General features: G+C 35.9%; 1 protein-coding gene and 3 pseudogenes across 1 annotated transcript; 2 read left to right on the forward strand and 2 right to left on the reverse strand.

Annotated features, from left to right (window-relative positions):
• The first annotated feature begins 12,709 nt into the window (after positions 1-12,709).
• LOC149143142 (large ribosomal subunit protein eL33y pseudogene) lies at positions 12,710-13,048 on the forward strand (annotated as a pseudogene).
• Positions 13,049-13,653: 605 nt separating this feature from the next.
• Positions 13,654-14,727, reverse strand: LOC149143143 (putative calcium-binding protein CML13 pseudogene; annotated as a pseudogene).
• Positions 14,728-25,857: 11,130 nt separating this feature from the next.
• On the reverse strand, positions 25,858-26,573 carry LOC149143144 (galactolipase DONGLE, chloroplastic pseudogene; annotated as a pseudogene).
• Positions 26,574-28,385: 1,812 nt separating this feature from the next.
• On the forward strand, positions 28,386-28,964 carry LOC149143145 (uncharacterized). The gene has a single exon (XM_089451701.1). The coding sequence runs from the start codon at positions 28,386-28,388 to the stop codon at positions 28,962-28,964; it is 579 nt and encodes a 192-aa protein (XP_089307827.1).
• The last annotated feature ends 43,125 nt before the right edge of the window (positions 28,965-72,089 follow it).

Genomic DNA, 72,089 nt, shown 5'->3' on the forward strand with positions numbered 1-72,089 from the left:
TATAACCATAAATACAAAGATGTAGTAGAAATACCACTTCATTTCATTAATATCAAATACTGAAATATTCTTGCAAACAGAATGAAAATAAGACTAGCTCGGGCGATCGTAGCTTATCTCTGAGAAGAGATGTGGAGGCTACATGCCTCTGAATTGCATTACAATGAGGCCCAATTGCCTTTTTATTATTTAAAAATAAGAGAAAACTCTAAACAGCCAAAACCATAACCCGAGAAGATGTAACACCAAGAGTTTATGGGCCTTGTTGGGGTGACTTGAACAACCAACTTCCCGGGGTTGCTACTTGGTCATGTTATCTCCATTTGATGCACATGATAACTCATTGGAAAGATATCTCCGAGGACAATGACAAAATGAACAAATTTAGTGAAAAAATAGCTTGCGGTAGATTTCCAAAAAAGGTTCATTTAGGGCCTCAAAATGGCTCCACAAGTTTAGGACCCAAAAAACTGCTAAAAATAGTAAATTGTGCTACAAATAAGGAAAATTAAAAAATAAAAGAAGTAATGGTGGGGTTCCAAGTGGAATTGGCTGGTGGCCACCAATATCCACTTGGATCAACAACACCTGGTATGCACTTACAGCCCCCCGCATGTGTCGATGGGGTAACAATGCTATGTAAATTGAGAATAATTTGGAATTTAAGGAGATAACTAATGAATACTCTAGAAAAATGTTGGCTTTGTGTTACTAGTCTTTTAGTTGAGAGAAGGAATGAAAAATCCCAAGTATTCAAGGATAATTTCCTGTTAACCTAGTATGGGTTCGACTTGATAGCTTTCCTGGAAGGGTGGGAGGGAAAAATCGAACCCCGTAAGGCGCCTGATTGGTCCTGGGGTAGAACAAGGTTATCGAGCCAACTAGATGTTCAAAGTAGCGATATTTTAAGTGTCTCCCTTTGCAGTTACCTGAGGATAATGTCATGGTATAAAGGGATGGTTATCTTGCTTGGATGGGAGGGGAAAAAAGGGCACTACGAGAGGCCTGGGGGAGAACAAAACTTGGGGAAAACTCTACACTGCTTGCTTATAGGAACTACCACAGAATTGAGAAGAAAAAAGGCCTGGAGACCTCCGTGAGATGTCGGGGCAACTATTGCCCCTTGGGTTGGGGAGGGGAGAATGATAGGTACCGGAAATTGAAAAACAACCAAGGGAGGATAGCATGAAGATGGGTGGGAAACTTGTAGCACAAGGATAGAAATCTAGAATAGAGGGATAGGAAAGGGAAAACTCTAGATCAAAAGGGCAGTGAAAGTAAGGAGAAAGAGAAACCTAGGAATTTAGTGGGTAGGGTTGGTAGCCTATGGAAATTGTAGCATAGAAAAGTGAAGAGGGGGTTCGTCCCGATGGCAAAATGGTTGACAAAGATCAACTCTCCTAAAGATGGAGAGAAAACCTCTATCCCAATAGACCATGACCATGGAGGGGGTTACCCAGGATGCTCCTAGGGAATGAGAAGCAGAGGGGGCATAGATCTGAGGGCCGAGAATGTAATGGAGCAGCTTCAAACTAGAAGTGATTGGAATAGTGCAGAAAAAATTGGAAGAGAGAAGGCCAAAATGCAAACCATAAAGAAAAGTAAGAAAACTAAGGATAAAATTAGTCTTGATTTTAATGTTTTACTACTGCTTCACATTACAAGTAGTATAAAATCCAGTGTCCACTAGGGCCCGACACACTGGAACTTGAATCAGGCAAGGGTACAGGAGTGCAGGGACTATAAGAACAGAAAGCATGAAAAGATGGTAAAAGAAGACAGACAACAGGGATGAAAAGGGAGCAGAAGAACAGGAAAAAAGACTGAACAGAAAATGAAAGGGCCCGAGACATCAGTAAGCAAGCCACCTAGGAAAAAGGGATATAAAAACGGGACAAGAAAGTATGCATAACTTAATCAATGCCTACTACGTAGAAACCTCGACAGAGATAAAAGCAGTAATAACCGAATGGGAAGGGGAGTTAAATGCCAATAAAGAAAATGAAGAAATTCCTATAGTAGAATGGGAGCCTATAATTCAAGATCCAAGCCATACTCGACGTCGTCAAACATTGTTTAGGCAAACCATCCAGCAATATTGGGTGATGAAAAACCTTTTGGCTAAAGTAATGACAACTCACAAGGATAACAAAGAGCCAGAAGTGGACAAAAAAGGAGAACGAAGCCTAAAATATCTCTAGAAGGAAATCCAGTTGATTTAAATGTAGAAATATCATAACAATCTCTGCTTGAAGAGAATAGAAAAGCAGATCCAGACACTGCTGCAAAGTGAAGCACTTGGGTCATGTGCGAAAGAACCGACACCAATAAAATCATCATATGATTCAAGCAGAATTCCAACTAGTAAAATTTTGTTATTATGTCGATCAACATTTACATTTTACGTATGAAGAATATAGTAAATAAAGTAGTAAATGTAGTCTGGATGATAAGAATTAAACTGTTTAAATTTTGGACAGCTTTTGATGTGGATAGGTGGCCAACAAACCTTGTTTCTTGCTGGCATGTTGAAGCCACCAGAAGTATTTTGAAAGACATGTTTTACTATCTATTTATGTAAAGTTAATAGAAAAGGGAAGTACCACCAAGCTTACACAAGAAAATATATGTCAAAAACCTAGATTTTAATATAAGAAATTAAAATCATAATAAATATGCCATCAACATGTATCAAACAAAAAAAGATAACTAAGCTAAATAAAATCATAATGTATATAAAAATTCTTTTAAATGATACATTTAATCATCTTTAATTCTTAGGTTGGAAGAAGTGAAACCTTCTTGTTGCATCCATCTAACTTAGAACACATGTATTCCAAATTTACAAGTACAAAATAAGTATTAGTTTTACATAACAAAAACATAATTTTCTTAACGCAATAAAAGAAAAATCAACAAATGTGATGTGTTTATAAAATCCTAAGAAAATATGTAATTTTATAACTCGTACATATAAGAAAGTCTTCCTTTTTTTTTACATTGTGCTAAAAATCATAAACTCATTGGTAATTCCCCTCTTATATCTAAGGAACTATTAGCCATAAATAGAAATTAATGCATCGACTATGTTAATTGTTCATTTTGTTCCATGTACATTCTTTCATCAAATTTTGTTTCGAAAACATGTAATCACATGAAACAATAATTTTTATGTGATTATATATTTTAACTTTTGTTTGAAAAGGGCCTTGCTCACATAGAAATGATACTTTATTGCTTATTCTAATTTTAACATAGTTTCGTACAATATGCATTTTTCATGTAGATTTTTTTTCATTTAGATTAAGCATATTAATTAACTCATCTATCTCTTCTTTAGAAGGTGTTACATCTATGTATGTGTTAGATTTCAAGCTACTGTGGAAGTTTTTTGTAGCATGATCCGGATTATCCACAGTTTCTAGTTCATTCTGCCGACGTTTCAAACCCCAAAGGGGGTCCATCATCAGGACAAATCAGATAGAAAATGAATGAAAGATTATTGAGAGAAGGAAGCCTTGTGACCTGGATATAAATAAACCAAGAACCCTAATTTTGAAAGGGCCGACACATGATTTCTTATTTATTAATTAATTTCCTTAAATTTTATTTAAAAGTTTTATAAAAACATTTTAGTTAATTAATTAATTATTCATTATTAGTTCAAGATTAATTATTTTCATCATGAATTCTTAATTGATTCAATCTTATAAAATTATATAATTTAATCAATAATTTAATTTAATACAATTAATTATATAATTAAATCATTAATTTAATTTAATTAATTAATTAACTTAATATAATTAAATTAAATTAATTCATCAATTAATTTGTTTAGGTCAATTAATTAAGATTTAATTAATTTAATATAATTAATTATATAAATAAATCATTAATTTAATTTAAATTAAATTAAATTAATTAATTAATTTGTTTCTAATTTAATATAGTTAATTATATGATTAATCATTAATTTAATTTAATATAATTAATTAAATTAAATTAAATTAATTAATTAACTTAATATAATTAATTAAATTAAATTAATTAATTAACTTAATATAATTAATTAAATTAAATTAAATTAAATTAAATTAAATTAATTACTTTGTTTTAATTAATTAATTAAACTTTCGAAATGAAAGACCCCTTTTTTCTTTATGCTTCCAAGGGTCCGGAGGGGTTTATTTGTCTGATCAGAGGAAGCCAATTTCCACTGATTTCACTCCCATTGTCCCTGTTGAGGTTCTGAGGGAATTTTATAATTTCAATGGCCTCTCTAATTTTTCTTTTATGATAGTTGTCCTCTCTAGAAATTACCTTGGCGTCTTCCAAAAACACATGATGTTTGTTCTTGGACGAGTGCTCAGCAAGGGCTGATGTACGGGATCTTTCATTCTTTATGTCAGCAGCGTGCTCTTTAAGTCTTATTTTCAGAGACCGACCTGTTTCCCCAATATAACTCTTGCCACATGAGCAATCAATCTTGTACACGCCCTTGAGTTGTTGACGATCAATGTTATCCTTAACCGACCTCATCATTTGCCTTATCGTTCCACATGTTGTAAACTGCGTGTCTATGTTATTCTTCCTTAAAATTTTTGCAATTTTATCAGTAACCCCTTGGATGAATGGAAGGTAAACTTTCCCATGATTTTCTTTCTTGTCTTTAGGGGGATGCTTAGAGAGGGCCCTATCCTGAGCCCTTCTTATAGCTCTCTTGATACTCCACTCCTTGTATCCAATGTTTTTGAAGACATTGGTTAAGTGATCAATCTCATCCTTCAAGTGATCAGGGTCAGAAATCCTGAAAGCCCTCACAGCTAGGGTGTTTAAGACGCCAAATTTTTGGGATGGATGATGATACGAGTCAGCATGAAGATAGCTATCAGTATGAGTTTTCTTCCTGTAGACCTGGTGCCCCAAAGTGCCATCCTCTTTTCTACTGATCAGAACATCAAGAAAGGGGATCTTACCATTCTCTTCAAGCTCCATAGTAAATTTGATTTCGGAAGATATAGAGTTAAGATGATTGAAGAACTTCTCAAGCTCTGCCTTACCATGAGTCCAATTCAGGTTGGTGTCATCGACAAATCTTTTCCACCATGCTGGCTTCAAGTGGAATGAGTCAAGGGCTTTTCTTTCAAAGTGCTCCATGTATAGGTTGGCGACAATAGGTGAGAGCGGGGAACCCATGGCGACTCCAGAAATTTGTTCATAATAGTGATCTTGAAAACTGAAAAAAGTGGACCGCAAACAGATTTCTGCAAGCTTCACTGTTTTGGGGTCGGTGGCCATCTTTATAACATGAACAACTTCATCAAGAGGAATCTTTGTAAACAAGGATACGACATCAAAGCTTACTAGAATATCATCTTTATCTATCCTTTTATTCTTAATAAGCTTTACAAAATCACTTGAGTCTTTTATAAAAGAGTCTGTGTTACCAACCAGAGGCTTTAGGATCTTAGCTACATACTTAGCTAATTCATAGGTAGGGGAACCAATGGTATTAACAATTGGTCTAAGAGGGACCCCTTCCTTATGGATTTTCGATAATCCATAGATTCTAGGAATAACCTCACAGGAGGGAATCAACTTCTTTTTTATTTTATCCTCCAGGTTGGTTTCCATGATGGCTCTCTTGACCTACTTTATCACCTTGGGAATAGGGTTGGAGTTGACTCTTCTGTAACTTCCACAACTCAAATGCTCATTCTGTCTCTAATTTGTTTAAGATTCTGTCTCTAATTTGTACGGTTTAACTTGTTGCAAGTATATTTTATGCATTTTTAGAATCCCATAGCTTGATTTCGTATTCAAGGATCAATTTGTTCACTACTTTAAGTGGATTTCCTATAAACCCTAATTTTCTTAATCGAAGGTTCTTTATGAGTGGGAATTTTTAATTGGGAGAATGAGTATTTCCAGGTTTTACAACAATGGGGAATCCAATTGCTATATTTTGGGTAGCTGACAAGGTATTTCTAAGAACGATACCCAAAAAAAGTGGTTGGTTGGAAAAATTTCTCAACGAGGGGTTTTGGATGCAAGGATGTGGGTTCACGACCCAAAAAAAAATAATTATTTTTTATAAATGGTCGAGAAGTGAAAACCCTAAGTGCAGAGGATTCTGAAGTGACCCAAGAGAAGGAAAAATGGAGGAGAGCCTAGGAAGAGGTTCATTGTATGCATGAGAGACATGACTTATCTTGTGCTAAGGGTTTCTTACGAGGGCTGAGATCATCCGATGGAGGCAAATATCTGTTGTTGGAAGAAGAACACATCAAGGTTACCATATGTTCTATGAGGCAAAGTAAAACGTTAGAGGAGCCACAAGGTAACAAATATCTTGGAGGGCTAAAGACAAACACAATGTTTGATTTCGTCCTTGATATATGCCAATGAAGAAGGTTCATCCATGTTGTCACAACCTTTGAAGGAGGTAGGGTGCCTCAACTAGTGTGAAGATAAATGATGAGGAAGAATCAAGTGAAAACCAGAGGGTTTCTATGCGTGTGAACAGAATGTAAATATAAACCATTCTGGTGTGAAAAAAAGCTAACAAAAAGAGGCCACAGATCTAAAGGAAGACAAATTCTATCTTGTGAAGGAGGCGAAGTATCCTCCTAGTCTACTTTATTGATTGTATGGGTTTGTGCTAGAAGGAGTAGTGGATTAGTTGTCAGTTGTCTAGGTTGATTTCTCTCTTTGTGTTAGAGAGGGTTGAAGCCATATTTTATATTACAAAGTGGACCAAAAGACATGTGTAATGTCTAGAAAGGGCTTAAAGGATTTTGATCCAAACGTAGAGGCTCACAGATGAACTGTGGAGGTTGTAGGTGGTAGCTTGATGGTTGGAAGGCCTTAGAAATATTTTAGCACAGGTCAAAGTAGCCTTATGGATGAGTGAAGGCCAATGAAGCAAGAAAGGGGCTTTGTTCTTCAATGTATATGGTTGTTGAGCTAAATGTTTGAATTCTCTCTAGAAAAGGAAATTTAGACAACAATGTAAGAATGGAATATTATACAATGTATGAAGGAAAATGACCACTATTTGTTGTTGATAATTTGGAGCTAGTACATATAAGAAGTCTAAAGGGTTTGGCCTATTGTGAGCAAGAATATATGACAAAGATCTAAAATGAGTGAGATCACTATGTTGATGGAAAATGATAGTCAGATGTGAAGGGAAAATGAGGACATAAAGGGCTAATGCTAAAAGGGTTATATCGGCAAGTAAGTCATGTTTAATTTTTCTTGTATTTTTGGGCAAATTACAGATCTAAAGAAGAAAATCACAAGCTCTAGTTTTGCATACTATCTATAATATTTGTTCTACTGATATAAGGGCATGATCCATAATACGGGAGCCCCATGATTCTTTTATTGATGGAATAATAAAATAATTGTTCTTTGGTCTCAAACCTCTGTTTACATAATTTATTTTAATGTTCAATATTTCCATTGTGAAAAGTTATTGGAAGTTGAGATTTCCTAGTGTGCTTGTGTGTGTATTTAGCCTTAGAAAAAATCTAGGGCCTAAGGAAAATTCAACATGGTATTTGACTTGATGGTATCAAAGATACTTTGAAGAGCACATGGACTAGAGTGTGCATAGAAAGTAGAGTGAAGTAGTGGAGGTTGTGTAGGCTCACAGGGAGCCTATCTTCAGATGGAGACTTTGAAGGATTGTTAGTTGCACTATGGAAGTCTTAATCTTCAAGTTCTAATGAGATAGAAGATTTTTTAACCCATGCAAGGATATTCAAAGACCATGTGAGAACATTTATGATCGTCGAATTGAAAGTCATGTTGCATGTAAGGACATTCATGCGCCATGCAAGATAAAGCTAGGCCTATTACAAAGAAGACATGACACATACGAGGACATGTATCGCTATGCATGGAAAGTCACATCTCATGAGAGGATGGTCATGAGTATGCAAGGAAAGTGAAGAATCTAGCAGCATGAAGGAAATACCTTCTTCACTAAGATGGAATATAAGATTTTGGTAGCTCATAAGGTATTTCCAAGAAGGATACCCACCAAAAGTGGTTGGTTGGGAAATTTACCCAAATAGGGATTTTTGGCCTAAGGATGTGGGTTAACAATGTAAACTTTGAAACGAGAACTGATACTGTTACCCGTTTCGTAGAGATAGCAAAAAAGTGACCTGAATTTGAAAAGGGGTGATGAAGAACACACATGTTTTTTTTAGAGCATAGTTTTTGGCACCTCAATTTTTTTATGTACAGTACATTTTAGAATGGTAGTGATTTTCATGCTGATTTAAAAAAGTGGGTATTTTGCATCAGACCCTTTTTTTAAAAGACCTATTTTTTGACTTTAAATTTTCTAATGTATGAAATGTAAATAATTATTTTGTAAATTTAATAATTTTTGAAGTGGTCATTTTCTTCATATATTCTTTTCTTTTATTTTAATTTTAATTTTTTTGTATTGAGACTTTTATTGTTTTGCATTTTTAAATTAGAAGGTCGATATTTTGAATTTTTGATATTCTACATATTTATACATCCTTAATTAATTTTTCAATCCACATGAAATAATTGTTTCTAAAAAACAATATTTTTTAACAATGGACATAAAAATAACCATTTTTAACATAAATATAACTAAAAAACTACACGTTTTGATAATTTTTTTCTAGAATTGACATGTCAAAATCACAATTTTTATACGAAAAATTTAACTAAAAATGGTTAAATAATAGTTTTTTTTTATAAATTTCATGTCAAAAAAAAAAAAAAAAATCACTTTTTTTTCAAAAAATAATGATTAACTTAAAAATTAATGTGAAAAACACATCTTAGAAATATCGAACGCATAACAACCTTAATTGAGTGTTTATTCTTCTCATAAAATGTCAAAGTCAAAACATTGCAAAGATTTATTTCCAAGCATAACTTAAATTTAATCAACAATGTCACGTAATCCAAACTCTTCATCCTCTAGGATTTAATCATTGTCTTCTTCCACAATATTTTCTGCTTCCTTTTGCTCATTTTCCTCTTCTAATGGATCTTTGATGTCTGCAAATCCCCCAATGTATGTCTTTCCAAACATTCCATGTAATGGTGGTTGGGGTTCCTTTGCCTTTTTTGCCACACGTGATTCACTAAAGTCCCCTTTCTTCAGCCCAATTTCTTTCATTGCATCTGGAAAAAATTGAAGAGCATTAATTCTTTGCTGAATGAAATTGCACTGTATTGGATGTTTTTCAATTGCAATGCAATTTCTTCCTTTTTGAAGGCAACATGCTAGTGTTGTACCTAATTATAAAGCACAAAAGAAATAATGAAATAAATTAGTACAATGACATATAAACTAATAAATAACATATTGAAATTCAATTCCATATAATAAAACTTACGTGAGCCAGAAAATAAACCCAAAACCCAATCTCCTTCATTTGACTGCCGCAAAGACATGGCTAAATCGAGCTCCTAAATAACATTGGGTTACATTGTTTAAGTGCTCAAACGGCTCGATCGAGCACTTAAAAAGGGCTCAATTGAGAAATCATTTTCTCCAACCAAACGTGCCATCTCTTGCCAAAAAGTGTAACCCATCTCCATGCCTTCACCCTTATAGATTATGAATTTCTAACAATCTATATCATAGTTATTATTATTATCCAATTTTAAGGTCATAGCCAAGCTAGACACCAAATTGGTGTATGAAATCCCCTTGTTTGTGGGACAAGAGACCCACCTCGATGAAATGATTTGATTATTGTCTACGAAAGCATACCTACTCTAACCCCTTCTAGTTTTTGAACCTGAGATGCCTCATGTTTAACTCTAATGTTATAGGAGAATTTTCTCAAGAACTCTATCCAATAATTGGACCTCACACACTCTATTGACCTCTAATTTCAGTTCTGTGGAATTTCAAAGTTTACCCTCCAAAACTCATTTAAGGCCATAAATAACACTTAATATTGGTTTACTATATTTGTGAAATTTCTAATTCTTTATAACTAATCATTTAGTTTGGGTTGTTGTTTCTAAAAGGTTATGGCCGAAAGCTTAATTATGTCCAATGTCACTTCATAAACTAATGATATGTAAGAAAGACCTCTTCCACTTGAATTAATAAGACAATGGAAACCTCACATACTAAAAACAAACCTATTGAAAACCAATTTTATTCAATAGACCTCATAAAAAAAAACATACAAGAGAATGTAAAAATGAACATTTTATCATGAAAGGTTGAAATGTTTAGAAATTTTCTTGAATAACTATTTGAAATACCATTTAAGAAAAGGTGGTAATGCAATCACATAGAACCAATAAATAAGATTTCAAAGATGCAAGAGAATGTTATTGCCTAGGGGACAAATCTCCAGTCTCTCTACAAACAAGCTACACCAAAACCATAAAAAAAAACTAATCAAGTTTTTAAACCTTCCTAATTTTAGTTTATTAAGCATAGGTCACTATGTGTTAAATATCATAGTCTAAAAATAAAATAAGTAACTTGCACCTCAAACTTACATTAAAAAGAAACATTAATACAAATGATCCATTTTCAATTTAGAACAACAGTTTATTATAAGGAAAAAAAAAGAGAACAAACCCTTCTAATTCTAATTGAAACAAAGAGAAAATTTCAATATAAAAAACTCAACGCCCAAATCTAGATACATTATCACCGCATCTCTTTGACTACAAATCAAGCACTGGAGAAAATTTTTAATATAAAAACCTGAGCATCCATATATAGATACATCAACACCCCATCTTTTTGAGTAAAAATCAAGCACTCCTCTTTGTACATTAAAAAGGAGGGATGAATCAATCTATCTTGGTTTATGAGGAGCAATGAAAGGAATTTTTTTTATAATCTTCTAGTTCAGATCAAATAAATAAAAAGGTCTAATAACTAATCATTTAGTTTGGGTTGTTGTTTCTAAAAGTGTATGGCCCAAAGCTTAGTTATGTCCAATGTCACTTCATAATCTAATGATATGTAAGAAATATATCTTCCAGTTGAATTAATAGGACACTAGAAACCTCACATACTCAAAACAAACCTATTGAAAACCAATTTGATTCAATAGACCTAATCAAAACAAACATACAAGAGAATGTAAAAATGAACATTTGAGTATACTCAAATCTTGAAATTTGTGATCCCAATTCATAATCCTTTATTTATTTCTATCTCATCATACGTTAATTATTTTAGCAAAAGAAAAAGACACCTGCATTTCTATCTTATTCAGAGTTCATGATTTTGGAAAAAAGAAAGAAACCTATGTTTTCATCTAGAACATGGAGAAGAGGTAAATCGTGTTAGAATGTCTCTTTTTCCTTCACAATACACACCAATAACCACTCTTTTTCACTTGCCAAGATTATTTAGCATCAAAAAATATCTGACAATGGAAGATTGGCAAATATTGTGTCATACAAAAACGATTGGAAAATATTGTGTCATATACAATGAAAAACAGGATGGGAAGAAAACAAATAGATGTGGCAGATCCATGGGTGAAAAATACAAGTCATAAATACTAAACATATTGCAGATTTTTATAATTTCTTGCAAACCTGGCATAGATGCTTAATCTATGCATCATGAATAAGAGATTTGGATATGTTATAATTCTGAGGAGAGGAGATAGATCACATATCAAACCAAATTTGATATGAAACCTTATTGGTTAACCTTAGTCTGCTTTTTGTTGAGAAGGAATACTATGGTTTTTGTTGAGAAGGAATACCATGAAGATTGCTAGAAATAATCAAACAATGTAATCTAATCAACGTTTATGGATTGATTATTCATTTATATCTTAGTCAGAGTTAATTATTCAGAAAAACAAAAGAAATAAAGAAAGACATTTATGGATTGATTATTCATTTATATCTTAGTCAGAGTTAATTATTCCAAAAAAACAAAAAAAAAAAGAAAGAGGGACTTAGATGTTCATTAAGAAGAAATGGCTGAGTTGGATTCTTCACTTTTTCTTCTGCCATATTTGATACATGCACCCACGCACTAGTAACTATTTTGTTTGTTCCATGCATTTTAACGTTGGCTATGCCAGGGAGAGGTGGAGGAAGAGGAGCATCAACAACTGGAAGAAGATTTTGTGCAACAGTCCATCCGTTCACCTTATTACATAAAAATAGATGAATATTCACCATAAGTAATAAATTTTATTACATGAAACTCCTTTAATGTTTTCTTTCTCAATAACTTTTTTAGAAACATCTTTTAAACTTAATACATTAATTTCTCTTTGAACCATATTTTCATGTACAATTAGTCATATAACCCTACAAATTGGTTTAAAACTTATATCTCCATTCCATTTACTCTTTGCAATTCCCTTTCGCAGATAACGAACACTTCATTCTTATCTTCACTATACGATGTTGGACTTGACTTACATTATTCAATTTTAAACATTTATAATGGCTCAAAATTATCCTATTTAATTTGATAAAGAAAGAATTTGATATCCATCTACAAAACATTGTGTCGCATTCCTATAAAAAAGCTCAACGACATACATCAACCTCTATTATTTATTAAATCATAGTGTTCCTATCAAAATTTAATATTATTTCCTACCCCTTGTTCAAGGGAAAGCATTGATATTGATAAGTAAAACTCAATTCACATCACATTGTGAGATAGATGTTCCGAGCCATTTTGATCAACATGGTGAAGGGAGGCCAAGGAGAGCGTATCAGGTTGTATGTTTGAGGGATCATCCTCGGCTACAAAAGGTCAAAATAAAACCAGTACCCAAATACTTCTCTGGTTCAAATTGAAGGAGTCAATACACCAGAGGAAGTGGATTGGTATCTGGGCAAAAGGATGGCCTATATTTACAAGGTGAAAACCGAGAAGGGGGGAACTAATTACAGGTGTATTTGGTGCAAAGTAACAAGGCCACATGGTAACATTAGTGTTGTTAGGGAAAAATTTAGAACAAATTTGCCACCAAAGTCCATGGGAGGGAGAGTGAGAGTATTTATGTACCCCAGCAGCATATGAGGTTGTTGTCACTACTTGACCAACAAACTCTTGGGTGTTTCATATTTTAGTTTTGTTTCAATATGAGAGGCCTATTGTTGACGAAGCCATTTATTTATGAGAACATTTTTCCTTCACAGGAAGATGTGATGCAAATTTACCTTTTTTTTCCTAGAATATTTGCGTCTTTTGTTATTTTATTTTTACCTACATTAGAACTATGAAATCATGATTTTGACAATATGAGTACCGATAGCTGTTTGGTGTAGACACCTTCACATGTTATGTACTACTCTTTAAAATGTTCAGTTCATTAAAATAGATCAAAACTGAAATTTTCAAAGAAGCTGTCAACAACAAACTGAAAATTAGGGCACTCTCATAGGAATATGGCAAAAACATCCCAAATCGAAGAAATCTATTTTAAATTAGACTGTGAATATAGATTAACATATGAATAGACAAGCCCACTGTAAACCCTTGGCATATGCTAACTTCAAGCCCTTTTAGATAATAAAATATATTCTCCAAATTTCCTAGAGAAAAGGGCACAAGATTTCCAGAGGTTTCAAAAATCAGAAATTTTGAAAAAGACTGTGCATCACAACAATACAACAAATTAAATATTACTTAGCCATCATCCTCGAGATAAAATCTTCATAGCAGATGTTTCCATCAGAATTGACCTTAATTTATTGAATCCACTCATCAATTTCTGATGGCTCTAGCTTCTCCCCGATGCTGGTAAGAATATGACAGAGTTCCCTGGTATAAATCTTGCTGGTGCCCTCTTTATCGAGGGCTTTAAAGGCATCCCTGAGCTGAACATGGAAGCTCCCTCCCTTCAAGTTCCATTTCATCACGTCCACGAAGCGAGGGAAGTCGATGGTGCCGCTGATCTCTTCGCATTTAATGATCTCTTTAAGCTCCGCCTGAGTGGGATTCTCCCCCAGGGATTGCATCACGGTTCCCAGTTCGGCCGCCGTAATGTACCCGTCACGGTCGGTGTCAAATAGGCTGAACGCCTCCTGCATTGGAGCGATCTGCTCCTCACTCCAGATCAAAACTGAAATTTTACTGAAAAACTATTTTGTTTGTTCCTGCCAAAATTAATTAACATCAAAATTCCCTCTGAAATCTGCTTAATATCGTATTGGATGCCCAGTAAGCATTGTTTGGGGTGATTCTTAGCAGATGGGGCGATTCTTAGAATCACTGGGTGGCGGGGCAATTCTGAGAATCTCCCTGCCACCCAGCGATTCTCAGAATCGTCCCATCTGCTACGAATCACCCCAAACAATGCTTAATGGGCATCCAATATGATATTAAGTGGAGAAATCCTAGCCCTGCGAAAGGTCTACGGTGATGGCACTGCTGGGAATTGAACTAGGGTCGACTTGGGTGTTATTGCAATAGGGGGTGATGTCAGTGCTGGTGCTGAAGAGGCTAAGCCCATTAATACCATGATGAAAATGAAATCTAGCCATTGCAACCCTTTTTAACACATTGTTGCAGAAATTTTGTGTGCAACTTTTCAATTTGAAATCTAGGAAGTGGTGAAGCATTTGAAATCCTTGGCATTTGAATAGCATTGAATGTGTGCACGTCCATGTCTTATCCACTTACCAGCCTTCGGATGAGCCATTCAATGATGGGACATGCCAGAGATCTTTGGCATGGTCAGAAAGGTTGCTGACCATGGCTTCTCTTATGCTACCCAAATATTGGTTTCTAGAATACCCTCCGCACGTCCAGGTCGACCTATCTGGAATAATTTGATAATGCCAATAAACTTGTAATAGCTCATAGGGAGATCATAACATATCATTATGAGATCTGAGTCTGTGAGCATTAAAAGTGAGGCAGTGAATGGGCTAAAAAACCCAAAAAGCATTAAACACAAATACTGCCACCTTATTATTGCAATTGAATGATATTGCATGCCCCCCACCGTCGCTCTCTTTTCTTTCCAATCCTCACACAGCAGCAAAAACATGGCCATGTAACTGACTCTCAGTAGAATCTCCTCTCCATGGAGCCTTCACTGGAGAAAATATCACATCAGTGGTTGCTAATGACATCAATAATAGCCCAGCTATTCTAATCCAATCAGTTTTTCATATAGAGTGAGCACAAGGAGGACTAAACACAGAATGAAGTGGGCCTATGTATTGCCATTACTACTGATCTTCTGCACATATAACATTATGTGGGCATTATCCAGAACCCATCCTCATGGTTTGTGTTTTATTTCTACTTATTTTTCTCAGCCCATTCTTGCAGCCTGTCATGGATTGCTTAATTCAGAGTATTTTTATTTTTATTTTTTAATATAACTTAATTTATGAAGTTTCATTGGTGAGTTTGGTTTGCTATGATGTAAAATTATTATTATTTGTGCAGGTCATGAAGAAACTCTATACTAGATTGGTCTGGATAGTGGAGGAGAAGCAGTAATGGTAAGTTTCAACACTCTCAATGGGTTCTTTTTGCATGCAACTTTCTTTATGTAATTGAAATGTTTTGTTTCAAGTATGTTCATGGAAATCATGTGATTATGTCGCTGCCTCTTTTGTGCAAATTATAAACTTTTTGTTCTTGAACATGCACCATAGAAAGATAATTTTGACATGAGTAGGGATGCAAGTAGTAGTATCAAAAGAAGCAGCAGTAGAAGAAACTTGGAGGATCAACACAGTGAAAACAAAGATGACTCTTTAGTTGCTGAAGATTATGTGAAAAGTGATTATGGGATCTCTGATCCCCCACCTAGTTCAGGCTGGCCAGCCAAGAAACCAGTGCAATATAGGATTTTCAATCATCCTCCAGCTCCTCCACCTCATCCATGACTTGCATTAAACAGTCCAACCTGAAGATGTTTTACAGAGATACTCTTGCCAATGTTTTATAGAGATACTCTTGCCATTACTACAAAGGCATGCATTTGGAGATTAGGTATATGATATTTTCAATTTTCAAAAAAGTAGTATTTCTGTAAAAGTGTTTCTCATTGAAGATGGCAAACGTTGACATATGCCAAACCCTTATCAATTTTAGTAACCTTTGTAGCACTAGCTGTATATAAAAGTTCAATATCTTTAATATGACATCTATGTAAAGCACTGTATTTCCTCAAACTACAGTTATTTCTCATTTTCAGTTTCTATTTCTTTCAAGTTCAAGATTCTCCTGAAAATAAAGGTTTCACAACTTTTTCCAGTAAAACCTTTCTGCCAACCCTTAAATAAACCAGTGAGTGCAGCATGGAAGAATTCTGCCCACCCTAAAATAAACCAGCGAGTGCTAAAAGAGGACTAAGGCTCCATGATTATGGTTAAATATTATGGTATGCTCTGCTTTGGCGCTCTGCCCAGCACCTCTGCTCTGCCTGTGGGTAGACTATTCTAAGATTCAAACGCGTGATGTATTCGGCTTGTTGCAGCAGCGGTTGAGGGGTTCCGGACCAGGGTCGAGGTGTGTTCATACTATCTGCCAGCTTGGCTGGCGAGGATGCCGTGGATCCATGGCTCTCAATTTCATGTCGATTCTAATTCGATTACTTTTCTTCATTTTCTTGCATTCTACACAAACAAATGCTACAACACTCCTCCTCCGCCTCTTTGGATCTCCCTTATTCTAAGTACTTGAAAGATTGTAGTGCGGCTATTTGTTGATCAGAGAGGCCGAGACTTTTCCAGTCATCATCGTTCAATTCATGGATGAAGACGATCCTCCAAGGCGGTGAAAAAATATCATGGAAAACTTCTTTGATTAAGTAGATGAGTAATGCTATTGCGAAGAGTACTGCCGCAATTGTTGAAGAGCTAACTAATACCTGCCACTACGCGTCCATAATTACTTGATTTCTATTTCTAGATGTATAACGTGTCTCAGGTGGTGATTTTTTTTTTGAAGAATGTCCCGAGTTGATCTTCTCTAATTTATCAATGAGGTACATGTTTTATATCCCTCAGGCATTTTCAAGACCAATATATAAGCCGACACATATCATCAGTGATTTTTTTGTCTTAAAATATATTAAGTGTCCCCATGGGGTTACATGGACTTTCAATGTAAGTTGTAACTAAAATTCATTGTTCCTGTCTAATAATATTAGACATTAGACATTAGTTGGAGGTAACATTGATAAAATTATGAGCTCAAGATTTAAGTTACTATGCTGAAGATAATATATAAAGTTTGGGCTTTCATATGGTCTATCAACAATGTTATTTTAGTTCATTATAATTCAAACAAGGGACCATTAAGTTTGGTGTTATATATATCTAAGATATTTAGATGAAAATTGATCGAGATTAGGTTTTTACCTTGATTAAGAAGATTTTTAAAATGATTAAGTATAAGGGAATGGGAATAGGAGTAGTTTTTAAAAGAAAAATCCAAGTGTGTTTTCTAGTCAATTCATCTTTATCTAAGATATTTATATGAAAATTGATTGAGATTTTGGTTTTCACCTTGATTAAGAAGACTTTTAAAATGACCATATTAAGCATAAAGGAATGGAAATAGGAGTAGTTTTTAAAAGAAAAATTCAAGTGTGCTTTCTAGTGAATTTATGCAACGACAATAGATGAGTCTAAAATATTTGGAATGCTTTAACAATAAGGTTATAGTTATGGTACAATAATATACTTTTAGTTAATTTTATTAGGAATTCACAAGAGATTAGATATATTCGTTTAACATTGAAAGCTTTTTATTTCGAGGATTAAGAAATACTTCTTTATTATATTAATTTATCCATAAAGGTCATTTACTTTTTAAAAAATAAATTTTCTTACTTTCACTTTAGGTTTGGTTTTTGATCCAATTGGTTTGTATAGATCTCGAGGTAATAGACTCCTTAAATATGACTCAAGGATTTCTAAAAGTATTCTTCCAATATTAATGAGTTTCTATGTCTACAATGTAATCACCACAATGAAATAATAAGCATTTACTACCAACTAGATGTTCATAGCCCCATAAAAGGTTTTTATATCCCTCGTTACTTTCCCCGTTGGGGTGCTTTTCATTTATTTTATTTCTCCCTTTTCTTTTATTTAGATATGAGGATGGGTAACATCTAATTGATAATAGTGGGGGAAGTAATGCACTGAATAACCGTATTAATAGGGGTGTCTCCTTGTATTGGGTGTAAATTCTTGACCTAATTGACTTTTTAGAATTGTTGCCAAGGGAGATGTTTTTATGTTGTTGTTAAGATATTCGCAGTGAATTTGATAAATGTAATCCTTTCTCAGTGGTAATTGATGTTAATGGAGGTCCAAACTTAGTTTGCTCATTTTGGTTGTGTTTCCCATTGTGGTATTAGCATCCATGTGCTCCTCATGAGTCAGCTGCAACAAAATAAGACAAACACAAAATACCATGTAACTTTATTTAAAACGCCATCAAAGTTATTATAGTGGTTCATAAGATGATAGTGACAATGACCTTCCTTTAAAGGTTTGGAAAGAAATTAAAATAGATTATTATTATGGCCTTAGATACTCTAATCAAAGTAAATTGAGTGGTCATAGGTAGCTCATCATATTCTCCCTACATGTGGGGTATGATTTCACTGATGATGCATTATTAGGATTGTGATTGACACTAGAGTTATCTTCTGGGAACTTGCTTGTTTTTTTGAATTATTTCATTCTTGAGAGAAAATCCTCTAGCATCTAGGTTTGGGATTTATTGATAGCAAATGAAGTTATGCTACCTTCATTTCTCGGGAACACATTTATTAGGGAGTAATAAGGTTCTTTAGCTGTAACTGAGTTTCTTTAGAACAAATGAAACTTGCTTCTCGGATTCCTTGTGAACTTTTTGTGAACATATTTTATGGAGAGGGTGATCAGTTTAGCGAGGGTCATTAGAGGAGCTTCACTATAATCTGACTCCAGGTCCTCTTTTTAGTGAAATCCTGGCCTCCTACGAATTTGTCATGCTCAAAATTAAAATAAGGATAATCACGAAAATGTGCTTGATGTGATATGGTAAATTTGTCCATCTATGTTTATGTGTAATAACCATGGCATGTAATGGTTGAAAACATGTTGAATTTATACTTAGGAAAGAAAAATGATATTCTACCAATAACATTAATGTTTTTTTTTCCTCATAAACAACTTTGTTTGGCATATAAAAATTTGGTTTTACTAGCATTTTTTAAAAAGTTTTAAAATTGACCCTAAAAAAAAAAATCATCGTTCCAATATCATCACTTTTTCGTTTTGAAGCTATATTTTGCACAAAAATTTCATAGTAAATTTTGTAGTCACTACCATTTTTAAAACAAGTTCAAAATTGACCCCTAAAAAATAAAATCATCGTTCCAGTATACACACTTTTCGTTTTTAGCACTGTTTTTGATGTTTTTCCGGGGTTTTTTGGCTAGAGTTCCCATTTTGAGTTTATAGTTCTTGTTTCAAAGTTTACATTGTTGGTTTAGGACCTAAAAGAAAATAATTATTTTTTCGAAAGGGTTAAGAGGTGAAAAACCTAACTCTGGATGTCTCCTAAGTGACCCAAGAGAAATAATAAATATGGGAGAGACTATGAAGATGTTCATTGTGTGCAAGAGATGTGATTTATCATGTGTTAAGGGTGCCCTAGGAGAGCCGAGTTCTTCTCATGGAGGCTGAGATCCGCTCTTAGAAGAAAATTGTAGCAATGTTATAATTTATTCTATGAGGCTAAGTCAAAGGGTTATAGGAGGATCAAGGTAGCCAAGATCTTTGAGAGTTGTAGAGCAAGGACGAGTTTGATTTAGGGCCTGATCTAGGCCAATGTTGAAGATTCGTCCATGTTGTTACAACCTTTGAAGGAGGCCAAGTGCCTTATCTAGTGTTAATAGAAATGCTTTAGGAAGGATCGAGGGAAAACTAGAGTGATTTTATGAGTGTGAACAAAACCTCAAAAACAAACCATTCTTGTGTGAGAAAAATCCAAGAGGAATAGGTTACAAATTTAGAGTAAGAACTATGTCTTTTGAAGGAGGTCAAGTATCCTTCAAGTGTAGTCTATAGATCATATGGGTCTATGTTGGAAGGAGTAGTGGATCAATTTTCTATTTTCTAGGTTGAGTTATGTCTTTGTGTTAGAGAGGGTTGAGACCCTAGTTTCTTTTACAAGGAGGGGAAAAAGGCATGTGTAATGTATGGAAAGGGATGAAAGGCCTCTTATATAAATTCAACAGGGCACAGGCTATTTGAAAAGGGTCACATACCGACTAAGGAGGTCGAAGGTAGTAGCTTGAGGGCCAAAAGGCCTCAAAAATATTTTGGCATAGGTCTAAGTAGCCTTGGGGTTAAGTGAACGACAATGAAGCAAGGAATGGGGCTTTTTTCTTTAGTGTATATGTTTGCTGACCACAATATTTCAAGTCTTTCTAACAAAGGAGCTTTGAATAGTAGTGTACGGTAGATTATGCAATGGTGTGGAAGAACAAACACCATTGTGTGTTGCTAATAATTTGGAGCTAATACACATAACAAGTCTAAAGGATATTACTTATTGTGAAAAAGAGTTTATGATAGAGATTTGAAAGGATTTAGACCACCATGTGTTGATGGCAAAGGATAGCTAAGTTTCAAAGGAAAATGAGGATAGAAAGGGCTAGTGCTAAAAGGGTTGCATCAACAAGTAAGTCATGTGTATTTTTTCTTGTCTTTTTTGGCAGATTACACATTTGAAGAATCACATCGCAACCTCTAGTTTGGTATACTATGTATAAAAGTTATACTAGTGATTGAGGGTCATCATCCTTCATACGTGAGCCCCATGATTCTTTTATTGATGAGCTAATAAAACAATGGAGATTTGGGCTCAACCCTCAGTGTACTTAATCAATTTCGTTACTGAATATTTTTGCTATGCAAAGTGCTTGTAAGTTGTAGGTTCCTAGTGTGTTTTTGTGTGTTATTAGCCTCAAACTAGATCTAGGGCCTAAGGAGATTTTAAAACCAATATCACTACGAAATATACATGATTTTTTAGTGTTTTATGTATTGTTGTTAACTTATTTATTTCAACATATAAGTTGAATTAATATTAAGCTAAAGCTTTCGTCTCCTCTATACAAATTCTAGGGTCTCCTCTACATAACTGTATATGCTTGGATTTGTTAGAGGGCGATTTGCCCCCTCCATTAGAAAGATTGTTTTGGTAGTTGATAAGGAGTCTAGATATACTAGTATTCCCCATCCATCTCCTCATATTCGACATCCATTTCATAGAGAAGTTAAATAAAGTAGGGTTTCTAGTTGTGCAACAAACCCTCCACTCGATGCACAATGGCAAGCTACAAATCTAGGGCATTCCATTCCAAAAGTAGTGGAAGACCCAAAATCCGAGGTTAAATCTAGCAATATAGGAGAATATATATAACATATGCATGATCATACTTTAATCTATAAGTTTTTTATATTATGGCCTTGTAAAAAGGATTTGATTGGGTGGATCTAAAATAAATGGAACACGAGGGTCAAATATAAATAGAGTTAGGGGCCAAGAGTTTATCTATAGTCATATTCTGTATCGTGGAAGAGAAATTGTGCATTTTTGGAGGATGGTATTTTTTCAACAATGGAGTTATATTCATGTGATTTTGGAAGGAGAAATATAATCAATAGAAGGAGGATTTCCTTGCAGTCCCAATGTGGATTTGTTTCTTTTCTCTTCCCAAGGAACATTGGCAGGAGGAAACAATTAAAGGTATTAGAAATTTCATCGATAAATTTGTTAAAGTATTGGAGGTTACCAAGAGAGGGAGGTACACTTCATATGTATGAATCTATTTTTACATGAATGTATCCTGACCTCCTCCAACCTACATCGATATTCATTATCAGGATAATGTTTGGAGGGAGTCTCTAGATTATGTACTAGTCCCTTCAGATGCAGACACTATCATGAATATGGGCATCTTTTTATGGACCATTCGACGAATAAGAAGGAACCATTTGAAGAAAATCATTCCCAAAATGATCTAGTTGATATGGAAAAAAGTCTCCCAATGAAGAAGAAATTTGAGTCCCTAGGGTACCTCAAATCTTGAATAGATTTTTAGATCTAAAAATAGAATCGATTCTCTCTCCTCTCTATAAAATGCTCCATAATAAGTAAACGTTCAATCAAGCATGCAATCAACATAAGATGAATCCCATAACCCTATAGGATATGTGAAAAAGTCTCTTGAAGAGCCCCAACAAAATCCATTACCACAAGAAATGATTAGCACTCCTTCAGAAGAAGATGAAGTGGAAGTCCTACTAGAATATATGGATCTAGATGACCCATGACTGATTGCCGTTACAACAAAATGACATGTAAACTATGTGAAGGACACTCCAAATCATGAGGCAAATATTCTATATAAGGCCTAGCACCAAAGCAATGAATTCGACTTGAGTTCCTTAAGGTTCCTTCTCAGGGTTCAAACAATGGATTTCAAAGTGGTCTCAAGGAAAGACAAAGAAGCCAAAAAATGAATCCAAAGTAGTAATAAGGCACAAATTCAAGAAGATGGTGAACAATTAGTTAACCCAAGAAAGTTTTCTATGCTATTATAATTAGTGTAGTTATTCTCTGAATGCCTTATTATTGGTAGGTAGCATGTTAATCACCAATATTTCCTTGATTTTAGTCTTTTTTGTTTTAAATTTAACCTATATGTGACTTTTTGTCATTAATAAAAAGTTCCATTTATTCCAATATATATATATATATATATATTTAAATTTTTTAATTTGTATCTATTAATTCTAATCTGAACTTGATGTAATTATTTCTAATTCTTGTCTATTTTAATAATTAACATGTTTACTTACATTCAAGCTGCAAAATTATTTATAACAATTTTTTAAATTTATAAATCAATTACACTAAAAAACAAACATAATTTTCAAATAAAAGTTAGCTTCCACAATTACCTTTTCTTTTTTCAAAAGTACGAACCTACTAAAATAACACATTTATAATCCGATAATCATTACAAAACACATTTAATAAAAAAAATAAAAATAGAAATTTAACATTTTGCACAAAAATTTGTTCACATGTACCACAAGTTTAAAGTTCCTTCGGTCCTTAATGTACAACTCTCCATTGAGGCGTATTTCAAAATAAGGAATAAATTTAACATTCTTCACAAAAGTTTGTTCCCATGTACCACAAGCTTAAAAGTCCCTTGGTCCTTAATGTACAAGTCTCCATTGAGGTGTATTTCAAAATAAGGAGGATCGTTTCCAGCATAAGGGTTTGGATTATATAGTGGATGCGGTTGTTATTCACTTTGCATACCTTCCGAAAAGAAAGAATGTCCAGCGCTTTATTGATGGGTATTTCAAACTAAAGGGGGCTGTTTCAACGTAAAAGGTTTGGATTATAAGCGGAAGTTATTGATATTCATTTTGCATACTTTTGGAAAACAAAGATGCAATTGTATGGTTTAGATATCTTTTTATATTATCATTATAATTTATATAATTATATTATAGCAATAATTATATTGCATTTGAACACATTAAAAACCAATCTCTTATTAATTATATTGTTAAGAAAATATAAACTTTATTTTATATTTTTTTTATTCGGATATAATTAAAATTTAGTTTCTATTTTATGGAAGTTTATTTAGTAAATTGTATAAATAATATTTCACTATAAAGTTAAAAAATCATTGCTCAAGCAAAATGTGTCTCGTTAAAATTACTTTATCAGGTTAAATAATGTTTTGATAGGCTTTACACATAAACAATGGAAAAGAAAAAGTAGTAGGTGACCAAAAAAAATTGAATAATTTAGTTACGTTTTTCTATTTGTTAAAAGTGGTGGGTAAGAGTGGTTTCATTATTTTTTATTCTCCATAGGTAAAAGATGAAATCAGTTGTGCTTTATATTACTTCATAATTGTATAGTGGATAAAAATTTTAAAAAATATTTTTTTTCCCTTTAAATTATAAATGATAATGTAAAAGTAAGATGAATGATAATGTCTTCACAGGTTTTAGACATGGGTATTGGAAAAAAGTAGTGGGTGACACAAAAAAATATACACGTAATTCTCTGGTAATAGAAAAATAAAGATGATGGCCTAGACTAATTGAATTATTTTTTTTAATATGTTAAAAGTGGTGAGCTATGAGTAAATTTTTTATTTTTATCCATAAAAGTTGAAATTAGTTGGGTTTTGTATGACTTCATAATTGCATAGAAAAAAATTGAGAAGAACTAAATCAAGAGTGATGTGAGGAAATATTTTAATTATATTCATAAATATATTTCTTTTTTCACATAGATTTTAAAAATAACTTTAGGTTGTTTTGGTTATAAGGTATTGATAAATTATTATATTGATAAATAATATTTTTTTAATATTAAATTTTTACTATAAAATAAAGATACATCTTTTTAAATGTATATATATGTTTAGGTTATAAATAATTTATTTTATATTATTAATAATAAATGTGGAATTTATTTATTTATTTTTAATTTTAGTAGTGTAAAATGTATAATAAAATAAGTTTTTGATACTTTTAAATTAATGTTTATATGTTTATTAATTATTTGAAACTCGTTTCCAAAAAAAATTTCTCATGTGATTTTTACGGAAAGATTTTGTTTAATGTTTATTAATTATTTAATTTATATAATTATATTAGAAATATTAAAAAATAAAATAAAAGTTCAATAATTAATTATATGTATATTTAATTTTTAATTTTTGTTAAAATTTTGATTGGTTTAAAATAAGTCTTTTTAAGTGTCAAGACTTTTAGTGGCCACCAATTCTTCTGGAAAATTAGTTTTAGCTATCCATACACCCAGATCTAGAAGTTGCTTAGTTATAATCCACATTCCAAAATTTCCTTAAGTCAGATAATTGTGACCCACATTCCAAAGTTTCTACAGATTTTGAAAGAAATAATCCTTGAATTTCCACAATATGTGGCCCAGGTAGACTACTCTCTTATAAAAACCAGGAAAGTCATTTACTTTGAAAAATGTATAATGTTCTGTTTATCACTTCCAACATCGTCCGAGAGAAAAATCCCGGAGTTAAAATAAAGATTAATTGTCTTGAAAGTTTATAATAGTACAGTGCCATGTGATGACCTAAATTGTACCGAAGAAAGAGATCAACAATTTTTCCAGAGAGTATAGTGCCATATGATGACCAGATTGTACTGAAGAGAAAGATCAACAAATTGTTCACAGTATGGAGCAAGCTGGCATTAAAATGATATAATTAGGATTTTAGTTTTATCATAAAATCTGATGAATAACAAATCAACAATGACGTTCGTTAACATCCCTAAGTCTATGATGCAATCGACATCCTTAACAAGTCTGTTAGATAAGCGTCAGATCTCTTACAAAAGCTATCAGGGCAATAGAAAGAGAAGGGGTTTAATTTGGACAGTGGCATCTAACTAGTTTTATCCTATACCAAGTGTTTTTTGTTCCGATCATTTGACTTGCTCACGAGCAGGTCATGGTGATAATAAAGGACGGAAAATCAAAACAAAATAGCAGCAAAAGCTCTTATTCAGCAAAAGATCTTATATTTTCTTTTTCCTGTGTAGATTTATGAATCTGATGTTCAATTAATAGGCTGCAGCAAGGGGAGCAGGACCTTTCCGCCCCGAAGATTTGAAAGGTCTACCCACTCCAACATAGCCTTCAATCAGATGAAGATAAACCACTAAATTGTGGGCGTAAGCAGGATCAAGATTGCGGATGTCATTGTTGTCCAAAACAATCTTTACACCCACGTGAAAATATGTCCAGGGAAGCCAATCCAACAGTTTTGTTAACTATCGCCATGAATTCTCGTTGAAAACAAATCCAGGAACTTTGGGAACAACATCCCTCTTATTCACCAACCGCAACACTTTCACTTCTAGCTCCTCCATTCGCAGGGCAAATGCTCTATTCCCTACACGCGGACTCGCGAATGCAAACACAGTCACAGGTAAGGGCCGTTCCGGAAAGTTTGAGTTGAGAATTTTTTTTATGTCATATGAACTTAACGTTGCCAGGGCAGCTCCCAAGCTGTGTCCAGTCAAAGTTACGCTCAATCTTTCATCCTTGAATTTGTCCACCAGTCTTAGAATCTCAGAAATAACAGTATTTCTGGCACATCTTGAATCTTCTCCTTTAGAGATGTAGCAGCTTAAAAATCCTTTCTCTTCTCGGACACCCTTATCGCTTAAACTAGTTGTACTTGTAGTTGTAGTTTTTTCTCTTTTTTTCTATATTTTTTTCTAACTCTCTTTTTCTCCCTTTGTCTATCCTTTCTCTCTATCTCTCCATATCATCTATGTCTATACATCCGTTTATCTCTCTTTTTTTCTTCTCTATGTCAGCCCCAATCACACAAGTTCTCTCTCTCCATTTATATCTCCCTCACCCTCCCACTCTCTAACTCTCTCTTCTTCCCTCTCAAACACACACGTTCCCTCTCTCCATTTACATCTCTCTCACCCTCCCACTCTCTATCCCTCTCTTCTTCCCTCCTTCTCGCCTCCATTTATATCTCTATCTCCCTCTATCTCTCCTTCTTTGTCTCTCTATCTCACCCCTAAATATATAAACTATCTCTCCACATCTATCTATCTCTTTCTCTCTCCCTATATTCCCTATCCCTTTCTTCCCTCTATCTCCCTCTATTTCCCCTTGTCTCTCTCTTCCCTCTTGTTCCATTCTTTCCCTCACTTTCTCTCCATCTCTCCCATGCCACTCCCTCTATCTCTCCACATTTCTCTCTTTATTTCTTTCTTCTTCCCTTGCTCTCTCTCCCTCCATCTCTCCTTCACTCTCTCATGTCCTCTCTATCTTCCCTCCTCTCTCTCCCTTTCTCTCATGCCATCCTTTGACCCCGCCCCAATGAACTATTTGTTAAGCAGTGCACTTTAAATCCTGATTGTCATGTGCATGAAAAAAATGTAATACTAAGATGGATACTTATCATATCCAGACTACTTACCTAGAGAAGTAGTGAATACGATCAAGGGAACCCATGTATACTTGTATCCCACCTTTTACCCCGCCCCCCGCACCCAACACACTCTCCCTCTCTCAACACTCCAACTTTGCCACTATATCCCCCTCCAACTCCATCCTTCTCTACTTCCCATCCTCTCTCCCTTCTGTCCTTTATCTCCCTTTCTCTACCTCGCTCCATCCTTCTCTCTCTTCCATCCTCTTTCTCTCTTCCTTCCTTTCTCTCCCTCTCTCTCCGACGTCCCTCTCTCTCCCCCATCTCTCTCTCTCTCTCTCTCTAGCTTTACATTATCTCCCTCCTTCTCTCCTTCACCCTGTCGTCTCTCACCAACCTCCATTTATGTGCCTCCCTCCCTCTCTCTCTCTTCCTCTCCTCTCCATCTCTCTCTTCACCCCCCCTCTCTCTATTCCCTGCTCTTCTATCTCCCTCACTCTCTCTGAATCTCTCATTTTCCACACCCTCACTCTCACTCTATGTCTTTGTTCGTCCCTCCCTCTATCTCCCTCTCTAGCTCCATCTCTCTTTCCCTCCCTCTCTCATTCTCTCTCTCCCCTCATCTCTCTTCCTTCATATCTCTCCCTCTCTCTCGCACTTCCCTCTCTCCCTCTATCTTTGCCTCTCCAGCTCTCTCTATCTCTTTCGTTTTCCCTCTCCCCTCCTCCATCCATATGATTAAGAATTGTCACTCTTTGTAATCAATATTATATTTAAGGTCTAATATAATAATACTTATAATGGAGATGATTATTATTATAATTTATTGGAATAATAGTAATCAATATTATTGATTATTATACATATACTAATATATAATGAAATAATCTATTAAAAAAACAATTGTATATTATCATTACATTATAGACAAACCAATTCCTTCTTTTAATAGAGGATGTAGTTGTGTACCTGACATTTTACATTTTAAATTTTACATTTATTTATGTTTTAAGTTGAGTATTTATTTTATATTTTACATTACATTTTACATTTATATATATTTTAATTTGAATATTAATTAAAACATATAAAGGAAACATTTATTTTTTTCTATGTAAATTTTCATGAAATTTAAAAAATGTTGATATGCTTTTTAACATTGCGCCAAAACCAGGTATGATTCTAAAGCTAGATCTCTCTAAAGCCTTTGATAAACTCAGTTGGAATTACATTCACAAGATGTTATTAGCTTTTGGTTTCAATTCAACATGGACCAGATGGATCATGAATCTAATTTCCTCTCCTAGTATCTCTGTCTTGCTGAATGGTTCCCCTTCTTTGCCCTTCCGCCCCTCCCGTGGTATCAGGCAGGGGGATCCCCTTTCCCCATTCCTCTTTGTCCTAATGGCAGAAGGGCTCAGTAGACTGCTCAAATCCGCTGTCTCCACCCAGGCTTTAAAAGGAATTTCCCTCCATGGTCTTAATCCTCTTTCCCATCAACAGTTTGTAGACGACACAATGTTATTTGGTCATCCATCCTCTCAAGAGGCCTCTGTTTTCAAATCCCTGCTCTCCCTCTTCTCTGACGCCTCTGGCACCTCTATTAATGCTTCTAAATCTCAGCTCTTCTTTTTCAACACTCCCCCTTCTACTCAAAGGAATATTGCTCGAATTCTGGGGTTCACTATTGCCAAGCTTCCATCAAAGTACCTGGGGGCTCCTCTAGCTGATTCTGCCATCAAGCATGCTTCTTGGAGGACTCTCCTAGACAAATTAGAATCAAGGCTTTCGTCTTGGACTTTTCGCTCTCTAAACATGGCTGGCAGACTTGTCTTGATCAAATCGGTTCTCCAGGCAATGCCTTTGTATCTTTTTTCCATCATGGCAGCACCAAAATGGGTCCTTAAAGTAATCCGTAACCTTCAGCGCAACTTCCTATGGGGCTCCTCTAGCCTGAATAGAAAATGGGCTCTTGTAAACTAGAAAGAAGTATGAAAAATCAAATCTGAAGGTGGCCTGGGCTTAAGGGATCCTCTCCAAAGCAATAATAAAATGGGAGCTCGAATATTGTGGAATTGGATCTCCAAGCCACATTCACCATGGACAAGACTCTGGAAAGCAAAATATGCCCCGGGCAGTCAATAGAATGATCTTATCAGAATCAGCACAACAACCCAAGGGTCTCTAATATGGAATGCCGCAAAGCTCCACAGCGCTTTCATTCAAGAGCATAGTTTTTGGGAAATTCACTCAGGCACAACTGCAAGGTTCTGGGAGGATTCATGGCAACAACTCCCGAAACTGGCAACTTTATTCCAAAAGCCACTATGGCAAACTCACATGCAGCAGGCGAACCTCACATTTGTTCATCAATTCTGGCAACAGCCCACGCACCATGACTTCCAAATCTGGAAACCCGCTAGCCTCTGGCAGATTGATTGGCAAGGAGAAACGCACACTGACATAGATCAAGAACTCAATTACAGAAGAATTCGATACTCCAACCAGCAGGACAAACTAAGATGGGGACATACGCCCAAAGGAACATTCACCACCAAAGAAGCATACCAATTGCGCTACTCAGCTATCCAGACAAACAAGGACCAAATATGGGAAAAGGTCTGGCAACCAGGAGTATGGCCTAAAGTCTCCACTTTTTTATGGCTTTTAAGTAAAAGGCGCATACTCACTTGGGACAACCTGCAAAAGCGTGGATTCATTGGCCCATCAAGATGCCCAAATTGCAATCTCCACTCTGAAACCATCAGACACTTAATGGAAACATGTCCGCTAGCTACGCAACTTTGGGAGAGAATTGAAAAATGCAACAGGAGATCGGAAGCTCGGATGGAGGACGTTACAGAAACCATAAGGAAATGGACTAAGAACCCTTTTAAAAGCCAGCTTCTTAACTCTCTTTGGAGTCTAATACCAGGCTTTCTTTATTGGATTCTCTGGAAGGAAAGAAACTACAGAATCTTCAACAACACCTGCCAGCCAATAGAAGCTTTGTGGCTCCTCCTAAAACAAAATCTTCAAGAAACTCTAGCCATCAGAACCTGGTATGATACAGATCTGCCAGAATCTCCGCAGGAATGTATCATTCTGAAAGACTGGAATCTGGACCTCTCCTTTTTAGCCCATGTTAAGGCCCGTCCTCCAACAAGCACAGCCTCTCCGCTATCCTGGTCCCCTCCTGCAATTAACTCTTACAAGCTGAATTTTGATGGGGCAGCCAAAGGTAATCCTGGGCCGACGGGATTTGGAGGAATTTTCAGAAGCCATACGGGAGCTATATTGCATATCTATTATGGATCGATTGGCAAAGACACTAACAATGCAGCTGAGTTGGAAGGACTTTGGAAAGGGATCTGCATTGCAGAACAAAAGCACTTCTTCCCTCTAGAGGTCAAAGGAGACTCATCTATCCTTATAGTCGCAGCCAACAGAATACAAGCAGGTACTACAGCAGTCAAAATAGCATCCAGCTGGAGATTGCTCAGTAGATTGGAATCACTGGAGGAAAAGCTAAGAAATCCCCAAAGCATAACCTTCCAGCATGTTAGAAGAACAACAAATCAAGTCGCAGACAGATTGGCCAACCAGGGCGCAACTCAGCAACTTCCCTACTTCTCAGGATCTCTTGAAATGGCAGATGATGAACAACTCAAACAGGATTGCACTTCTTTGGTGCAGAAAGATCTCTCTCTCCCGGATGCGGGTGTTTAAATGGTATGATGGTACGAAGGTGGCGTTTCACATGGGCAGGTGTCAACCCATGCACGCCACGAGGTACCTTGCAGAACGAGTGAGCTGGTCTCACGCAAGGTTTTTAATGCGGTTCTTTTACTCCTCCATCTGCCTCCTGGTAAATTGTGCAATGGCGCTTCAAAATCTTTGTGCTCCCGCGGCCTCCTCGCATTCCTCTGCGGTCTCTTGGCATTCCTCTGCGGCCTCTTCGCATTCCTCTGTAGCCTCTTCGCACTCCTCTGCGGTGCTGTTGGTAGCTCAGGGGCATTCACTCTCAGTGCCCAATTCCGTCTCTGTTTCAGGCTCGAGAGTGTTTCATAGGCAATGCGCTCAAGTTCAAAGGGCTCACGTTCTGGTTAGTCACTCCCCTCCGTGTATTTGCGCGCTTGTTAATCCTCTGTATATTGCAATGCCGAGAGAGCATCCTAGAATGGGAAGCAGACGTGGAGGCTCCCGTGGACGTGCCACCACTCAGAGGTCTGCCCCCATCTCCCCCTCTTCCTCGGTCGAGTTGGCACCTGAGCAAAACCGTCCTCATGTTACCAGAGCTGGAAGAGGTAGAGGTCACGGGCGTGGAAGGATGGTTGAATGTGAGCATGCAACGCATCCAACAGTTTGTTATCGTATCCCCTGCACTCTTGCCAATTCCACTTTCTTAGTTTCTGTCACTATAGAAAATTGTGAAAATCTCAGCGGCGAGGCAGCAGCACATCCAACAATTCCGCCAGAACAAGGGATAGCGCCTCCAATTGATACTCAATGCCCGGTCATGGGAAGCTCCTCCTTGGCGACTCAAGCTGCCCCTGTTGGTCCAAGCGAGCCTGCTCAGGGAGTCCCAATCGGCTCGGTGGTCCTTCGCTCAGACTCAGAAGACTCTTTGCAATTTGGGTGCAGGGTAGTGGAGGAACCCTACACTACGGATGATGACTAATCTTGTATGGCATTCTGCTCTCCGCAGCCTAAGAAGTAGGCACATTACTCTGTTTTTGAAACTCGCAATTTTGCCTCTGTCATGTCATAGTATGTGTCTATATGTCTCTACGTCGACTGTTTGGGTCTGTATGTCTGAAAGTCCTTGTCTAGCGCTGTACAACAGCGCAATGGTTGTTTGTCTCAGCTTGTCCCTGTTTCACAATGTTTCGAGTCTTAGGAGAAGACGCAGAAGGAAGTCCACCAATTTTGGAATGTGTTCATTTAGGCTAATTGGCAATCTCATGGCAAGATTTTCAAGGCTACGGCCTTGCTATAACTTTTTGAATCCTTTTGTATAATAATAGAAGTAGACAGATTGAGAAAAAAAAACATTGCGCCAACATATTTTCACTTATCCTTGTCTCTGCTCCCTCTGTTAGTCATTTTTTTTGGGAGCTTATAATAAGTCTAGACCTATTATTATTCCCCATCAATCTCCTAACTTTGACATTCTTTTCATAGAGCGAGTAGATAGAGTGGGATTTTTATTTTCATAGCAAACACTCTATTGGGCGCATCATGGAAAGCTAGAAATCTGTGGCATTGCAACCAAAAATAGTGCAAGATCCAAAACATGAGGTTAAATCTACTAATATTGGAGAGTATATCCAATATATGTAACATCTTGCTTTGATTTATAAATTTAATGAATTATGGTCCTCTTAAAAGTTTTTGATTGGGTGGATTTGCAATCAATGGAACCCTAGGGTCAAATAGAATTGAAGTTAGGTGCCAAGGGATTTTCTACAATCATCCTCCCCATCGTATAAGATAGATGAAGGGTTTTTGAAGGAGGCCCATATTTTTTTAACATTGCAAGGCTCTTCATGTGATTCTAAAACCAGAAATTCAAACTGGAAAACGAGGATTTCCTTTGAACACTGGTGTGGGTTTGTTTCTTTTCTCTTCCCAAGGAATATTGGGAGGAGGAAACCCTTGAAGGAATTGGCAATGGAATCCGAAACTTTGTCAAAGTATGGGATACTATTAAGAAAAATGGGTGCACTTGGTATGCACAAATCTACATTTACATGAATATATCCTAGCCTCTTCCACCCTCCATAGATATATATTTTCAGGATAGCTTTCAGAAGAAGTATCTCGATTATGAATAGGTCCCTTTTGGATGCATACAATGTCATGAATACAAGGATATTTTTAGTGATTGTCCCATGAATATCATTGAATCATTTTAAGTAAATCCTTCTTAGAAAGGGTCAGTTGATTAAGGAACGTTCCCCCAAAGAAGAAAAAATTTGAGTCCCCAAGGTACCTTAAATCCTATCCAACTCCCAAGTTCTAAAAATAGGTTCGAGTCTCTCTCCTCTCTAAAGGAGTCCTTCAATAAAGTCACTATTTAGTCAAGCATGCAATCAACAAAACCTAAATACCATAAACCTATAGAGGCCATGCAAACGTATATAGAAGGACACTAGCAAAGTCCATTACCATAGGAAATGATTAGCTCTAGTTCGAAATAAGTTCAAGTAGAAGCCCTACTATAATATAAAGATGTAGATTACTGACTATTGATTTCTCTTTCCAAAGAATGACATGGAAAATACATGAAATACATGTTAGTTCATGAGGTTAGGATTATGCATAATGTATATGTCTAAAGCAAGCAGTTGGTCTTGAGTTCCTCATATTTTGGTTTTTGGGTTGAAATGATGGATTCCAAGGTCGTCTCCAAGCAAGAAAAATAAGTCAGAAAATGAGGGTGCAAGAGTAAAAAGGTAGGGATCGAATAATATCATGAATAATTAGTTTACTGAAGGATCTAGGAAGAATGTGACTAATTAGTCAACTCGCAGAAATTCATGAAAATTCAAATCCATTTCCCTCCTCGAAATATTGAATTTTCTATAAGTTTTTGATGTTGTAATGATTATCCTAGTTTGTCAATCTTAGAAAACTTGTTAGTCTTAAGCATTTCCTAGATTTTAGTCATGTTTTAGAAATTAAACTTGTATAGCTTTTTCTGATTAATGAAAATATTCGTTATCTCTTTTCCAAAAGAAAAATATAATTATAAATTTGTAATTTTATATAAGCATAAATAATAATAATAATAAAATAAAAGAATTTCTAAAAGAATTTTTAATTATATATTATAATATTAATATGAAAAAATAACAATAACAACATTCATACCTTTTATTACTAAACAAACTTATCCAAAAATAATTAATATATATATTGTGTAATAATAATATAAAAGAATTTGTGATTCAATATAATGTTGGTAATTGTCAACAGGGTCTTAAATAGATGATGCTTAGGGTGCTTTGTTAAGGCACTCTTTCATGTGAATCAATTTATATAATAATAATTTATGATGAATAAATTCAACACTCGAGAAAATATATATATATGATAGTTTAAAAACAGTATACATAACTTTAAAATATCCTCATAAAAATATTTTATGATATTTTAATCTAAATATAAACAATATCATGTATTTTTCAATTGAAATATTATGTTCATGGATTAATTAAAATTGGAAATATTGATTTTTTTTTTCTAAATATAATTGATATAGATTTAATAAAGATTTATTTTAATTAGAAGTGTAAAAAATTTATAATTTAAATATCATAAAAAATTTGTGTTAAATTTATTTATATATTTAAAAGTGTAATATAAATAAAAGAACCATATTTTTGTGTTAATAAATTATATATATATATATATATATATATATATATATATATATATATATATATATATAATTAATTTAAATATGTTTTTTTAATGATGAAAAAACTCATAGAAGGATATTTATTCCTCATCTATTCCTCTCTTAAATTGACATAGCATAAATTAAAATTGTGAACATTTATTTTTTTCTTTTACAATTATTTAATGAAAAGGAAAATTGGTTAATAAAAATAATTTTTAAAATAAAATGTATAATAAAAATCCTCTTTATACATGAAAATATGTGTAAGAATTTATTTTCATTTCAATATTGTTAAATAAATTTTTATTTTAACTTTTGATGGCAAAGAATTATGTGTTGATTATAATTAATTAAGAAAATAATTGGCATTCACATCTTCAATTTTGATTCAATAACTACTTCTTTAGAATTGAACCCTTTAAAATATTATGTATTTATTAGAATGATTTTAGCCACAGATATATATATCAGAGAGTGAAGCTTTAATTCTTAGATTCTTCTACCGCCCGCAAAAACCTATCAACGTAATATTATTTCTAGGCAAAGTCAATTAGAAACCATCACATTTTAATGTATTTGGTATTATAATTAATTTTTTTTTGTTAATACAGATGTTAAATCTAATTCCATAAATAAAATAGATAAACTTAAATTATTAACAAAAAGCCTAATGGTATTCTTAGTTGATCTAATGGCTTAAAAAAAATAAAATAGATAGCTATGAATTTAAATAAAATAAAATAAAAGAAAGTAAAACCTACCATTCTCACTACTTTTTTTATTGGAGGCAAACAGGGTTTTTGAAATTTCAATTTTCATAGCAATTTATATACTCTCAAAAAATTAATCATCACACTAAATAAATTTATATTTTCATTTTTGAAATGTGTTTTTTAATGTTTTCTTGTCTTTCGGCTAAACTCTTTTCTTTTAAGGTGATATATTGGCTAGGGGTTTTCTTAGGCCCATCCCCATCTTTAATATTCCTGAAACTTCCATTTATCTTTAATGGCCTACCACGTTGCCTCGTTTTTTTTTATGGTTTTCATCTCAAACCCCTTTGGTAATTTCATAATGACACTCCTAAGACATCCTTTCATGTCATTCACATCAATTTTTTTTTTTTTTTTTACTTACACAATTTTTTTGCAATTTATTGTACCCACGCACATATTACATTTACTTAGTTGTCTCGGAATATTACAATTAGCTTATTCAACTCATAACACCATAACTATCATATTACTCGTGAGATGTTAATCATTTTAGGATCTAATGCATACTTTATAAAGTTAACAAAGTTATAACATGTTTTATCATTAAAATATCAACCTCCATATCCGACCCATTAAATATATACTTACCCAAACAATATATGCATTGTAACCATACACAAGTCCTCGGGTTACAAGGGCTTCCTGTTCTTTATGGATATGTATATGATGTTATTTAATAATCTTCCTACTTATCTTCGTGTTGTTCAACTATGGCTCACTAACTTATGGTGACCCTTTTGTTATTAGCAGGTGAGGTATACTTATGACATTTCGGCACCTCGGATCACCATTTATTTTCCCTTTCCAGGATAGGCATTATTCCTTCTCGGCTAGGGTTTATTCAATGTGTCATGGGTTCAACGATGTTCTTAATGCTATGAGGGTTAATAATTCTAGGAAAAATAACAATAGGGTTCTTCTATCTAGTTTGGGTAGTTTACATTTGAAAAGTTATCTTCTTGCGCAGAGCTGGTTATGACCTCTCTAGATAAATGTTTCTCTTGAATTATTTGGCGTAATCTTTGACGTGAACAACTTTTGTTAAATCAATACACTCTGTATTTATGATTTTGTTAACAGTTCAATAAAGTTTCTTCTGATATTAATTTATCTTTGTATGAAAGAATTCTTTCAGTAAGAGTTTTTTCCTTTCAAAAGTAAATAAAGCATTTTTTTCAAAAAATGTTTATGTTTAGTTTTGGCTTCTTACAAAGTTTCATAGCAACTATTATTTTTTTTTACTTGCTTTCTATTATTCTGTTTCTACTTTCTAAGAAAATGTTTATATGGACATGGTAAAACGGGTTCATCTTTAACCCCCGTAGGATTTGAGGATTTTACTTCAATAAAGGTTTTACTTATTATATTCGTTACATTAGTGGAATATATTCTTTCCATGTCTTTTTTTATAACATACCTAAATAACTACCACTAAATACGTGTTTAGATAACTAAGGAGGGATGATACTCTGATGATCCCAACAATGGGACTCTTTCAGCTTGAATATTTTGATGAAGAGAAGTAGGATGTTCTGACATTTTAGTGTGTTCCCTGGCTGTAGCGGCAGAAGATTCCAATCCTTCATTGCAGTCGTAGAAGAAACACCAGAACCCCATTCTTGGCGCTCTATGAAGGCATTAACTATCATGCCTGCAGCAGAACAAATCAAATACATATATTGAGGGTGTCCCGATCCACGATTCAAGTTCATAAATTGACAATGGAATGTATTGTGTATAACTCTTGTTGAAAAGCCAGATTTCCCCATTAGCTGTGGGTTTTGGAACATCATGCCCATTATAGTGAAACAGCACCAGCTCTGATTTGGCATTTTTGCGGCAGTGATTGCAAAGTTTTTTTACCTCTTCCACAGGAGGATCAGCTGCGAGCTTGTACCTAGCTCGTGGTTGCCAGCGTGTATATTTGTTGTGTACACTAAAAATATGGTCCGTCAAAGCAGCAAGTAAAATGCAATCTTTGTTCAAAGCCAAATTTCTGAAAACGGCATCTTAATGGAATTCCGTTTAAAGGGCTCTCGAACGGGACCTTATTACTGGTAATTATTTTCCAATAAGGTTATAGATTATAGCTGCTGAAAACCTTGGCATCGTTCTGATAAGAACCGGAGAAGACGGTTTTCTGTTCATCTTTTTCTGGGATTAATTAATTCAGGCCCAGGCCTACTCCCTAGTTTTTTATATTGTAAGAAAAGTGATGAATAATGAAGGTTACTGAAAACGATGGAAACATATATTTCTTTTAGATTTTCGTTATGCTGCTGGAAAACACCCTATGCATGAACAAAGTTGAATGTCTCAATTTGTCTTCCACTATTGATCAACACTTCTACAACATCTGCCTGACAAAGTTCATGTTTCTATCTGCAACGGTACTGCGGACAGACTTTCAGATTTGATATTTTGAAAAGCTTCTCTGAGTAGTATAATATCGATGCTCTTCTTCTAAGTTACCACAAGTTCAGTAAGTATTGCAGAGAAAGAAATCAGTTTTGTATATCGCTCATTGATTTATTTGTGTGCTGACCTGGAGCTGTATTGAATGCATCGAAAACTGTGATTAAAGTTGCCTGAATATGTTATGATGCTGCCTGAAATTCGTTGAAGCTGTTGTTTTAAATAAGTTCGTATGAGGCCTGAATGGTATACAATCCAATGTTCAAAGAATGCCCATGACATGGTGTTATAATTATTGAAGTTTTAATAACCATCATTTCTGAAGGAGTACTTGAAGGTTCCAAGCAAGTTTGCAGTTGTTGTTGCCCCAGTTGTTTTATTATTATAGTGCATTGATTCCTTGATTCCACTGCTGCATAAAGATTTTGACATTGAAGAAAAAATGGCCAGAACCAGTGAAGTATTACAGTTCCTTAAAACTCTGATATTATCTACTGTTGATGACACATTACAAATCAGCAAAGGATCTCTCTCAGAAATTCAGACATGTCTACAAAATGCACAGGAAAAGATCGATTTTTTGCAGCTTGAATCACAGCTACAGCAAGAAGAGCTACATAGACATCATTCTGAACCTGCTTTTGTTCAGAACGTTGAGACAACCACCCATCAGCAGCATGTTAATAATGTTCAAGTTCATTCAGATCCAGAATCCTATAAAGCAGCAGTTGTACATGCAGATGCAGAAACTCAGTCTGCATTTCCCAAGCCCATCATCAGACCTTGGGAACAGCTTGTCCACAACAAGCACAGAACTGGTCTTGGATATGACAAGGACTTGTCCTTTCATATTCCAGACTATGCCAAGCCCATTCAGTTTCAGAGTGCCGGATTCATTCATGACAGTTCACCTGCTCCTCATGACAGTTCAGCTTCAGCTGTTCCAGATTCTGCCCCTCTTCCATAGCAACAACAACAACAAAAACAACAGATCGTGAAATGCCAACACTGTGACCGAGTTGGCCATTTGAAAGATCATTGTTTTGATCTTCATCCATGTAAGCACTATCATAAAACCAGCCATTCTTCACACAGATGCTTCAAAAACAAACGTCCTGCAAGAACAAAGATTCATCTTGGATGGATCGCTTCTTGGCAATGGGCATCAACAACCAAGAAGATATTCCAAACACATGTCAAGACTTGTTCCAGAGTACTGAACAGTCTTGCAGTTGAGTTTTCTCCATCTTCTCACCTTGTACCTAACAGGGAGGAAAATGATGGTCATCTACAAGCTTCGAAGTCACATCAAGCGAGCCTGAGCCACAACCTGCCACACCAGTTTCAGAGTTGTAGCCAGAGACAAAGATGCCTGAACATGCCTTCAATTGGCAATCTGGGACACTTCCTCTAATAGAAGACTCCAGCTTCTTGCTAGTTTTTGAAGAGTTCCAGGAATCGCAGAGTTGTTGGTCATCCTTAAACCATCACAGATTAAGGACACTTCCTCTAGCAGAAGACACCAGCTTCTTGCCAGTTTTTGAAGAGTTCCAGGAATTGCATTAAGCATTCCAGAGTTGTTGGTCATCCTTAAACCATCACAGATTGAGAACACTTCCTCTAGCAGAAGACACCAGTTTCTTGCCAGTTTTGGAAGAGTTCCGGGAACTGCACTAAGCGTTCCAGTGTTGGTGGTCATCCTTAAACCACCGCCCTTTATACCAACATTTTATAGAGCACATTCAGCCTAGTGCTGCCATGCATTTTTTGCACATTTTGTATTACAACTCTCTTCTTGGACTCATACATAACCCTTCGGATTAAGTGGGGGAATGTTGGACACCTAATCCTAAAGGGTTAGTGTGGAAGCCGAAAAGACTAAGCAGTCCAAGAGACCTTGGGATCTGAAACCCAAGAGTCACAACATTGTATTATAAATGTACATCTCTTGTTAATAAAAAAATGAACTCATTGATTCATCTTTCACATTGTCTTGTTATCCATGTGTGTTTAACATACTCTATTCTTTTGCTAGTTATAGTTACAAAACCAATAGTTATCATACTAAACCATTCTCTTTCTTGTGTTTGTGTTTTCTATCAACTTTTTGTTTAAGATTACTCTAAAGTTTGACCCTAGTAGGGTTGTGTTTCTCTTCAAAATCGTGTTATCATTGGGACCTTGCAATAAGGAAAATTAATCAAACTTTATCACAAAAAATCACACTACATTTATTATTTTCCATTAATAATATTCCAGATCACTAATTTTTCAAATTTAAACAATTTAGATACTCAACACATTATTTCTTTCATGATTTTCTACTATAACAGATTCCAGAGAGAAGTCCCGAACACAACATATACCATTTAACAAACTAGTGCAATACTTATATGTTCTTTTGAGTCATCTTAAACAAGTGGTCACAACCACATGAGAGAGAAGCCTCCCCCTACCAATGAGATCAGTCTCAGCACTGCATAGCCCCCCAAGCTATCTTCACAAGCAGGGTATTTTCCTTGAAAAATACTACACATAACAATTCTTAATGACTATCTCATCCCAACCAGATGTATTTAAGAAAAAATTCAACCTTAAGAGAATTCCTCTAGCTAACCAATAGGAAATTGCTTCTCTGTAACAATATTTTCTCAATCCTTGCATTTCATCCCATTCAGATTACCTCAGGTTCTCAATCCTTGCATTTCATCTCATTTAGATTACCTCAGGTTCACTGCACCCTCTCAGTTTTCCATTTTTTTTAAAGTATTGTTTTCTCTATGGGAAGTTTGGGTAGGAAACTTCTTAACCCATTACTATCCAACTACCTTAAAAGGTAAGTCTCATTACACCTTACACTCCCATGTTTGTCTCATGATTCCTCTATAAGCATTCATATATTTCATAAAAAACCAAAATATTTCCTCATTACTTGTTTGACCTATACAATGTCTGCAAAGTAACAAAATGTTTTTAACTATAGTAAAAGTGATATTTACAAGTTACTAGGGGATATCAAATCTCTCCCCCGTTAAGAGAAAAACCATCTCGGTGTTTCCACAGCCTCAGAACAAGTTTGGACATGCTTCCTTCATAAATTGTTCATCCTCCCATTTAGCCTCTTATAGTCTAAAGTGTCTCCACTAAAAATTAACATGGATGATAGCTCACTTTCGCAGTGTTACTTTGCTTTGATCGTGTATACATAGGGGTTCGAATAGAAACTCTCCATCAAGTTCGACCAACATCAACAGTGATCAAAATACCGCAGTTTTTATTACTAAAAAATTTCATAACATATCTATAGATACACATGTTATAATTAATTACCTGTATATTATGCCAATCAATGGTATGTATAGGATCATAAATATAATTTTTCAATAGTGAAAGATGAAATGCATTATGGACACATATATGGCTAGGAAAATTAAGTTGATAAGCCACAGACCTGATTTGGGGTAGAATCTAAAATGGGCCGCAAAACTGATGAGCTAGTTTGGAAAAACCTCCCCATCGTAGATTACTCTTATTAGACATTACCCACACATTAAATTGATCCCCCACTTGGAACTCACGATAAATTCTCTTTCTATTTGCATAAATTTTCTATTAGTCGTAGGTAGCTATTAATTTCCCCTCACTTTTTTCATGTCTTCCTCCATATCCTTCACAAATCAGGTCCTAAGATCACTTTGTCTTCTGAACCACTACAATTAACAAGTGTTCTACAATTGCATCCATAGAATACCTGAAACATACTCATTTTCAAAGAAGAATGGTAGTTATTATTGTAAGAAAACTCTACGAGATGAATGTAGTCTTCCCACTTGGCTGACTGTTGTGTTACATACATTCTTAACATGTCTTTGATTACTTGATTTCATATTTCGGTTTTTGCATTGGTTTGAGGGTCGTACATAATACTAAATTGTACCTGAGTACCTAATGCTTCAAAAAAATCCTTCCAAAATGAGGATGTAAATTTCACATCCGTATCCAAAATTACTACCTTCAGGATCCCATGAAACCTAAATATCTCCTTAAATGTCTAAATAATGTGTAGATTCAAAACTTCTCATGAAATTTACTAAATCACAAGACTCGAAGCTATTCAACAAATGTGGAGATGTTAACTCACCATATAGAACAAAAATCATAGACATGAAAAAGGAAACATCACACACGCATAGAGATTTATCTAGTGGAAAGAAAATGCTCGAAACCCCTTGCTAATTTTATTTCCTTAATCAAGGAATAGAGATCAATACATATTCTTACTCAAGCCTAAGCACAACCTGCAATTTTATAGTCTATCTTTCCACCTGACTGAATGAATATGGCCAACACTTAGCCAATTTTCAAGCCCTCCAAGCTCCTATTTCCTTGTGTTGTTCCTATAGAAAATTGGCCCCTATTATTTAGGATTTTTCCACTATTGAATTCCCTAATTCCCTTAGGTCATTCCTCTGACTACATGCACCACATGTACACATTGGAATATGCTACAAATGATAGTACACTGCCTTGGAATCACTATCTCAACTAGGTAACTCGAATTGTCTAAATGTAATAATGATTTTGGGCTAATTGACTAGTTAACTAGTTGATCACTTAGTTTGGTTGAAGTTCCACTTCCACAACTTCACCTCCACTAGTTCTTCTGATAATTAGAACTAGTTAAAAAAATAATAAGTCAAATTAATTGAAATAGATTACTACAAATTAGCCATCAAACATAGAAAATTGAACTCAAGATTTCCAAAATCGAATTAAATAACTTAGAATACTATTTTCTAGGAATCAACTCAAGAAAAATAACTTCAACTCATTAACTCGAATTGAGTTCTCTTAACAGAGTGATATGATCCATGTCACCTCAGTTAACTCCTCCAAGTTTTTTGTTGATGTGGAATTTCACACTTCCTCAATTTTATTAAGGCAAAATCAAAATTGAGACTTTTTTTGCTACATTTTCAGTAGCCCTTCTCAGCAAGAAAGGGATTATCCACTACCCTTATCTTGCACCTGGGAAATATACTGCATGCAACACCTCTCTTAGTTGTTACTTCTACTACAACATTTTCAACTAATAAGCATCCAATAAAAACAAACTGAATCACTGCTATCAACACTCCTCACTATCTGACTGAAACTAATACTCCTACTACTAAATACTATGGACTCTCATATAAAATTAATTATCCATGAGGGGAACGCCTCAATGGAACCTCCCTAAATTTCTGTAACTATTGGACTAGGGATCTACATCACCCCATCTAACACTTGGAGGTATAGCTACATGCATGGAAAATTTTGATCTACTCATAGTGTTGTTTCTACTCCTTTGTTGTTTCTTCAACATTGTTGTTGCAACTGCTACAATAATGATTCTGATCTACCTAGATCATGAAGTACAAGCTTCTATAGGGTTACTCCATCTTAATTTAGACTCCCTTTTAGTTTCCATCTCCCTATAGTGTTACCGGGAAAAGTGTCTATTTAGAACTGCTCTATCCCACTAAGGTGTGACAGTTGCCTTAGAAACAAACAGAGAAAAACTACTTTTGTATTTCCTTTATGAACTATAGACAGAGAGGAATAGAAAGAACCAACCTGTGTCTTGCGCTAATCCTTTGATCCAATCCCTCTCTTCTTTGACAGTCTCCAGCTACCTACTCCCTTACTTGCCCAGCTTCACCAAGTACCTGTAAGATCACAGAAGAAGAACACTATACAAAGACATAGATCTATATTCATAAACAACTTAGGATCAGATTTAAGTTAACCATACAAATGTAACAAGCACCAACGACACAAAAGCATGGAGGAAAAACTAAAATAGTTTTTATTGATAAACAAGAAGATCCAGGAGGAGTTACAACCGATGGTTCCTGACCCAGCATCAACCTCCCAGCAAAGAAGCCCCTCTTCACCTCCAACAAAGCATAGATCACCCAATACTCTGATGTTTGTCTCAAAACCAACAGCAATTCCTTACAATGTGCAAAATTCCAGCCTCTGGATCTCTGGGATGAGGGATCCATATATAGATGTGTGTAAGGAGGATGAGTCAGCTTGTGATTTGATTAGTGTCTTCTCTCTGTCAGTTCTTGCTTCCACTTGGAGACTGAAGGCCTCTTACTCATCCTTGGTCAAATTCAGTGAGGCAAGTGTCATAGGAGAAGATTCTGGAAGCTTCCATTGTCTCTCCACCTCGCGGAATGACACTGCCATTTGTCATTTCTCGCCCAACGCACCCTCATAGTGCATTTAGGTGCGTTGCAACGCACCTAGCTACTATGTTTAGGTGCTATGCAACGCACCTAGCCAATGGAGTAGCTGAAATGATCCTGTTTTGACTTATTTTGAGCAGTTTCTGCTGGAGAACTTCTGGGAGAAGCTGTAATTTGTTGACCTTGTTCCTTTAGGGGTTAGAACAACACTTTTAGGGACTCAGGAGCCCTTGGTTTATGGACATTTCATGCTTGGAGCTGTAAGGCACAAAAATGTCTATAAGAGTTGCCCCCTAAAGTATGAGGCCGTTAACCTTTTGATGTCGGGTGAAATGCTTTATTATGAGGATCCGAAGTTCTTTCAATGCTGGGAGGAGACCTGTAATAAGATACAATACAATACATTCTCTTCATACTGTTTTTCATGATCTAACTGAGGCGGGCATTCCCATGCTCAGCTTTATAAATTCATTTTCATGTACATAGGACAGACAATTGTCTGATTGTAGACTGATGATTCTGATAGAGCCATCATCCTTTTGGTAGGATGATTATCTGTGCTGCAATGCTGTACATTTAATGTCTTTATTTCCCTGGATATATATCGCAACCCGGATGGATGAAACTAGATCCGGGGTCTTCAATCTCGTCCGATCTTCACTTGAAGTAAAAGTCGATCCATGTGAGAAATGTCCTGATGTAGAACATGGAAAGACATCGCTTGATTACCAGTCAATGATGTAAACTGTTAACAAGCATGAGAGGAATAACCGATAATGATAATGATCCTCAAGGTACTGCAGTACAATTCACGTGGTGTGAATAAAGGACTTGGCGTCGAACACCACGCAAAATCATTCGGTCGAGGGTCATTGATGTAAACCTATCGCCGGAAGTGAGAAACTTGCCATTGAGGCATGCAAGCTTCAAAGTACTGAATGGGGTGTTCCTAGACCAACTTCTTGGATAATGAGCTGATGTCGACAAGAAGTGATCCGTCACAGGAGGGCCTTAATGAATCCCACATTAATGACACGGAATGGAGCAAATGATTTTGATGGAGGTGAAAACAATCTGATGATATACAGTTCAGGGTGGCGGTTATGAAAAAATGGAGTATAATGTATGGTAGTGGGTGGGACACAGGTGGCTTCTCTAGATGACTTCTCTTGAACATGTCGGCGACACTGATGTGATGGATTGGTAGCATTAACCCCAAACGTGGATGGTATGGTGTGACCATGGCGATGTGACCGGTGAATGAAACAACCCAACCCGACTCGGACACGGAGTGGAAGTGTCATGTTCAAGAGCGACATGCTACCAATAAAGATTCTTTGAGTTTTCTTCCCAATTTCCCCAGTCATTATTGACCAGTACCTCTTTACTTTTGTCAAGGTTGAGGAGGATAACATATGCTTGTTCTATAATTTTCCCTTTGGGCAAACCCATCGCTATGTTTTAACGAGCCTAGCGATAGTGAAACTCGTTCTCGCCTAAAGACAAGTTTGTCGCTATTAATCTTTTTAACGAGTTTAAAGACAAAGATAACTTGGTCCTTTTCAATTTTAGAGTGTCTGAAAAGGTACGTAAAGGTAACTCCAAGATTCCTTTTTCTTCATCTAATCCCTTAAGTCCGAAAAAGTATAAAACAATACAGAAGGGATGAATTTTCGATAGTTTTAACGAGCCGAACAAAACAAGCGCTTGATCGTTTTGTGCAATAATCCCTCAGGTCCAAAAAGATTAAAATCTAGAGGTGGGATAGCACTTCCTGTCCCTTCAACGAGCTGGAAGGCCAAGGACTCGACAATCTTTTCATATTTTATGAGTCAGTTGAAAAGAGCTTAAAGAAGACTAGTCTTTTGAGGGACGAGTGATAAAACGGGTAGCTGCTGATTCCAAGTAAGGTTTGGAATTTTCCAATCACGGCAGTGTCACAAGGATGGCTAGTGAAATCACTCTTCGCAGATGTTCCTCAAAATGGGTAAACAATCAAGTGGAGGTGAATGATCGGCCAATGAAAAAGTGGAGGTGACGGTGCAAACACGACCAAGGCTTTAATGGCTGAAATACTACATTCATGGTGGTTATTTACCGGGGAATAGTTCATTTTTTAACGAGCTTAAACGCGGGTGGAAACATTTGCTCGGTGCGGGTTTATTTTTTAACGAGCTTGAACCTTGCGGTAACACTACTCGATGCGGGTTTATTTTTTAACGAGCTTGAACCTTGCGGTAACACTGCTCGATTAATCCAGTCGTATGATAAGAATGTCTCATATAAAAACGGAAACTTTTAGAGTTTTGCTCCACATCCTTTCTTTATGCAAGTTAGGAAACGAATAATCCAAAAAACAGATAATCGCTCTTTGCTTGCACTCCAAAAGGTTTGCATGCGCCCAGGTATAAAACAGAGCTTCAAGGTCACCCTCTATTCGAGTTGACAAAACGTTTGTTTTATCAGGAAGGGTATACCTCTTATAGGTTACAAAGATTGTTCTATTCACAGCGCAAACAAAACACTTCTCTGGCAATGTCTACCGAAATAAACAAAGGTGAACGGATAGTATAGTGTGACCATCCCTGGCATAACTTTGACAAGAGAATCTTGTTCTAGAATAACCCTCTTTTCCACTCACGGACGGGGTACAGACTAGTCATATTCTCCCACGGAAACCTACCCTATACCCGAAGTTTTCCTGCCGAAGCAGACCAGGATGCATGCCCCCTAGGTTTCAGTCATATCCCTCCGAATTACTCGCGCTCATCGGGAGGACGGACTAGAGATTGAGACATTTCTTGCGTGAAAAGAACATTGAGGGATGGTATATGACTATTTTCTCTGTATGATCCGGGAAATGAAAGCTGGTCCACGAGCTTGACCACTCTTCCTTCTGCGGAAAACACATTACTCTAAAGAGTGAGGAGACAATTGCCCCCATGCAATAAACATAGTCTCATCCATGGAGTAGATTGTAATCGAGGGGTCCTTGAACTACCATTACGTTCATGTGAACTGTTTTCCTTCTCAATGTTATGGGCACATCGGGAAGGATCCCTAAAGGTCGGCTGGTTCCTTTATCAAAGCCTGTCAGATTTCTCATCTCAGGCAAAAGCGATGGTGAACCAAGCGCTTTCCAAGCAGTTGAGGAAAGGATACTCACAGAAGCCCCCTCATCTATGATGGTACCAGTCATAACCATTCTATATATTCGAACGATAATTCGGAATGGTATGTTTGCTGGTAAACGGGGTCTGCCTAGTTGATTCCAGTCGAAGGAGACAACTAGGTTGCTTGGAGGTGGGACCGAATAGACAGTCGGGTATGGCTCTGACGAAATTCCTTCCTGCGGTAAAGGAACAGGTAAATTGCCCCGTTGTTTGTCGAAGTCTGTGTTTATGAAGAGAATTTGGACAGTGTCATCGTTGTTCTCTTCAGTGACTGTATCATCTGAAGTTGAAACCTCTAAAGGCAAGACTGGGTCAACTGCCGCCTCGACCTTTTGACTTTCGTCTGGTATGGATCCAGATGGTTTATCTTCAATGGTAGGTGCTTCAGCCGACCACCTGAGCGGGCCAGCCGGATTTTCAACTAGTGACGGACTCGGCAAGAGTTTTTTATATCCAGGAGGAAGTCGTAACGGTGAAACTGGACGATCATCCAAAACTTTTTTAGCTTCATCTAAGAAGGGACAACGGTGGACGGCATGATCGCCTTCACACAGTTTACAAGGAAACCTAAATTTCCGTTTTTGTCCCGGGGCTTCACTTTCACTAGTTGACGGTGTGCTTTCAACATGATCATCAGAGGTTGACGACACTGGGTTGTGCAAACGAGGAGACTAGTCCCTTAATATCCGAGGAATGCAAGGACAATCTCTGTGAAAGTGGTCTCCTTTGCAAATGACACATGGCGATTTAGGCCTAGTCGGTGTAGTGTGTGGATTTTCGTTAGACGACACTCGTTTTCCCCCATTCACCTTTGTCTCCTTCTTCTTCTTCTCTTTCTTCTTCTTTTCCTTCTTCTCCTTAGGAACTTGACTTTTGGCTTTACCAGCCCCATCAAGCGAAGAGGAAGGAGTAGAGGAAGAATTAGAGGAAGTAGAAGGTTGGTGGGCAACTCTGGACTCGTCTAATTGCTGATTCGATTGTTCAGGAATAGTGGAGTTCTGAACAACAGAGGTTCAGAAGAGCCATACAGGCAAACCAATTGTCAGTCCTGGAAGCGACAATGTGGCCATATGGGGTGCACCAACATCTCCCCAAGAGGAGAAGGGACTAGGATTTCCTCCAAGGGGAATTCCTTGGTTGGTAGACTCCATTTTCTCAACCCAAGATCAACGTAGGAAACGGTAATCAATATTCCGTTTAAAATAAATTTTTATACACTTTGACACAACTTGTTTTTTCAGTTTTTAAGAGTCAACAAAAAGCAAAAGATGACTCTAGTCTCCTTCGATTTTTAATGAGCCTGAAGTGACAAGTGCTCAGATGGACCTTTTCCGTTAAGGAGTCTGAAAAGGAACGAAAGGGACTGCTCTAGAGATCTAGGTAGAGGGAGTATTGTTGGCATTATGATTCAAGTGTTGTCCTTGATGGCAACTCACTCAGAGGCAGGTACAGGTGATGGCAACTTAATCAGAGGACAGATCTTAGTACAGCAGGTCAAGAAAGTTCATACACGCAGGTTCATTAAGCCCAAGTCTTGATGAGATCTTGATGCTTATTACCGATATATGCATGATCAGATCTAACTACATATGGCACAGGCTCAGGGGGAGCATATACTTCAAATAATGCATTGTTGGCATTATTGTTAGAAGTTGTTGATAAAGTCTATGAAGCTAAATGATACATCTTGCTGTTTGATCAAAGGAATGGTATTGCAGGCTGTTGCTTATGGTACAGATCATATATGATGAATGATAGTCATGGTCTTGAATGAATGGCTGGTCTTAGAACTTGCATCTGCTCAGGGGGAGCATGGATGGATTGATACAACTTGGCATGTACTCAGGGGGAGCATGGATAGATTGGTACACTTTGGCATATACAAAAGGGGAACACATTTGGAGATTTCAGCAGGTACTCAGGGGGAGTATGGACAGCAAAAGGTATACCAAAGAAGAGAATATCTTTGTCCACCCTTTGCCCTTGATGTGAAAGGGGGAGAGTGACTTGGTGTGGTGGTTGCCATCAAGTCCAAAAGGGGAGATTGTTGGCATTATGATTCAAGTGTTGTCCTTGATGGCAACTCACTCAGAGGCAGGTACAGGTGATGGCAAGTTAATCAGAGGACAGATCTTAGTACAGCAGGTCAAGAAAGTTCATACACGCAGGTTCATTAAGCCCAAGTCGCGTATACACGCTGGTTCACTATATACCAAGTCGCGTGTACGCAAGTTCGCTATATACCAAGTACGGTATACACACAGTTTCATGAACGGAAAAGAGCGTACATGTCGGAAAGCTTACTTTTGGTCTGTGGTAGTTAGTCCTTGGAATTCGTGCCTATGGTTTTGGACCATGGAGTCTCGACAGACGTGTTGATCCCTATTATTGAGTTGATGGTATTGGGTTACTATGGTTTTGGACCGTGGTATTGTGAAGGGCCTAAAGCTATATAAGGAGAAAGAGCATTAGGCCAAATGGTGTGAGTGTGTGAGTGATGAAGATCTGAGGAAGTGTGAGATCCAAGTGCTGGTTATGGGTTGGTGATCTGAACCAATGTTTCACTCATGTGGAGGATGATGAAGGATGGAACGAGATCTCAAGGATTGGAATGATTATCTTCATATGGTATGACTGTGGATAGACTAGATCTATTGGCGCATGTTTATTGTTATGATCTGGGTATGTTTTGATGTCTGATATAGCTGCGGAGTTATAAGTTAGAATTTTCAGATCTGTACGCTGGTTGGTTTTGGTAAAAGAGCGTATACACGCAGGTTGGGTTCATCCAGGTAGCGTATACAATGTGAAGTATGATATTTGAAGATGGAGTGGGATCTGGTTGTTGTTATGATGTTGTTGACAGGGTTTCAGTGTTTCAGTATTGGGTGTTTCAGTGATTGATGATGCAGGTTGTACTACAATGGTGATTGTTTCATGGAACCAGTATGAAAATGTATGAAACGTGGTCCCGAGAAGATCGTAGGCTGGCACCTACGTACTGGTAAACATATCAGCTAGTACAAGAGCCAGGGGGTTGTAGCTCCCTTCCAGGAGCAGCTGGAAAATGAGTGAAGGTTGTAGCCTTCTGTAGGGTTGGCACCTACGTACTAGTAAATGGATCGGCTAGTACAAGAGCTATGAGGGTTGTAGCCCTCTGCAGGTTGTAGCGTGCGTGCTGGTAAAGGACTGCACCAGTACATTGTAAAAGAAGTTTCTTATTAAAGAAGAAAGAGACGAATTGCAGCAGGTGGTTTTCACCCACATTGGGTTTCCACCTTATATCATGGTTTTCATGTGTGTGGCTTTTGTGTGATGATCTGTTCTGTTATACTGCACCTGTTTACTGTTAATATGGTTAATAATGTTCCGATGCATTTAATGAAGATAAGCTAATTGAATCATAAGATTTCTGGATATACGCTAGTTGCTTTAGACATAGTAGCGTGTACACGCGGGTTCACTTAACTGAAGTAGCGTATATGTTTCTAAGCATGAAATTTGTAAAGGTTTTACTGATCTGATAATACTGATTCACCCCCCCCTCTCAGTATTATTTTCAACAATTGGTATCGGAGCAGGTCCTTCAGAGAAGCTTGATCGCTTGAAGGAGATTCGTAGAACCATGGGGAAGAAAGCACGTCAAAAGAAGAAGACAGCTCAAAGGAACAATGACAACCTACCATTGAGTGGAAGCAAGTATTCAGATCCTGAATCACCTCAGATTGAAGATGGACAAGCAAATGAAGCATCAGATCAAATCATAGATCAGCAAGATCTACCTAGCAAAAGGGAGAATGCCCTCAAAGAAGAAATCATCATATTAAAAGATCAGTTGGAATGTGCATCCAGAATTCGACAAATGCTACTAGCGCTGAATAAAGAGCAAGAAAACGAGATCCTCGAACTAAGGCATCAGTTGGATGAAGGAAGGAAAGCTGAAGAGACCTTGAAGAAGCAATGTCTGGAAAAAGAAGAACAACATCAAGTTGAGGTAAATATCTTCAAAAGTAAAATAGAAGAAAAAGATAAACTATTATGATTTCAAGATAGTACTAAGATCTTGGATGATATTCTTAGTAGTCAAAGGTCCCCTGCTATCAAAACTGGTCTTGGTTTTCATGAGTCTATTGAAGGTGAATCTGGTTCACAAAGTAAGACAAGAATCTCTAATGCAAAATTTGAAAGGCTCTACAAGGAGATGAAAGGACAACCCCATCAACAATCAAGGAAAGAGACTCCTCAAAGAAAATCTTTTACTCCTCCCATGAATAATGTTGAATGTTATGTATGTCATAATCTTGGACATGTTGCAGCCATATGTAGAAGAAGAAGGTTTCAAGACCATCATGCAGAAAGATCATCACATTCAAGGTACTTGAATGGATATTGCTTTTCTTGCAATATGTTTGGCCAAAAAGCTGCTGATTGCTATAGGAGGAATATGAAATATGTAAGATGCTATGCATGTAACAAGTTTGGACATAAAGCAAAGGATTGCAGGAACAAAGCTCATGATAAGAAGAAATCATCAACATGCCTGAAGATATGGAAGAAGAAGGAAGTTCAGTCAGAAAGATGTGGCACAGCACAGGGTACTCAGCACAGCACAAACATAACAGACTCAGGGGGAGATGAAGGTATAGAACTTCAGTGTTCTAATTCTCATACGCAAGTTTAATGAAGGGAAGTCGCGTATATACGCGAGTTTCACACTGCAAAATCGCGTATATGTCAGTCTGAAGAAATGCAGTAGGGATAGGCTCAAAAAAGGGGTTTGATATGATTCAGTCCAATATCTGCTCTCTTGGTTAACGTTTACAATCTGCTAAGGATGTTTGGAAATGTTTTGATACTTGTAAGATGTTAGAAGTGTTTAATCCTAACTTGATGATGATGAGATCTTGATGCTTATTACTGATATATGCATGATCAGATCTAACTACAGATGGCACAGGCTCAGGGGGAGCATATACTTCAAATAATGCATTGTTGGCATTATGGTTAGAAGTTGTTGATAAAGTCTATGAAGCTAAATGATACATCTTGCTGTTTGATCAAAGGAATGGTATTGCAGGCTGTTGCTTATGGTACAGATCATATATGATGAATGATAGTCATGGTCTTGAATGAATGGCTAGTCTTAGAACTTGCATCTGCTTAGGGGGAGCATGGATGGATTGATACATCTTGGCATGTACTCACGGGGAGCATGGATAGATTGGTACACTTTGGCATATACAAAAGGGGAACACATTTGGAGATTTCAGCAGGTACTCAGGGGGAGTATGGACAGCAAAAGGTATACCAAAGAAGAGAATATCTTGGTCCGCCCTTTGCCCTTGATGTCAAAGGGGGAGAGTGACTTGGTGTGGTGGTTGCCATCAAGTCCAAAGGGGGAGATTGTTGGCATTATGATTCAAGTGTTGTCCTTGATGGCAACTCACTCAGAGGCAGGTACAGGTGATGGCAACTTAATCAGAGGACAGATCTTAGTACAACAGGTCAAGAAAGTTCATACACGCAGGTTCATTAAGCCCAAGTCGCGTATACACGCTGGTTCACTATATACCAAGTCGCGTGTACGCAGGTTCGCTATATACCAAGTAGGGTATACACGCAGTTTCATGAACGGAAAAGAGCGTACATGTCGGAAAGCTTACTTTTGGTCCGTGGTAGTTAGTCCTTGGAATTTGTGCCTATGGTTTTGGACCATGGAGTCTCGACAGACGTGTTGATCCCTAGTATTGAGTTGATGGTATTGGGTTACTATGGTTTTGGACCGTGGTATTGTGAAGGGCCTAAAGCTATATAAGGAAAAAGAGCATTAGGCCAAATGGTGTGAGTGTGTGAGTGATGAAGATCTGAGGAAGTGTGAGATCCAAGTGCTGGTTATGGGTTGGTGATCTGAACCAAGGTTTCACTCATGTGGAGGATGATGAAGGATGGAATGAGATCTCAAGGCTTGGAATGATTATCTTCATATGGTATGACCGTGGATAGACTAGATCTATTGACACATGTTTATTGTTATGATCTGGGTATGTTTTGATGTTTGATATAGCTGCGGAGTTATAAGTTAGAATTTTCAGATCTGTACGCGGGTTGGTTTTGGTAAAAGAGCGTATACACGCAGGTTGGGTTCATCCAAGTAGCGTATACAATGTGTAGTATGATATTTGAAGATGGAGTTGGATCTCGTTGTTGTTATGATGTTGTTGATAGGGTTTCAGTGTTTCAGTATTGGGTGTTTCAGTGATTGATGATGCAGGTTGTACTACAATGGTGATTGTTTCATGGAACCAGTATGAAAATGTATGAAACGTGGTCCCGAGAAGATCGTAGGCTGGCACCTACATACTGGTAAACATATCAGCCAGTACAAGAGCCAGGGGGTTGTAGCTCCCTTCCAGGAGCAGCTGGAAAACGAGTGAAGGTTGTAGCCTTCTGTAGGGTTGGCACCTACGTACTAGTAAATGGATTGGCTAGTACAAGAGCTATGAGGGTTGTAGCCCTCTGCACGTTGTAGCCTGCGTGCTGGTAAAGGACTGCACCAGTACATTGTAAAAGAAGTTTCTTATTAAAGAAGAAAGAGACGAATTGCAGCAGGTGGTTTTCACCCACATTGGGTTTCCACCTTATATCATGGTGTTCATGTGTGTGGCTTTTGTGTGATGATCTGTTCTGTTATACTGCACCTGTTTACTGTTAATATGGTTAATAATGTTCTGATGCATTTACTGAAGATAAGCTAACTGAATCATAAGATTTCTGGATATACGCTAGTTGCTTTAGACACAGTAGCGTGTACACGCGGGTTCACTTAACTGAAGTAGCGTATATGTTTCTGAGCATGAAATTTGTAAAGGTTTTACTGATTTGATAATACTCATTCACCCCCCCCTCTCAGTATTATTTCCAACAATTGGTATCGGAGCAGGTCCTTCAGAGAAGCTTGATTGCTTGAAGGAGATTCATAGAACCATGGGGAAGAAAGCACGTCAGAAGAAGAAGACAACTCAAAGGAACAATGACAACCTACCATTGAGTGGAAGCAAGTATTCAGATCCTGAATCACCTCAGATTGAAGATGGACAAGCAAATGAAGCATCAGATCAAATCATAGATCAGCAAGATCTACCTAGCAAAAGGGAGAATGCCCTCAAAGAAGAAATCATCATATTAAAAGATCAGTTGGAATGTGCATCCAGAATTCGACAAACGCTGCTAGCGCTGAATAAAGAGAAAGAAAACGAGATCCTCGAACTAAGGCATCAGTTGGATGAAGGAAGGAAAGCTGAAGAGACCTTGAAGAAGCAATGTCTGGAAAAAGAAGAACAACATCAAGTTGAGGTAAATATCTTGAAAAGTAAAATAGAAGAAAAAGATAAACTATTACGATTTCAAGATAGTACTAAGATCTTGGATGATATTCTTAGTAGTCAAAGGTCCCCTGCTATCAAAACTGGTCTTTGTTTTCATGAGTCTATTGAAGGTGAATCTGGTTCACAAAGTAAGACAAGAATCTCTAATGCAAAATCTCAAAGGCTCTACAAGGAGATGAAAGGACAACCCCATCAACAATCAAGGAAAGAGACTCCTCAAAGAAAATCTTTTACTCCTCCCATGAATAATGTTGAATGTTATGTATGTCATAATCTTGGACATGTTGCAGCCATATGTAGAAGAAGAAGGTTTCAAGACCATCATGCAGAAAGATCATCACATTCAAGGTACTTTAATGGATATTGCTTTTCTTGCAATATGTTTGGCCACAAAGCTGCTGATTGCTCTAGGAGGAATATGAAATATGTAAGATTCTATGCATGTAACAAGTTTGGACATAAAGCAAAGGATTGCAGGAACAAAGCTCATGATAAGAAGAAATCATCAACATGCCTGAAGATATGGAAGAAGAAGGAAGTTCAGTCAGAAAGATGTGGCACAGCACAGGGTACTTAGCACAGCACCGACATAACAGACTCAGGGGGAGCTGAAGGTATAGAACTTCAGTGTTCTAATTCTCATACGCAAGTTTAATGAAGGGAAGTCGCGTATATACGCGAGTTTCACACTGCAAAATCGCGTATATGTCAGTCTGAAGAAATGCAGTAGGGATAGGCTCAGAAAAGGGGTCTGATATGATTCAGTCCAATATCTGCTCTCTTGGTTAACGTTTACAATCTGCTAAGGATGTTTGGAAATGTTTTGATACTTGCAAGATGTTAGAAGTGTTTAATCCTAACTTGATGATGATGAGATCTTGATGCTTATTACTGATATATGCATGATCAGATCGAACTACAGATGGCACAGGCTCAGGGGCAGCATATACTTCAAATAATGCATTGTTGGCATTATGGTTAGAAGTTGTTGATAAAGTCTATGAAGCTAAATGATACATCTTGCTGTTTGATCAAAGGAATGGTATTGCAGGCTGTTGCTTATGGTACAGATCATATATGATGAATGATAGTCATGGTCTTGAATGAATGGCTGGTCTTAGAACTTGCATCTGCTCAGGGGGAGCATGGATGGATTGATACAACTTGGCATGTACTCAGGGGGAGCATGGATAGATTGGTACACTTTGGCATATACAAAAGGGGAACACATTTGGAGATTTCAGCAGGTACTCAGGGGGAGTATGGACAGCAAAAGGTATACCAAAGAAGAGAATATCTTGGTCCGCCCTTTGCCCTTGATGTCAAAGGGGGAGAGTGACTTGGTGTGGTGGTTGCCATCAAGTCCAAAGGGGGAGATTGTTGGCATTATGATTCAAGTGTTGTCCTTGATGGCAACTCACTCAGAGGAAGGTACAGGTGATGGCAACTTAATCAGAGGACAGATCTTAGTACAACAGGTCAAGAAACTTCATACACGTAGGTTCATTAAGCCCAAGTCGCGTATACACGCTGGTTCACTATATACCAAGTCGCGTGTACGCAGGTTCGCTATATACCAAGTAGGGTATACACGCAGTTTCATGAACGGAAAAGAGCGTACATGTCGGAAAGCTTACTTTTGGTCCGTGGTAGTTAGTCCTTGGAATTTGTGCCTATGGTTTTGGACCATGGAGTCTTGACAGACGTGTTGATCCCTAGTATTGAGTTGATGGTATTGGGTTACTATGGTTTTGGACCGTGGTATTGTGAAGGGCCTAAAGCTATATAAGGAGAAAGATCATTAGGCCAAATGGTGTGAGTGTGTGAGTGATGAAGATCTGAGGAAGTGTGAGATCCAAGTGCTGGTTATGGGTTGGTGATCTGAACCAAGGTTTCACTCATGTGGAGGATGATGAAGGATGGAACGAGATCTCAAGGGTTGGAATGATTATCTTCATATGGTATGACTGTGGATAGACTAGATCTATTGACGCATGTTTATTGTTATGATCTGGGTATGTTTTGATGTCTGATATAGCTGCGGAGTTATAAGTTAGAATTTTCAGATCTGTACGCGGGTTGGTTTTGGTAAAAGAGCGTATACACGCAAGTTGGGTTCATCCAAGTAGTGTATACAATGTGAAGTATGATATTTGAAGATGGAGTTGGATCTGGTTGTTGTTATGATGTTGTTGACAGGGTTTCAGTGTTTCAGTATTGGCTGTTTCAGTGATTGATGATGCAGGTTGTACTACAATGGTGATTTTTTCATGGAACCAGTATGAAAATGTATGAAACGTGGTCCCAGGAAGATCGTAGGCTGGCACCTACGTACTGGTAAACATATCAGCCAGTACAAGAGCCAGGGGGTTGTAGCTCCCTTCCAGGAGCAGCTGGAAAACGAGTGAAGGTTGTAGCCTTCTGTAGGGTTGGCACCTACGTACTAGTAAATGGATCGGCTAGTATAAGAGCTATGAGGGTTGTAGCCCTCTGCAGGTTGTAGCCTGCGTGCTAGTAAAGGACTGCACCAGTACATTGTAAAAGAAGTTTCTTATTAAAGAAGAAAGAGACGAATTGCAGTAGGTGGTTTTCACCCACATTGGGTTTCCACCTTATATCATGGTGTTCATGTGTGTGGCTTTTGTGTGATGATCTGTTCTGTTATACTACACCTGTTTACTGTTAATATGGTTAATAATGTTCTGATGCATTTACTAAAGATAAGCTAACTGAATCATAAGATTTCTGGATATACGCTAGTTGCTTTAGACACAGTAGCGTGTACACGCGGGTTCACTTAACTGAAGTAGTGTATATGTTTCTGAGCATGAAATTTGTAAAGGTTTTACTGATCTGATAATACTGATTCACCCCCCCCCCTCTCAGTATTATTTCCAACAAGTACCAAACCAATCGCAAAATTGCAGAATACTTTTTATGGTACGGCAGTCAATCTTCCCGAATGCTGTGTTCAGTGCATTGCGATCGATAGGGCGGCAGACACGGCTTCCTATGGATAAAGGATTTAAGCCTATAGGGGTCTCCCAAAATATACTCGACGGTACGTGGGAGCACAAGTCCGTACTGGCACTTATCGTCTCAAAGTGGAGGAATCACCCAACCATCAATGAGGACAACAGTTACCAGGCTTTACGACGCCGGAATACGTCTCTAGCCTAGACCTCTAAATGTTGTGCGTAAGTTCCAAAACGTTTTTAGATTCATTGAATTTATTTTAAGTTGATCTTGCTTATGAAGTTTTCCTTTTGCGTTCACCATGAGATGTAGATGTAATTCCTAAAATGCAATCTAAAAGATGATAAACAAACTTTTATCTCTTTTGTGCAATGAAAATCCTAGCTACTAGAGGAAAACAAAGACACAATCTTTTCACAAAGAGCAAAGAGCACACTGTAAATACACTTCCCTAAATCAAGCCAAACAGACTGTCAATATGAAAATGCACATGCATGTATTTGTTTTCGACTTTCTTAGTATTGATTCTAAGAAGAAAGTTGATGTACAAATCTGAATTTGCTTTCAAGTGACAAACACAAACAAGCTTCTTTTCAAAATCAAAAGATAGAGACGATTATGACACTTTACGATTTTGAAATGAATACTCGTTTTTGACACTAGAAAATCACAAATTCAGACCAAAGGCAATAGTAAAAGTATAATCGACCATCAACAGCAATCAAACTTTCTCCTATGATTGAAATCAATACTTGCGACGGATCTAAATCAAAGGACGACAGTACGACTATTCTACTTTTGCAATGGAAAACTGTAAACGACTCAGCAAACACACAAAAAACATCTACAGTTATTTTGTACAAAGGAGGCGGAATAACAACAAGGAAAAGGGGTTTTAAACAAACATACACTGATCACAGGCAGCAAAATTCAGAGACAAAACTGGAAAGAATGAAGCACAAGAACCTCAGCTGCACAGGGCTAGTCTTATCAGCACACCTATAACACAGAGAAACTGCATTGCAGTGCAGGTTGCCCTTTCGGGAAGTGCGTTGAAATGCAGGATCTCTTAACAGTACCTGCGCTGGGCCAGAAATGAGAATCTGTCCGGGTTCTGGGTCACAGTTTGCAGTTTAGTCTTTGGTTTTTGGCCGAGTAAAAGCAAACAGTAATGCACAATCAGGGGTAGATCTAAGGAGGGTGTAAGAGCTATCACAAGGGCAATCAGATAGTTTGTGAATCGGCTGTTCAAATCATAAACAGATCTAGTGAATGGACTGAAGCAGCAGATTTCTACTTTGCATTTGTTATGGCAAATTCAGTTCGAATGCTACTTATAAGTTTATGGGACAAACAACAAAGAGATACACAAACAAACTAATTAGACATTCTCCCCAGCAGAGTCGCCATTTTGTTACCGGGAAAAGTGTCTATTTAGAACTGCTCTATCCCATTAAGGTGTGACAGCTACCTTAGAAACAAACAGAGAAAAACTACTTTTGTATTTCCTTTATGAACTATAGACAGAGAGGAATGGAAAGAACCAACCTGTGTCTTGCGCTAATCCTTTGATCCAATCCCTCTCTTCTTTGACAGTCTCCAGCTACCTGCTTCCTTACTTTCCCAGCTTCACCAAGTACCTGTAAGATCACAGAAGAAGAACACTATACAAAGACATAGATCTATATTCATAAACAACTTAGGATCAGATTTAAGTTAACCATACAAATGTAACAAGCAACAATGATACAAAAGCATGGAGGAAAAACTCAAATAGTTTTTATTGATAAACAAGAAGATCCAAGAGGAGTTACAACTGATGGCTCCTGACCCAGCATCAACCTCCTAGATAAGAAGCCCCTCTTCACCTCCAACAAAGCATAGATCATCCAATACTTTGATGTTTATCTCAAAACCAACAGCAATTCCTTACAATGTGCAAAATTCCAGCCTCTAGATCTCTGGGATGAGGGATCCATATATAGATGTGTGTAAGGAGGATGAGTCAGCTTGTGATTTGATTAGTGTCTTCTCTCTGTTAGTTCTTGCTTCCACTTGGAGACTGAAGGCCTCTTACTCATCCTTGGTCGAATTCAGTGAGGCAAGTGTCATAGGAGAAGATTCTGGAAGCTTCCATTGTCTCTCCACCTCGCGGAATGACACTGCCATTTTTCATTTCTTGCCCAACGCACCCTCATAGTGCATTTAGGTGCGTTGCAACACACCTAGCTACTGTGTTTAGGTGCTATGCAACGCACCTAACCAGTGGAGTAGCTGAAATGATCCTGTTTTGACTTATTCTGAGCAGTTTCTGGTGGAGAACTTCTGGGAGAAGCTGTAATTTGTTGACCTTGTTCCTTTAGGGGTTAGAACAACACTTTTAGGGACTTAGGAGCCCTTGGTTTATGGACATTTCATGCTTGGAGCTGTAAGGCACAAAAATTTCTATAACATATAGGAAATCTCGTTGCTCCTCAGCCTACCAATATCAATTATCACAACTGCTTTTTGCGTCACTAAACATTAACTCAATGATCTTCCCACAAGAAGGCTTCTAGCTCAATTAAGAAGTTTGCACATAGGGTCTTCTAGATTTGCCTTGAACTAGGGCTCCATAACCAAGCCTCCTAATATCTCATTATGTCTTCAATGATCACTATACATGAGGACTTCAATGATTTTTTTCTAATGTGAATCCAACGACGATACCATGTAGAAATAAATGTCCATATTCAAAACTACTAATGAAATTTACTAAATCACAATACTTGAAGCTACTCTACTAATCTGCTTAATTTAATTTATCATATAGAACACAAATCATAGAAATGCAAAAGGAAACATGACACATGAAAAAATATTTATCTAGGGGAAAGAAATTTCTCAAAACCCCTTCCTATCTATATTAGACTAACCAAGGAATAAAGATGAATACATATGCTTTCTCAAGCTTGAGCACAACTTGCAAGTGTATAGTTTATCCCTTTGCCTAACTGACTGACTCTGGGCAACACGTAGTGAGTTTTCAATCCCTCTAAGCTCTTATTTTCTTGCATTATTCCTCTTGGAAATTATCCCCTATTATTTAATAAATTCCCACTATTGAATAGCCCAATTTCGTTAAGTCCTTCCTTTAACTGCATGCACCACCTGTACACATTGGAATACGATACAACTGATAGTATGCTACCTTGGAATCTCCCTTTCAACTTGATAACACGAATTATCTGCATGCAATAATTATTTTTGGTTGATTGATTAGTTATCTTATTGATCACTGAGTGTGGTTGAAGTTCCACTTCCACAACTGAGAAGAACTGAAATTAACTGAAGTAGATTGCTATGAATTAATAATCAAACATACTAAACTGATCACAATCTTCCCCAAGTAGAATTAATTGAGTTACACTCCTCTTTTTTAGGAATCAACTCAAGCAAACTTAAATTCAACTCATTAACTTGAATTGAGCGTTCTTAATTGAGTAAAAAGAGCCATGTCACCTCAGTTAACACCTCCAAGTTGTCTGCTCATGTGGAATTTCGAATTTTCTCAATTTGATTAATGTAAAATCAAAATTGAGACTTTCTTGTTGCATTTTCAACAATAAATATGTTATCAATTTGAACTATTTTTTATGTAGATTGCACTAGAATGAAATGAGAAGACTTAGTAAATTTATCGATTACCACCATTATGGAGGCATTCTGGCTTTTAGTCTTAGGTAAACTAGTAATAAAATCAAGTGTAATAATCTCCCATTTCCACTGGGGAATAGGCAATGGGTGAAGTAATCTAGCTGGATGATGGTGTTTGGCCTTCACCTGTTGACATTCCATACACTTAGACAACTATTCAACCACCTTGTTTTTCATGCCTAGACATAAGTACTATTTTCTCAAAGTAGTGATTAATGTTTGGTATTGGGGTTGGGAAACATATGGACTTCTATGATAATCATATAGAATCAATTGTTTAATGATTATCTAATTGGGAACATACATTCTATTTCTATAAAGCAACATATTTTTTCGTATTTTTCTCATATCCAAGTTGATGTTCATTGCTATTTTGGTTTCCTCTTGCTTCCATAAGAACTGGTATTCAATATCCTTCCAAGCACCTTCTTTAATTCATTCTCTAGAAGCATTTCCACTTCACTAAATGAAATTTCGTAAGCAAAATTCAATTTTTTTCTCAAAGAGTTTGCTACATGATTCTCTTTTCCTTTCAAATGTTTTATTTCAAACTCAAATTCACATAAGAATTCAATCCAATGTGCTTATTGATCATTTAAAGTAGGGTGTTTAAAATAATTAGTTAGGCTTCTATGATCTATCATGAGTATAAATATTTTCCTAAGAAAATAATGTCTCCACATTTTCAAAGCATGGATTACCATTGTTAAGTCCAAATCATAATCTGAGTGCATTTTTGCATGTTCTTTCAGCTTCTGAGACTCATAAACTACAACTCTACCCTCTTGCATTAGTAATCGTCATAAACCCTCCCTGTTGGCATCTGTACAAATAAGAAACTCATTATCTGGGTCAACAATTCTCAGTATAGGGGCAGTAGTGAGTAAGTGTTTTAGATTAGCAAAATTGTTTTGGCACTCAACTATTCACTTAAAGGTCCTTCCTTTCTTTTCTAAGGAAGTAATGGGATATGCCACCCTTGAAAATCCTTCAATGAACCGCTAATAATATCCGTCTAGCCCCACAAAATATTGTATATCAACCATGTTCTTGGGAACAAGACAATCCATTATAGTTTTAATTTTCTCTAGGCCTATTGCTATTCAATGCTTGGTAATAAAATTCCATAAGTACTAAATTTTCTCTTTATAAAATTCACACTTACTATATTTTGCATAAAATTGATTCTCACTCAAAGTTTGTAAAATAATTTATAGATTCTTTTTATGCTCCTCCATATTCCTGGAGTAAACTAGTATGCCATCTATAAATGTGAACAAAAATTTGTCTAGGAATTTGTGGAACATGTCGTTCATGAGAGACATGAATGTCCCCAGAGCATCGGTTAATCCAAATAGAAGAACTACAAATTCATAATGCTCATATCAAGTTCTAAGAGTTGTTTGACATATATCCTCTTCCTTAATTATTATTTGATTATACCGAGAGCATAGGTCAATCTTAGAGAACACTGTAGCTCCTTTCACTTAATCAATTACATCGTCAATATGGGATAGGGTATACTTATTTTTTACTTTCCACTTATCTAATTGTCTATAATCAATGAATAAATGTAGAGTCCCATCCTTTTTCCTAAAAAAAGTATTGGACCTCCCCAAGGAAATATTCTTGGGTGGATGCGCCTTCTATCAAATACCTCCTGCAAATGTACTTTAAGTTCAGTTAGTTTTCGGACACATACGATATGGTGCTTTGGATATTGGAGTATATCCTAGAACATGTTTAATGGTAAATTCTATATCCCTTTTAGGAGGTATTCCATGAATATCTGTAGGAAATAGATTAGTAAGGTGCTATACTATTGGTAGGTCACCCAATGTGATAGTATTTTCCTTAAAATTTCAATATCCTACATGCACCACATAAATTTGGCATCCTTTCCACATACATTGTGCCAGCTGTGAATTTGTAACCGATAATATCTTCAAGGGTATCCTCACCCCTTGCACCTCTTCCATTTTACCTTCCTCATTCAAATAACTAATGGTATTTTCCTTATAATTTATAAGAGACCAATGCTTCTCCAACCATTCCTTGCCAATTAAAACATTGCATGATTCTAAGGGTAAAAAATTCAAGTTCGCTAATATTGACTAATCTTCTAGTTTCACTGGAAAACTATCCACTTTCACTATCACCCTTCATTTTTCTCCCATGGCCAGTTGTACCATCCACGGGCTCCTAAATTTAACAATTTACAAATGACATTTTTTTACTATGTTAGGACTTATGTAACTTAAAATAGCTCTAGATAAATTAAAATAGACATAGCTTGATTGAAGACTTTACCTTGAAAATCCACCATTGTTGGTTGGTAGTCTGCCTAATCATCCTCTAGTGAAAAATTAGGTATGGGAAAACTCCTTTCTACCTCCCCCATGGTATATGCTTCTAGCATTTTCACTACTAGATCTACACCATTTCGGTAAGGACAATTTTTGATGTAATGTGGTCCTCGACACCCCCAGCACTGTAATGGAGGTCTAGATGCTCATCCTAGATCAGATTTATTAGGTTGTTCGGTAGATTTCAATTGATTCTTTAATTTTATCGTTGGATAGTTTCTTCCTTGATCTATGTTTGGCTGATTTTTGTAGGTGTTTTTTAAGTTTAATGCCTTCACCCCCGTTACAATTTGTGAGGGTCTATGACTCTTCTAATATGTCAACCTTTTGGTGCTATCTCGCTTCTGGCTCATTTATGGGTAGCATATATCTGGGTCCTTCTAACTTTTTCGCCCATAGTCTTGATATTGTCAAATTTCAACTTCCCTTTCATAAATATTGTCAAATTTCTAATATACCTCTACTCTTTTTCCTTGTCGTCTCATATGTAGGGGAGATATCTTAGCAGTGATGTAAATATTATTACAAAATCTTCCATAGAAAGTTATCCCAACTACAAATAATGGAATTCCTTAACTTTTTCATTATCAAATCATTCAGTTATATATTTATCTTTAAAATATTTTTGGAAATCTTCCCAAGTTACCTCTTCTTCATCAATTCTATGTATTGTTTTCACCTCTTCCCACCATAAGATAGCTTTACATTGCAGTTGATAAATTTTTAGTCGAGCTCTCAATTTGCGATCGTATTCATAAATCTAGAAATATTTATTCATACTAATGAGTTGGGCTTCAGCAACCTCCTCCTATTCACCATTTGTAACAATCCTCCATATATATAAATTTTGTTTTTTTGTTGTATATAAACAAAGGTTTCTATATGCCCTTATATCTCGTAACGAAATTTCACCACTTCCTTCTTAGTTGTTTTCTATCACATGGCTACATTAGACACTCCCTTATTTATGTGTATTCCTTGTTGTTAAATATTTCTATATACATTTAACGATTCTAATATTAAATTATGTCATCTTACTTCTTTTCGATTTCCTAATCATTGGTTCATAAATAATTCTAGTTTATTCAACATGGGCACCTCCTTTTAAGATGTTGTGGGAAACATCCCAACTCACAATATTAAATGTATGGTGTTTATGCCAAATTCATTCGTATACATAAGTGTTATGAGAGTCTTTATGATTTTTATCTATGGTAGTACATATAAGGTTTCTTTAACCTTGATGTTTGGATGCTTTGGAAAATAGACGGGATCATAGTTTGCACTAGTGCCACTACCCTCTTCGTTAAATGTTCAAAATTTATATTTTAACCATTTTCCATAATGATATTGTATTCCCTAATCGACCTCCATGGTATAAAGTTGGTTACACTTGTATTGAAAACGGTGCATATATCAAGCTTTGTTTATAATGCATGAATTGGGATAGGCCAAATATGGAAGTCCCATGTGATTTTCATATGGCCTACTGTACCAACCCTTGTTAATGGCAATATTTGACCTGTATTTCATATAATGATTGGAATTGACTCCTCCACTTTACCCTAACGCTTAGGCTTCATTTTTCCACATTTGGAAATGATTGTATTTCTTGCTCGGTATCGCGTTCTTGTAACACTGTCATGAGAGGGATGGAACTGTTAGCAACTAGGTCCTTTCTCCAGATTTCCATGGCCTCCACTTGATTACCCTCTCGCTTCCACCTGCTAGTGGTAAGAGTAAATTTCTGCAACAATGTTAGTTTTAATTTCCTTATATTAAGCCGTATTGCTCAGCGTTGTTTTAATTTTCCATATGACCAAATTTGCAATTAGACTTGTTGATACCGTCGGTTTGAATTTAGGATGGAAATTATCTACCCCATCTCATCATTTTCTCCTTATATGTAACACATGATTCCTCATTTCTTTGGTTTGACTGACTCCAACAAGGGTTTAGTAGGGTTGCTCAAATATCAGTTTGAGATTTTTGTCCCCTCATTTCACAAACTTTATAACCATGGTTCAATGTGCAGATTGGATATTTTCTTAGGGATATGGTTTGCGCTCACCGTGGGTATAGGTACACCTTCTTATCTTATTTATGAATTATCCTGTGTATATTCTTATTAATCCCAAATACTATATGTCTATTGTCGAACATTGGTATTTCACTACAATTATAGGGAAAATAGAGTGTTTAGGCAGGAACTTGTCTTAAACAGGTATCTAGCTCACTTACTATGGTTTATATTTATTCTCTATTGGATTATGTTTCCCATGCTCACATCCGAGTTTTTAACATCCAAGTTCCATTATTGCAGGTAATTTCAATACCTGTAGGTACATGGTTTTTCCTTTATGGTTCAAGCGATGGTCAGGGTTTATCTCCCAACTTCTAACTTCTCCTGCTCGTACCCAGGTCGATTCCCCTGCATAACTTGTACTTCTGGAAGATATCTTTCAATCGTGAAAGAATAATTGTTTCTCTCCCTTATTGGTTGATATTTTACCTATTAAAGAATGCTACTGCCTTTTCGAGTTTAGCCACAAAATTAGGAATTTGAACAATCTAATGATAGTAATTTTTTTTTCTTCAAAGATTGAATGTGTACATATAAGTGATAGAGGTTATAAACCTTTGGCTATATAATGAACTCGACTCCAGATTCTCCTCTGGAGAATTTCTATTATTTGTACTTTTAAGGAGAAATGTATTTCAATTTTCCTCACTATGATAACATATTCCTTGTTTCATGAACTATATAACATTTTTCTCGGTACAAGGAATTTGGTTTTGTTACTATATTTTTGCCTCTCAATTATGTCTTGTATCTGTTTGAAATGAGCATCTATATTTTTATTACATATATCCCAGATGTAGTTGGAGAATGATTTTATATTATTTTCCTCATATTATTAGTAACTGTATTAATTTTTTGATCCACACCAAATTATTTTCCCTTTTGTAGTATTTTATGTATATACTCTAGTCTTCAATTAATTTTCCAGTCTTTTTTATCTATGTCCAATACTTGAGTGTGGAAAGTCATGTTCTATTAATCTATACCTACCTTACAGAGCTTATGAATATTTACCCACTATTATATTTTCCCCATCTCGACGATTTCTATTCCATGGTTTTATACTTCTGATAGGAAATTGCTCTTCCCAAGTCTATCTTCTTGTATGTTATCAACTCGGTTGGGTCGGGTATACCATTTCTAGTAATTTAATAAATTTATTCGGCTCGCATGTGATTCTTAGAGGAAACAACCAAGAGTAGGCTTCTGAATTTGTAGTAGTTGATTATCCCAAATTATGGGTCTTAATATATCTTTGTAACAGTAATTCATAAATCAGAGTTTCCTCTATATCTTTCCTTGGGGATTTTGGTTTTTCTTTGGCGAATCTCCTTCCTTCGTAAGCTTGGGAAAAAAACTAGACAATGACTATATCGATCCAATATGGAAAATACACCACGAGATACTCTAAGTATCAACTCGTATACCTTTTTTTTTTTGGTCTCCAATGGATTAGAGATTTCTAATCAATTCATATTTTTCTTTTTGAATAATCCTCATATTATTAATTTACCGAATCAATAAATTACCTAATGTATCTTATCCACCCAGAGGGAAAATTATGTACTCTTGACTATATACTAATTTGAACCATTTACATAGAGGAATTCAAAATTCAATAGAAATTTGGGGTAAGTCACCATAATGAGGTATTAACACACAAAAAATAACAAAATTGCATTCATACAATGTTCGACCTACTTCAACCATCTTCATGAAACACATTCATGAATAGTTAATTATCCATAAATTCATACTGTACCCAGGGTAAACATGTGAATTTGGGTTACACTTTTCTGAGAAACTCCCCTAAAAAATGCATAATCCCATTTTTTCAACCAAAGAATTTTTTTTTTCACGCGAAATATTATACTAAAGTTTGGCCGAAGAATGGGCCGTTTAGATTAACACCGACCATTTCATATATCTTTTGTTGGAGGTGAAACTATTGGCAATAAATTTTGTCAAGCGAAAAAAAAAATTCGGCCGAAAAAAGAATTCTGCCGAACTAGTTTTTCAGGGAAAAAAATGTCTATATATATGACGACCCTCAAGCTGTTGCAAAATTTTTCGCATTGTTAGTTCGCTGGTTTACAAATATGAGTTCGGGTGGCCTAGGTGCGCTGGAGGTTGTTTTGTGACTATGAGTAGATCATTGGTTTGGAACTGTGAGTTCAGGGGGCCTGGGTGCATTGGAGGTTGGCTTGAAACTATGCATTTGGGTGGCCCGAGTGCGTAGGAGGAATTTTCGGTGCTTTTTCGACTAACCATAGCTGCATATGTCCCTATCTTATTCGTTGTTTTTTTCGTTTTTTTTGGAGAATATTTTAATTTTCTGTTGGTTTTTTTGCAGGATTGGTTGGCGCTAGAGGAATCTTGTAGGATGCTTTCATTATTGGTTGCACCTAATTGGTGTTGGAGGAATTCTGTCAGCCTCCTTGCTGAGACTACACAACAACAAAAAACTAGGTATGTTCAGATGATCCTTTAGCGGTGTATGATAAATATTGTTTCTAGTTTCCCTCTAGATTTAGCGATTACAATGCACACTACATATCTTCGAAGTAGTCGAAACAAATGTGGAAGGATTTTAAATTATATAACTCACAACTTCCACACTATAGTTAATACATCAAACTCCTCGCCGTGAAAAAATATACCTGCCTATTCCACGTTACAAGGTTGGAGTCATTTATTTCATCCTTTAAATTTGAAGGTCCTTAATGCATGCGTGCTATTTTTGTGTCGAAATCCCATAAATGAAAAGTGAGGGTTGCATTAAAGGAATTTGGTTGTTTTTTTGGGTCGAAAATAAATCTTTCGTTGGTTTTTTGATATTTAAGATAAAATCTAGTTCTTGTAATTGATATTTAAGTTCTAAGATGCATACTTGTTTAGTTTGTCTCTTATCTTTCGTCTCTTTAATTAGGAACACAACATGGACAATTGATAGCATAGAGAAGTATGTAACTAATTCTTTAGTAGCTAGGCTTCTAATGAAAAAAAAACACTTTAATTGTTAGAGGCTTTAACTATTTCTCTTCAATATTTTTTTCTACATGAAAACTTATGTCTTGTTTCAATAGGGACGTGAACAAAGGAAATGTTTGATAGAAAATTTACAAAACAAAGGGAAGCACTATTTACTATAACCTCAACAAATTTCTTAACATTTAAGTTTCCAAAGAAAAAAACTGTGATTGTTATAGACTTTAACTGTTTCCCCTTTCATTGTTTTTTTACTACATGACAACTTATGTCTTGTTGCAATAGAGAGGCAAATAAAGAGGCTCGCTGGTCACTGTAACAAACCAGAAGGTCACTGTAACAAACTAGTAACACAATGTTCTTCAATTTTTAAAACAGTTATGATATTGAGTGCACAAATAGTGTAAACAAAAAAAGTTGATTTCACCAGCAATTAGTTTACACAGCTTTTGAAAAATGCAGTAAAAGATGCGACACCTTTAGTTTTGAGGGTTAATTGGTGAAGGGTTAATTTATTGTCAAAAGCTCTCTCTTGAAGGGAAAAACTTTAAACATAACGTTCCTTGACGGGAAGTATAAGGACCCAAAACATAAAAAAGTAAAATTATGACGGGTAAAAATAAATCCAAATTCCAACCGTCGTGCCTAGAATCACATTTCTTTACAAACAATAATTTTATGCAACTTTCACATCATCATAGGTAGGGTAATACATGAAAATATTTCACTCTTTATATACGTATGTATACAACATCTCAATACATCAGCTATATAATTCCCTTGATACTCATGATTATTGGTCATTGTGAAAATATATGAAATGATTTATGATATGTATTGATTATCCTTTAGGCTTTATCATATTTAAAATATATGATCATTCTAAGGAGATGAAGTGGAAGGGTAAGCCTATAAAGTTTTAAATATTTTAAATGCCATTCAAACTTAAAAAAAAAAGTTTTAAAATTGTATTAGTAGTAAATAGTTTTGTGAAGATCCAAAGTCATTGTTATGTATATATATTTCTATTTCTATTTGTATTATTGTAGGTCACTATTTCTAGCCTGCAGTCTCTTTCTTGAATTAATTCAGTTGGATATAGAGTTTGCAAATGCATAGAAATCAATCTTCCAAGGAAATGAGTAGTAGTACCCGCTTATTTCTAAAAATAAATACGAAACAATTCCAATACCTCTCATTTGGAAGGGAAATATACAAATATATCTTTCTTAAGAAACTGATGTTTATTAATATGAGCCTAAATCTTCTTGTGAAACTGCTTGTGAAAAACCAATGCTCCTCTGAAGACTGTGATTATTACAATTGGAGATATTCATAAGCCTGTTGTGAAGAATTATACAATGTTGCATATTCTTATGATGACCTCATGTATGACTGCTAGTGTAGTTTTGCCTCATATCTACAAAACAAAAATGAGACAATGCTACTTCTCATTTAGAAGGGAAATCTACAAATATCTCTTTCTTAAGAAACCTGAAATGAAAAATATTACCATATGCACTAGGATGCTATATGATGTCAAACAACTTATCATATATGTAAATAAATTCATTACAATTCTACTTCTCATTTAGAAGGGAAATCTACAAATATCTCTTTCTTAAGAAACCCGAAATGAAAAATATTACCATATGCACTAGGATGCTATATGATGTCAAACAACTTATCATATATGTAAATAAATTCATTACAAGACCAGGAAGTCTGGGAATCAACCTTTATAATAAGAATACAATTTTCTAAAATAACATAATTATTATAAGGACTTATACCACCAACATATTCCAAGGGATTTTTCAACACTAGTTTGTTAAATAACATACATTTATTATAAAATATATGATCCTATCATGAAGCTAAGGGTTAAACCTGTATCCCTTTTATATGTTGTACTAAGTATTATATTTAAATCTTCCACCCATACAATCTTATAAAATAACATAATTATTATAAGGACTTATACTGCCAACATATTCCAAGGGATGTTTCAACATTGGTTTGTTAAATAACATATATTTATTATAAAATCTATTGTCATAACATGAAGCTAAGGGTTAAACCCCTATCCCTTTTAGATGTTGTACTAAGTATTATATTTAAACCCCTATCCCTTTTATATGTTGTACTAAGTATTAGATTTAAATCTGTCACCCATATTTCTCTTAAACTTCAGATTTATTTACATAATTGACTTATGAATTCACTTGGTTTATATGTTTGAAAATAATTAATTCAAGAGAGAATTCTTGATGAAAATACCTATGCTTTACCATGGTATATAACTTATTCACTTACCTTTCATATAAATTTTGGCCAGCTGTATTTTAAAATATTATGTTAATGTTTGTAATCTCATACATACATAGCCTATCTTATGCATTTAGGGTGACATTGTATGGGGCTAAAGGTGTGGTCCTGTGGGTATTCGTAGCCCGACTTCATTTTGAAAGAGGAAAAAACATCATTATATTCATAATTACAAGTGTTTCCCATCAACTTTTAAAGAGTAACCAAAGGGAGGAATTTGAATAATAACAAGTATGCATGCACCCTCGGTGTAAATAATCTGTCATATATGCATTTAAACAATGATTTTATATAGACCCAGTTCGTAAAATCAATAAATTTCTAACATCATAATTTATAATTGCTTGATGAAACTATCGATCACATGTATAAATTCCAAAGAAGAACTTTGAAGATGATCTTGAAAATGTGTTACAGTGTATTGTTTACTTTGTTTACTTAGAACAAGATTCATATAATAATAAAGAGAAAAGTCATTAGTTTCCATGCTAATCCAAAATAAACATATATATATATATATATATATATATATATATATATATATATATATATATATATATATATATATATATATATATACATATACATATACATATTTGTTTATTTTTCTTTTATTGTAGGTTATTATTTCCAATGTGTAGTCTCTTTCTTGAATTAATTCAGTTTGGATATAGAGTTTGCAAATGCATAGAAATCAATCTGCCAAGGAAATGAGTAGTAACACCCACTTATTTCTAAAAATCAATACGAAACAATTCCAATACCTCTCATTTGGAAGGGAAATCTACAAATATATCTTTCTTTCTTTACCTTCTTTTTAATATTTAATATATATCTATCAACTAGAAATCATGTTAATATTTCACATATATATCTAGAAATCATGTCAATATATATATATATATATATATATATATATATATATATATATATATATATATATCAATTAGAATCAAAAGTCTCTAATTAGATTGAGATTATTAAGTCAGAGATAGTCTCAAGAATTATCTATCGAACTATGAGATGAGTATGAATATCCTTCGGAAGTTTTTAGATATACATTTTGTTTATAATTAAAACATAAGGATATATTGAAAAACTTTGAACAAATAAGTTTATGATTAAAATTTCTAAAGAGAAAGGGAAAGGCAAGCAACCCAAAATGAATAATTTACCATATGCACTAGGATGCTATATGATGTCAGACAACTCATATATGTCAATAAATTCATTCTAAGGCCAGGAAGTGTGGGAATCTTCCTTTATAATAACAACACA

The sequence above is a fragment of the Pinus tabuliformis genome, chromosome X (genome assembly GCF_031772625.1).
Source record: "Pinus tabuliformis cultivar Carrire ecotype Pingquan chromosome X, CPIR1, whole genome shotgun sequence".
Taxonomy (NCBI): Eukaryota; Viridiplantae; Streptophyta; class Pinopsida; order Pinales; family Pinaceae; genus Pinus; species Pinus tabuliformis.

Bases quoted from the DNA above. Each gene is read 5' to 3' on its own strand.
- LOC149143145 (XM_089451701.1), top strand. From the start codon at position 28,386: ATGGCAGAAGGGCTCAGTAGACTGCTCAAATCCGCTGTCTCCACCCAG.